This window comes from Bubalus bubalis, chromosome 3, assembly GCF_019923935.1.
Source record: "Bubalus bubalis isolate 160015118507 breed Murrah chromosome 3, NDDB_SH_1, whole genome shotgun sequence".
NCBI lineage: Eukaryota > Metazoa > Chordata > Mammalia > Artiodactyla > Bovidae > Bubalus > Bubalus bubalis.
In genome coordinates, this window is record NC_059159.1 from 149223948 (window position 1) to 149296036 (window position 72089).

At 39.0% G+C, this 72089-nt stretch overlaps 1 long non-coding RNA gene across 1 annotated transcript; it reads left to right on the forward strand.

The window, feature by feature from the left end:
• The first annotated feature begins 7565 nt into the window (after positions 1 to 7565).
• On the forward strand, positions 7566 to 36228 carry LOC123332434. Its single transcript, XR_006549223.1, has 3 exons — positions 7566 to 8093; positions 30575 to 30726; positions 36188 to 36228. It is a non-coding gene; the product is annotated as an uncharacterized LOC123332434 (long non-coding RNA).
• The last annotated feature ends 35861 nt before the right edge of the window (positions 36229 to 72089 follow it).

A 72089-nucleotide genomic window follows, 5' to 3' on the forward strand; every position in this document is an offset into this window, starting at 1 on the left:
CGTGGACAGAGAAGCCTGGTGAGCCACTGTCCATGGGGTTGCACAGAGCTGGACATGACTTAAGCACCTTAGCATGCACGCATGCATCCAGAATATATAAAGAAATCTTATAACACAATACCAGTAATAAAAGGAACAATTAACAGAAAAGACATTTATGTAAATAATATGTACAAAATGCAAAAAGCACAAGAAAAGATGTTCATTAGTCATTAGAGGAAAGTGCATTAAATCATTATGAGGTATAATTCACAACCTCTTGCATGATTGCAATCAAAAGATAAATTAGACCAAGTATTGACAAATGTAAAATAATAAAAATGGAATTCTATGCACATTGCTAGTCCCTGTAGCTCAGATGGTAAAGAATCTGCCTGCAATGCAGGAGACCTGGGTTCGATCCCTGGATTAGGAAGATCCTCTGGAGAAGGGACTGGCAATCCACTCCAGTATTCTTGCCTGGAGAATCCCACAGATAGAGGAGCCTGACGGGCTACAGTTCATGGGGTCTCAAAGAGTCAGACACGACTAAGCGACTAACCCATCCAGTGTGAAGGTAAAATGGAAAGTATTTTGGCAGTTTCTTAAAAGATTAACTATGAATTAACCATACAAACTAATAAGTTCATGTCTAGGACTCACTCTTCACAAGAGGAATGAAAGGATAGGCTTACAAAAAGACCTGCATATGGAGGTCTGATCATGGAGGCATTATTTATCATTGTCCTTAACTGGAAAAAAACTGTTAAATGGATTAACAAATGTGGTATATCTATATTCTAGAACACTAATATTTGACAATAAAAGAAAATAAAATACTCATATAAGTTAAACAATGAAAGACTCTAAAAATCATTATGCTAAGATAAAAAAGCCAGACATAAAACATCACAAATTATATGATTCCATTTATATAAAGTTTATGAAAGAGAAAAATCAATAGATACAGAATTTAGAGTAGTAAATATCTGGGCCTAGAGGTAAGAATGTCAAGCAATTGTTAATGGATATAAATGTTTTTTGTGGAATAGTGTAAATATTCTAAAATTGGATTATGGTACCACAACTCTTAAAATTTATGAAGAATTATTGAATTATACATTTAAAATGAGTAAGTTTCATGGTACATAAATAATATCTCAATAAATTTGCCTAAAAAGTAAGCAAGATCATGGAGAAATGCTATGGAACATTTATGACAGTAATTAAATGAAATAGCTACTGTAGAATAACTGGTTCAAGAATTAAGTACTATACATTCCTTTCTCTATAGAGAGTCCACTGCTGGCATGAATGACAGGTAAAAATGTAAATCAAATTTTTAGATCATTCAGCTATGATATTGAGGCTGAGAAGAGAAGCTGACAAAGCCTTAGATACCTTCAGATCTCCATAACCAACAGGCAAAATGACTCCCAGATTTCCAGCTTACAGTTTCAGAAGTAGAGAAACTGCTTTTGAGGGGAAACTCAAGATTTTAGTTTTGAAAATACTAAACTTGAAACAACAATAATTATGACTGTGGTTTTAAGTACTATGAAACACACTGAGGGAAATTTGTGTGTCCTGCTTGAGTTCCAAGGGTGCACGTGTTCTTGCGATTTTCTCTTGTCTCAGTCTAGATGTCACAGGTCTTGGCAAGTATACTTCATGATAGGTTGTTTGTGACTTTCTTGTTTCTTTGAACATACAATTGATTTGGCTTTTAATGCCTGTTGTTCTTTTGTTCTAAATAATTTCAAGAGAGGAAAGTGAAGGGAAATACCTTGACTGTACTATCTTTTATTAAGGCCCTTCTCTGGGCCTTGATATTTTCAGATATAATTAGAGATTGATCATTGCACACATGAGCTGGATTGTATAGAGAGATTAAGTATATAAAAGATGTGTAATAGATGTAAATCGGTTAGGAAAATGCATAGTAAGTACTCAATAAACATTAATGTCAATTTGCTCTATTGTTTTAGAGGAATCCACTTTTCAATAATTTCAAAGAAAAGAGAGTGAATGGGAGGGTAAATAAGCATTGACCAAATCTGTTTGGGGTGCTATAAACTGAATATCATAGATTGGGTGGGTTGTCAACAACAGAAACTTATTTCTTACTGTTCTGGAGGCTGCAAAGTCCAAGATAAAGGTGCCAGCATATTCAGTGTCTAGTGAGAACCCACTTCCTGGTTTGTAGATGGCCATTTTCTCAACAATGTCCTTACATGAAGAGGTAAGGTAACCCTCTGGGGTCTCTTTTATAAGAGCAGAAATGCATTTCAGGGAGACCCCATCTTCATGACCTAATTATCTCCCAAAGGCCATACCTCCAATGGCATAGGGTGATAGTATTTAAAATATTAATTTTGAGAGGATATGAACATTCAGATGATAGCAAACATTTTGTAGTTCTACCTTTACACTTAATTAATCTATTGAATGGGCATGGAATTATTTCCTTATAATATGAAGATATTGCTCTGTTATATTCTGTTGCTGCTGCTGCTAAGTCACTTCAGTCGTGTCAAACTCTGTGCGACCCCATAGATGGCAGCCCACCAGGCTCCCCGACCCTGGGATTCTCTGGGCAAGAACACTGGAGTGGGTTGCCATTTCCTTCTCCCATGCATGAAAGTGAAAAGTGAAAGTGAAGTTGTTCAGTCGTGTCCGACTCTTCACGACCCCATGGACTGCAGCCCATCAGGCTCTTCCGTCCATGGAATTTTCCAGGCAAGAGTACTGGAGTGGGCTGCCATTGCCTTCTCCGTGTTATATTCTAGTTTCCAGGATTTTGTTCAGCTGTTCAATGACATTATATTGCCTGAGACTTTTTATTTTCATAGTATGTAGTTCTTGCTTTGCTTTTTGTTTGCAATATCTTTCTTTTAAACAATATTAACTGTAGATTTTTGAAGCTTCTTTTTTGTTTTATAAATAGTCTGTTTCCTTCAAGTTGATTTTACCTTTGTTGGTGTGTTTTAGCCTGTCTTTCAAATGAGAGACCTCTGTGATTGTCCAGTGATGGGCGGCTATCCATCAAATTGTGACTTTCTCTTTAGAGTCTGCTCCTGCTGCTAAGTCACTTCAGTCATGTCCGACTCTGTGCAACCCCATAGACGGCAGCCCACCAGGCTCCCTCGTCCCTGGGACTCTCCAGGCAAGAACACTGGAGTGGGTTGCCATTTCCTTCTCCAATGCATGAAAGTGAAAAGTGAAAGGGAAGTCGCTCAGTCGTGTCCAACTTTTAGCGACCCCATGGACTGCAGCCTACCAGGCTCCCCCATCCATGGGATTTTCCAGGCAAGAGTACTGGAGTGGGATGCCATTGTGCTAGAATACCAATAAATCTGACTGGGCCCCTATTTTTAGAGTCTCTTCCCTTAGGCTGGTCAGTACTGCAGAGAAGGATCTCCCAGGCTCCTATTCACTTTGTGTAACACTCGTGGCCTAGTGATTTGATTTGGAAGAAAAGGGCTGGACACATCACCATACAGTATGTGATCTTTCACTGAATTGATATGGTTTCCTGCTCTCATGTGCCTGGTGGATCTCCGTTCAAAGACCTTTGCTTCATCCTGCTGCAGTTAATAAGCCTCTAGTCTAATGCTAGGATGAGAAGAGAAGTAACCTGTCATTCTCTGCCATCATAAACTGCCCTGTATGATCCTGTTCTAGAAGGACTCTCAGGAGTATTTCCAGCACTTCAGGATCAAGAAGCAAATTAATTCTAAACCACGTAGAACACTCTAGGTATTAATATAGAGAATAGATGTCTAGTTAAAAATGGCAAGATTAATACATGCATTAACTTTCAGTCTCTCCAGAAACCTCACTAAAATAGTAAAGAGTTGTTCTGTGATTTGCAATTGTAAATAAGTAAAACAAAAAATTGGACAAAAGATAACACTGAACTAATTTGGGTAGCTGTAAGCAGATGGATAGGAAATAACAAATACCCCACAGAAATTCTGTAGGCAGATCCATTTACATTTTAGTACCCTGGAATGATGTATCTGTGATAGGGACTTAGATGAGGCTAAAAACAAAGAAGATAGGGTGAAAGTCTTTCTAAGAAACAGTTTCTTTTTTTCTCTGTTCTTTTTTTTTTTTCATTTTCTTTCTTTTTTTTTTTAAATTTTATTTTATTTTTAAACTTTACATAACTGTATTAGTTTTGCCAAATATCAAAATGAATCTGCCACAGGTAGAGAGAAAAAAGGAAAAAAAAAAAAGAAACAGTTTCATTCACATATCTTCTTTCCCAACTCTGAAAGGGGAGTTACTGTAGCTTTTAGTGGGCTATGGACAGAGAGCTCATGCTTCCTGACACAGATCCATCTACCACCCACAGAGAAGTACTTCTGGCTCAGGTGTTCTTGGGACCTCAGCCATTTTTAATGCAGCCATGAAATCAAAAGACGTTTGCTCTATGGAAGGAAAGGTATGACAAACCTATACAGCATATTAAAAAGTGGAGATATCACTTTGCCAACACATGTCCATATAATCAAAGCTATTGTTTTTCCAGTAGTCATGTACAGATGTGAGAGCTGGATCATAAAGCAGGCTGAGTACCAAAGAATTGATGCTTTCAAACTGTGGTGTTGGAGAAGACTCTGGAGCGTTCCTTGGACTGCAAGGAGATCAAACCAGTCAATCCTAAAGGAAATAAACCCCGAATATTCATTGAAAGGACTGATGCTGAAGCTGAAACTCAAATACTTTGGCCACCTGATGCGAACAGCTGACCTATTGGAAAAGACCATGATGGTGGGAAAGGTTGAGGACAGGAGGAGAAGGGGGCGACAGAGGATGAGATAGTTGGATAGCATCACCAACTCACAGGACATATCTCACACACTGGGAGATAGTGAAGGACAGGGAAACCTGATGTGCTGCAGTCTATGGGGTCACAAAGAGTCAGACACGGCTTAGTTACTGAACAACAGCCAGTTTTTATTTCCCTTTTATGTGTTAAGTTTATGAGAGGGACAACTCTTTTCATCATTTATTTCCTAAAGCATAAGAAATGTTTTAAACAGACTGACTACTTGAGAGAACTAGCCATTGTTGATGTGAGAAGGCAATGTAGGTTAAATCCAGGGAGTGAATATATATATATAGTGCTTAATCGTTCTGAACCTGTTTTGTCCTTTGTTAACTAGAAATAACAAGTAATGTTTGCTTCCCTGGATTAATGTGAGACTCAAACACATTTAAATGATATATGGGTGTGAAAGCATTTACTTCAAAGGTATCATGTCGCTGGGGTTTGTCTGAACTGGAATCTGAAAGTTTGCCAGTAACATTACAGTACATACATCAAAGACAAGGGCTTCCCTGATAGCTCAGTTGGTAAAGAATCCACCTGCAATGCAGGAGACCCTGGTTAGATCCCTGGGTCAGGAAGATCCACTGGAGAAGGGATAGGCTACCCACTCCAGTATTCTTGGGCTTCCCTTGTGGCTCAGCTAGTAAAGAATCTGCCTGCAATGCGGGAGACCTGGATTCGATTTCTGGGTTGGGAAGATCCCTTGGAGAAGGGAAAGGCTACTCACTCCAGTATTCTGTTCTAGATAATTCCATGGACTGTATAGTTCATGGGGTCACAAAGAGTCGGACACAACTGAGTGAATTTTGCTTCCCTTCACTTCCTTCATCAAAGATATCTTCAAAATTTTTTTTGCTGTTTCTCCCTTGAAAAGGCAAGGTTTACATTTTGTCTCCATAAATCTAGGCACTCTCTGTACCTGCTTTGACCAATAGAATCAAGAAGAAAAGACCGTTTCCAGGCTGAGGATTTAATATACAGATAGCTCCAAATTTCTATCTTCTGAAACACATGCTTTTGGATCACTATGACCACTCTGAGGAAGCCTAAGCAGCCACTTGAAAAGAAATCAAGGGCTCTAGTAGAAAAGCTTCCAGACAAGGACAAACACCAACCTCATCACCCAGATGAGGAGCCATCCTGAATGTGGATCCACTGGATCTGTCTGTCGCTGAACCTGTGAAGAGCAGAGAAGGGAAGAGGTGAGAACAAGTATTTCATCTCATAAACTTGACTTTTAAAATAATTGTTTGTATAATATCAAAAATAAATTAAAAAAAGAAAAATTAAAAAAAAAAACTCTTGATAAGTTGATTGAAAGGATACAATTCAAACTTCAGAGGAGAAATTCTGTGTCTACTAGCATAGCAGTGCATGTGTGCTAGGTCCCTACAGCCGTGTCCAACTCTTTGCCATCTTATGGACTGTAGCCAGCCAGGCTCCTCTGTCTGTGGGATTCTCCAGGCAAGAATACTGGAGTGGGTTTCCAAGGCCTCCTCCAGGGGATCTTCCCGACCCAGGAATCAAACCCCTGTCTCTTGCATTGATGGGCAGATTCTTCACCACTAGCACCATCTGGGAAGCCTTACACCAGGTCCTAGGCCAAACGTAGATTTCCTCGTAGCTCGGTCAGTAAAGAATCTGCCTGCAATGCAAGAGACCCCGGTTCAATTCCTGGGTTGGGAAGATCCCCTGGCGAAGGAAATGGCAACGCACTCCAGTATTATTGCCTGGAGAATCCTATGGACAGAGAAGCCTGTCAGGCTACAGTCCATGGGGTTGCAAGGGTCAGACATGACTTAGCGACTAAACCACCACCGCCAGGCCAAAGGCAAGAGCTGCTGGTTGAATTTTGATGGAGCAAATTTGGCCAAGAACTTTCTTTTCACTTTCTGGGCCTTAGATTTTTCTTCTGTAGATTTCTTTAAGATTAAAAGGGAATTTTTTTTTTAATTATAAAGGAAAATTTTAAATTACAAAGAAAACATAAAGCAAGTCAACTTACAACAGCGGCTGTTCTTTAGCAAAAATCTCATAGAAGCACATATTAAACAGCCTGTAAATGCCGTGCACTATCTATTCCTAAATTTATTTATGGGTTTGCATTTTTCTCAGGTCTTTGTGTACAAGTTTATACTTGCAATGCTTGGAAATAGTGGGTCAGTGATAAATTCCAGTTGCCACTTTCCAGGATAATGAAAGCTGTCATTTATTGATGAAAAAAAAACAAACAAAAAGATTAAGCAGGGGTTTTCAGGGTTATTCTATTCTGCTCTCATTGAGATTGATTCAAATGTTAATGCATTCCTTGTCCAGCTTTAAATGTGGCAGTGGATTAGACAAAGTAATATCCGATTGTTGTATCTGGGTTCAGGACTTTTGCATCGAGTGTTCTGGAACCATCTGTGGAAACCACCTCTGAATTAGTGTGACTCCACAGGGCACGCCTGTGTTATGTATGGTATTATTATTTGATCTTTTGAGATGACTCTGATGTTTTCATGACAGCATCATAAAAATAGCAGGGACCTGTGGTGAAGCGGAAGGGGCAGGCAGCCAGGGCCCTCCTGGGAGTGAGGTTTTGTCAGGTCCAGATGGTGCGCTGCTTTTCTGATCTGGCCCTGCCTCATTCTGTGGGCTTAGAGCATGGTGCCTTCCATTCCCTGATGCTTCCCACCTGCTTCCTGACATCAGACCTAGAGGATCCTGACACTGAGATTACTTTTATCAACATGTCATGATTATAATGGGGCAGATTGAGCCCAGTGTGAAAGCCCACTAGGGCAGCCCTTCGACTTTAGATGGGCTTTCTGAGCTCCTGCTGTTTGCAAGTAATTAATTCACTGCTCAGATCACAGTGAGTATACTCTGGTAACCAGGAGCTTGTTGTCCAAAGGAGAAGATTCAAGGGCTGACAGCGTGTTAAGAAGTTGGGGCAAGGGGCCAACACCATGCCCCAAAGGTCCAGAGGCTGTTTATCAAGGATCACTGTGAGCTGCTGGCTTCAGGGAAAGACAACACTGACCTGAGTGTCTCTTCTGCTTCTTAAATGTGTACTCTTCACCTTTAACCTAGAGCAACCTGTGCCTACCTGCTCAGCTCTGAGCCATGCTTTCCACGTTCTCAATTTCAACAGACCTCATTAGCATCTGACCACTGAGGGCATCATTAAGCAGAGGCTGTCAGGAATGTCACCTGAACGTTAGCAGCTGAGGAACACGGCTTTACATCCTCCCATGGCCAGTGAGGACCTTGGTCACAGGAAGCCTGACAGGTAGGTAGGACTCTGTACTAAATCCTGACCCCAACTAATTTCAATTGTATCTGCTCAGAATGAAAAGACAGTGTTCTTACTCAAAGACAAGAACATTGCATTTCTTTTCTTACCAGAAAAATCATTAACACTCAAATCAGTTATGCAGTTTTCTAAAAAGTGCATTAAAAATAAAACGGATAGAACTAATTACATTTCCTTCAAATTTTTTGGCTGGCTCATTTTTAAAATGCTACTATTAAGCTATGATAAATCATTTCATTAATAGCTGAGTGAGCTTACATATTTGATGGATCAAGATCTTCCCTTTTTTAGCAAAAAAGTGAAAGGACATGCCATCTATTTTTTAATGAAAAAAAAATTATGTATGTATGCAGAGAGAGAGAGAAAGAGAGTCCCAGCAGCAGGAGAACATGCCATGAGATGTCTTTGTTTAGTAGGTGAGTCCCGTAAATGTGACTCAGCTTTAATCTGACCAGAAGCAGAATTTTTTCCTATGCCATAATACTGTTTCCATAGTCTTATCTAATTTGATTTCAACAAGCATATATTTTATTTAAAAATACTATATTATTTACTTCTTTGTTTCTTCTACTACTTTACACTGCTAAAAGAGTCATTTCCTCTCTGTGTGTTTTAGCTCATATTATTTCAGCAGGTGAAGTGTACAGGTGGACATTCTATGCACATCTCAATATGAGAGAATGAATATAATCATAGTGTTTCCTTCTGGTCACCAGTCAGCTTGTGCTGAAGGGTGCTCAACTTTTGTACCACTTGAGTTCCTACAAAGATTTTGATATTGAAAAAGGTAAATGATTAGCAAGCAATATGTTAACAGTCTTGTTAGAATCACTGACAATAAGAAATTTACATCTGAAATCATTGAATGAACAAGTTTTGAATAACAATCATAGATGCTTTTCTTAGAGTATATCTCAGGAATCCATGAATGCAGGGGCTATTCATGATACAGATAATGCATTCCCAAACACAGAAGGATGTATGAAAATGTACATATATACAATAGAATATTACTCAATCATAAAAAAAGGAAATAATGCCATCTGCAGCAACATAGATGGACCTAGAGACTGTCATGCTGAATGAAATAAGACAGAGAAGGAGATATATGCAGAATCTAAAAAGAAATGATGCACATAAACTTCTGTATTTACAAAACAGAAACAGACTCAGAGAATGAACTTATGGTTACTACGGGGGAAGACTGGGTGGGGGGTGATAGTTACGGAATTTGGAATGAATAGGTACACAGTTCTCTATTTAAAATGGATAACCAACAAGGTCCTACTGTATAGCACCGGGAATTCTGTTCAATGTTATGTGGCAGCCTGGATGGGAAGAGAGTTTGGGGGAGAATGGATACACGTATATGTATGGCTGAATCCCTTTACCGTCCATCTGAAACTATCACAACACTGTTAATCAGTTATACTCCAATGCAAAATAAAATATGTAAAAAAAAAGAAAGAAAGAAAATGGAGAGCCCTAAGTCATAATCATTGCTCCTGCATGGGGTTTAAGTTGGGTATAGGAAGAACTGAAGAGGTAATGAAGACGGGGGTGGGAACAGGGAGCAGCTTTTGAGGAGGAGTTGGGAGAACACTCTGAAGCCCAAAGAAGAAGGAAGCAGGCACAGCTGACTAGCAGATGGAGTAGAAATTTAAGAATAATTTTAAATATTGCCTGCAGGTATATAAAAGAAACCCAGTTTGTCACTCTTTGGATAAATTAGGACTTAACAAAAGATATGAAAAAGTAAGAGAATATATCAGAAACAAAAGAAATGTCATGGTTCCACGTTTTAGCACGTAGTACAATGAAATGTAGGGGATTTAGGGCAGTGAGATTTCAGAGCGATGTTGCAGGGCACACCAGAAAGACTGATTCCTTTTTAAAGAGTACTGAACTAGTTCTGAGAAAAGAATTATGATTCAATAGTATGATTGACAATCTGCTGATAAAAGTGGCTCCCACATCAATCAGGTGGACTGTGAAAACAACAATAACAGCTAAAAATGAAATCTATATTCAATTATTTAATTATAACACTGACACAATAGGGCCAAGAGTCATAAGACTTTATTACTTAGGGTTTTTTTTAAAAGTTACCACTATAAAAAAAAAATAAAAGTTACCATTGTAATTCTGGAATTAAGTTCTTTTTGAACTGTTGTTATTGTGGATTAAAATATAAGGAATCTAAATTTTACAGTAGTAAGACAATCACTGTGGAGAGAGAAGAATGAATGGATGATGTTTCTGCTTAAACTTGGCAGATTGGACCCCCAAGTACAGCTCCTTAACTTCTAATCTGTTTAGGTAAAGTAAAAGGAGAAAGCAAAATGGGGGGACTCACTATATCTGAAAAATGTTTGGAAGTTAAAAATCATAGGGACAATTTAACTGACAGAAAACTAGAGTTCATGCTTGTCAAGAAGAGCCTGGAATAAAGTTGACTCAAGTGATGAAACCCAAGATGGCTCAGCAGTGGAGGCCCCAGGTTTTCCACACCTACATTTAAACCCGAGAGAATAATATTAGATCCCTAGACATTTGGAGAATGACCCAGCACAAAGACAGGCCTTACAAGGTAACAGAGTAGAGGAAACTCGGAAAAACAAATTGTGCACAGAACAGAACAAAGTGATATATTTTAACTGCAATGGATATCTTCAAAGGAATGAGAACAGATTGCATTCATGAAGCAAGAACATGTGGCTATGAAAGTAAACACTGAAGGAATTAAAATTAATTTTTAACTACCCAGGAGTTTAAAAAAGTCTAATTGAATGATTGCCAAAGTTAAGGAAATTTATCAGAAATGAAGGCTAAAAGAAACAGGCATAGAGAACGTGAGAAAGGTAATAATAATAAGTAATCTTTCTAAAACCTCTAAGCAAACAATATATATTTTATAAAGAAAAAAAATAGCAAATGAAAAACAAAAGTTGAAGAAATTTCTTTTGTAATGGAAATATGTATATTTCTGATTTTTTCATATTTAAAAATACCACTGTTGCAGGAAGGGGGACCCCTTCCAGGGCCCAAAACTGGGCTCTTGTCTAACACTGGGAAATGAATTGCCTGAGGAGACACATGTACTGACAAAGCAAGAGATTTTATTGGGAAAGAGCACCCAGGTGGAGAGCAGTGGAGTAAGGGAACCCAGGAGAGCTGCTCTGCCACATGGCTGGAAGTCTTGGGTTTTATGGTGCTGGGATTAGCTTCTGGGTTGTCTTTAGCCAATTATTCTGACTCAAGAGTCCTTCCTGGTGGTGCATGCCTTATTCAACCAAGATGGATGAAAGAGAGAAGGATTCTGGGAGGTGGCCAGACATATAATGTCTCCTCTTGGCCTTTTCTGAACTCTTCTGGTTGGTGGTGGCTTATTAGTTCCGTGTTCCTTATCAGGACCTCCTGCCATAAAACAACTCATGCAAATGGTGACTATGGTGCCCGGCCAGGGTGGGTGGATCCAGTCAGTGTGCTTCCAACCACTGGAAAATGTAAACAAGGAGTTTAAAAATGCTTCCCACAAAGCACTCAATGTAAAATTTCAGAATATTAGCAAAGATGATTAGGTTATAATTATTGTTATAAGAAAAAAAGATCATGTAGATAAACTTTCGAGAATCTGAATGAGGTAGGTCTTCTCAATCACTCAAAAAGATAGAAGTTCAACATAATCATCTATAGCTCACTAGTATTTATAAAATCTTTGTACTCTAAGTCCTGTATATTTATCCAACAACAACAAAGTATATATGAAGTGATGATAATTTAGAATCTTAATACTTAGATATAAAGGGTATTGAAGAAACAATTTTGTGGAGATGTTTTTTGAGAACAGGAATTGGACCCTTCATGTGAGAAGAGAGAAGAAGGGGTGTAAAGAATTCAGGCCTAAGCTGTGATTGACCTCCTTGGTCCTACCTGCTGCTGCTGCTGCTAAGTCACTTCAGTCATGTCCGACTCTCTGCGACCCCGTAGACTGCAGCCTACCAGGCTTCTCTGTCCATGGGATTCTCCAGGCAAGAACACTGGAGTGGGTTGCCATTTCCTTCTCCAATGCATGAAAGTGGAAAGTGAAAGTGAAGTCGCTCAGTCATGTCCGACTCTTTGTGACCCCATGGACTGCAGCCTTCCAGGCTCCTCCATCCATGGGGTTTTCCAGGCAACAGTACTGGAGTGGGGTACCATGGTCCTACCTAGATACTGTCAAATAGCTGGGCTTATACAAACATATTAGTGAGCAAATGGCAATGATTTAATTCCTGAGGGAATCGCTAAAATGATATGGCTGACTCAAAGAACTTTTAAACAGCTGATCTATATGGATAACATGATACACGAATGTGTGGGTAAGATTGTTGGTCAAAACTCTTGTTAATGACTGACAGGGCAATAAACTCTAACCTTTCTGGCTACCATTTAGAAATCATCTCTATTGAATACAAATCTACAGATCTACATGTAAATTCAGTAAATCTGGAACCTTCAGAAAATAACTAACTAAATCAATCAGGGTACATCCTCCTAAGTGATTAAGTAATTCTCAGCTAGGATTGTGCTCCCAATGTGTCATTAAAGAAAATATGCTACCCACTTCTTTCAGTCAGTTCAGTCACTCAGTTGTGTCTGACTCTGCAACCCCATGTACTGCAGCACGCCAAACTTCTTAAAACAACAACAACAACAACTAATTTCCAAGTTTAATTTTTTTTTTTTCTTAATGAGTGTATGTTTCCCATGGACTCAATGTGGTCTACTCAGGCAGAAGCCAGTGTAATGGGGGTTTCAAGTGGAACCAATCCAAGAGAAAGATGATTTTAGAAGAATAGACTAGAAGCACTGCTAGGGGGAAAAGTATTGCCACGGGCAGAGTTAGGGAAGCATCACCTTATAGGAGAGAGAGAGACAGATATAGAGAGCAACAGAGATAGAAAAACAGAGAGCCATGGCAACCCTACAAAGCAGCCACACCATTTTGTCACTTTCAGCAAGGCTTGCCTCTCAGTTCCCCCCACTTACACATCAATCCACCTCTCCCCAACTGATTAAGTAATCCTTTAATCCTCAGGGGAGTCAAATTCCACCCTAGTGTAGGGGTCTAACCCTTGCAAAAGAACAAGAAAGGATCAGATCTGCTTCCTTTCCCACTACAGGCTTGCTGTCCTGGGACAGAGGATTTTAGTTCAGTTTAGTTCAGTCGCTCAGTCATGTCCGACTCTTTGCGACCCCATGAATTGCAGCACGCCAGGCCTTCCTGTCCATCACCAACTCCCGGAGTTCACTCAAACTCATGTCCATCAAGTCAGTGATGCCATCCAGCCATCTCATCCTCTGTCATCCCCTTCTCCTCCTGCCCCCAATCCCTCCCAGCATCAGAGTCTTTTCCAATGAGTCAACTCTTCGCATGAGGTGGCCAAAGTACTGGAGTTTCAGCTTTAGCATCATTCCCTCCAAAGAAATCCCAGGGCTGACGTCCTTCAAAATGGACTGGTTGGATCTCCTTGCAGTCCAAGGGACTCTCAAGAGTCTTCTCCAACACCACAGTTCAAAAGCATCAATTCTTTGGCGCTCAGCTTTCTTCAGAGTCCAACTCTCACATCCATACATGACCACTGGAAAAACCATAGCCTTGACTAGACGGACCTTTGTTGGCAAAGTAATGTCTCTGCTTTTCAATATGCTATCTAGGTTGGTTATAACTTTTCTTCCAAGGAGTAAGCGTCTTAATTTCATGGTTGCAGTCACCATCTGTAGTGATTCTGGAGCCCAAAAAAATAAAGTCTGACACTGTTTCCCCATCTATTTCCCATGAAGTGATGGGACCAGATGCCATGATCTTCGTTTTCTGAATGTTGAGCTTTAAGCCAACTTTTTCACTCTCCTCTTTCACCTTCATCAAGAGGCTTTTTAGTTCCTCTTCACTTTCTGCCATAAGGGTGGTGTCATCTGCATATCTGTGGTTATTGATATTTCTCCCGGCAATCTTGATTCCAGCCTGTGCTTCTTCCAGCCCAGCATTTCTCATGATTATGCCTGGATAAAAACCTACATTTTAAAATAGTAAACTTGGCCCTGTCCTTTGTTAACATGTAATGCACACACACAGATGCTGAAGATGAAATTTAATCCCTTTCTCTAATCCACAGAAATAGAAATAAACAACCAACCTTTTTCAAACAAAGGGTGAATTCTACCTGAGCCAGGGAATTGGAACCAGAAGTAGCAGCAGTGCCAACAATAATTACTGTTCCAAGAACTTTGTGTTACACATCTTGTTGACGTTTTACATGTACTGTTTCATTTCATGCTCATGACAACACTATCATGTCAATTTTATTATCTCCATTACACAGAAATTAAGAACTTACCAAATCCACACAATAAGGTACATATCCTGGAATGTTATTTGAGTCTCTGGAATGATGAGACTGTATGACTTACACGTGATGCTGTGGGTCAAGAGAACCCATCTCACAGAACTGACTATAAATTCATACTCCCATAGGCTGTCTGCACTTGCACTAGGACATCTGGATATAAGAAACATAAGAGCTAAAGGAAAAGAGGTAGCTATAGGTCAATAGAAAAACTATATATATATATATCTCATTTGTTGGGTGCAATTTGCCATGTATCATGTGCTTCAAATGGTTCATCCAGAGAAGTGGAACTGGTAACATATTCACATATACATGTACAGATATATGATAAAAAGTAAAGGAATTTATTACAAAAGGGAACTTATTCCAAGGAAATGGCCTGTGCAGTCCTAAGTCAAAGAGCAGAAAGCAGGAGAGGAAGGTCACTGGCAGTCTAGACCCCCAGAGTTGAGCTAATGTTGCCCAATCAGAGATCAAAAAGGAAGTTCAGAGGAGGAGGAAGGATCACAGACCCAGCTGGAGTTCAGTCGCGCAGTCGTGTCCGACTTTTTGCAACCCATGAACCGCAGCACGCCAGGCCTCCCTGTCTATCACCAGCTCCTGGAGTCCACCCAAACCCATGTCCATTGAGTCGGTGATGCCATCCAACCATCTCATCCTCTGTCATCCCCTTCTCCTCCTGCCCTCAATATTTCCCAACATCAGGGTCTTTTCCAATGAGTCAGCTCTTTGCATCAGGTGGCCAAAGTATTGGAGTTTCAGCGTTATCATCAGCCCTTCCAAAGAACACCCAGGACTGATCGCCTTTAGGATGGACTGGTTGGATCTCCTTGCAGTCCAAAGAACTCTCAAGAGTCCTCTCCAACACCAGAGTTCAAAAGCATAAATTGTTCAGCACTCAGCTTTATAGTCCAACTCTCACATCCATACATGACCAATGGAAAAACCATAGTCTTAACTAGACGGACCTTTGTTGGCAAAGTAATGTCTCTGCTTTTTAATATGCTGTCCAGGTTGGTCATAACTTTCTTTCCCAGGAGTAAGCGTCTTTTAATTTCATGTCTGCAATCGCCATCTGCAGTGATTTTGGAGCCCCCCAAAAATAAAGTCACCCACTGTTTCCACTCTTTTCCCATCTATTTGCCATGAAGTGATGGGACCAGAGGCCATGATCTTAGTTTTCTGAATGTTGAGCTTTAAGCCAACTTTTTCACTCTTCTCTTCCACTTTCATCAAGAGGCTCTCTAGTTCTTCTTCACTTTCTGCCATAAGGGTGGTACCATCTGCATATCTGAGGTTATTGATATTTCTTCCAGCAATCTTGATTCCAGCTTGTGCTTCCTCCATCCAGCATTTCTCATGATGTATTCTGCATATAAGTTAAATAAGCAGGGTGACAATATACAGCCTTGATGTACTCCTTTTCCTATTTGGAATCAGTCTGTTGTTCCATGTCCAGTTCTAACTGTTGCTTCCTGACCTGCATACAGGTTTCTCAAGAGGTAGGACAGGTGGTCTGGTATTCCCATCTCTTTCAGAATTTTCCACAGTTGATTGGGATCCACACAGTCAAGGGCTTTGGCATAGTCAATAAAGCAGAAATAGATGTTTTTCTGGAACTCTCTTGCTTTTTCCATGATCCAGCAGATGTTGGCAATTTGATCTCTGGTTCCTCTGCCTTTTCTAAAACCAGCTTGAACATCTGGAAGCTCATGGTTCACGTATTGCTGAAGCCTGGCTTGGAGAATTTTAAGCATCACTTTACTAGCGTGTGAGATGAGTGCAATTGTGCAGTAGTTTGAGCATTCTTTGGTGTTGCCTTTCTTTGGGATTGGAATGAAAACTGACCTTTTCCAGTCCTGTGGCCACTGCTGAGTTTTCCAAATTTGCTGGCATATTGAGTGCAGCACTTTCACAGCATCATCTTTCAGGATTTGAAATAGCTCAACTGGAATTCCATCACCTCCACTAGCTTTGTTCATAGCTTTGTTCATTTGTTTCTACATTGGGGAAGCCAAAACTCTCTTTCAAATATATTTTAATTGATTAAGTCAGACCCACCTAGGGTAACCTCATTTTGAATTAATTTACAGACAAGTAATTAGGGCTTTTTTTTAATGACATTTGCAAAGTCTTTTCACAACCACAGGTAGTTGCTCAGTTATTTTGACTCTTTACAACTCCGTGGACTCTAGCCTGCCAGGCTTCTCTGTCCATGGAATTCTCCAAGAATACTGGAGTGAGTAGCTATTTCCTTCTCCAGGGGCTCTTCCTGACCCCAGGATCCAACCCAGGTCTCCCACATTGTAGGTGGATTCTCAACCTTCTGAGCCACCAAGGAAGCCCCTCACAGAAACATCTACTTTAATGTTTGATTGAATGACTAGGACATGTGTGCTGGACACATAAAGGTGCTACTTCCGCCTATCCTCCAGTTCCCACCAGAGAGTAGCCTTCATAGAGCACCCTAACCAGAAATATACTAACAATGTAGTTCTGGAGATTGTACTTCAGCGGAGCCAGAGAGACACTTCAGAAAGACATCACACTGTGCACTTGGAGCTATGTTTCCCACAGCTTAGGCATAGTCTGTTGTCCTTATAGCACCCCATAAAGTAGGGATGAACAGATTATGCAACTTGCTTACCAACAGGAAGCAGCCAAGCCAGGAACAGAACAGAGTAGAGAACCCTCTTCTGTGCAGTGATTCATTTCTCAAAACAAAACTGGGATTGGTCATTGGTCTCTATTCTTTTCCACATTGGATTCCTTTTGAAGCTGCACACAATTATCTGGTCTACATTTTCACACCATTATTTGTTAAGGAAGATTCATACCTTTCCTACAGAGAAAGTAAAGATTTCTAGGGGATCAGTTCAGTTCAGTTGCTTAGTTGTATCTGACTCTTTGTGTCCCCCATGGACTGCAACACGCCAGGCTTCCCTGTCCATCACCAACTCCCGGAGCTTATTCAAACTCATGTCCATTGAATCAGTAATGCCATCCAACCATCTCATCCTCTGTCGCCCGCTTTTCCTCCTATCAATCTCCTCCCCTTCAATCTTTCCCAGTATCAGGGTCTTTTCAAATGAGTCAGCTCTTCATCAGGTGGCCAAATTATTGGAGTTTCAGCTTCAGCATCAGTCCTTCCAATAAACATTCAGGGCTTATTTGGTTTAGAATGGACAGGTTGGATCTCCTTGCAGTCCAAGGGACTCTTGAGAGTCTTCTCCAACACCACAGTTCAAATGCATCCATTCTTCAGAGCTCAGTTTTCTTTATAGTCCAACTCTCACATCCATACCTGACTACTGGAAAAACCATAGCCTTGACTAGACGGGCCTTTGTTGGCAAAGTAATGTCTCAGCTTTTTAATATGCTGTCTAGGTTGGTCATAGCTTTTCTTCCAAAGAGCAAGCATCTTTTAATTTCATGGCTGAAGTCACCATCTGCAGCAATTTTGGAGCCCCCAAAATGAAATCTCTCAGTATTTCCATTTTTCCCCATCTATTTTCCATTAAGTGATGGGACCAGATGCCATGATCTTAGTTTTCTGAATGTTGAGTTTTAAGCCAACTTTTTCACTCTACTCTTTTACTTTCATCAAGAAGCTCTTTAGTTCTTTTTCACATTCTGCCGTAAGTGTGGTGACATCTGTGTATCTGAGGTTATTGATATTTCTCCTGGCAATCTTGATTCCAGCTTGTGCTGGAATCTTGATTCCAGTCTAGCATTTCATATGAGGTACACTGCATGTAAGTTAAAGAATCAATGTGACAATATACAGCCTTGATGTACTCATTCTATGGGATAGTGAAGTCCCTCAGTCGTGTCCGACTCTTTGTGACCCCATGGACAGTAGCCAACCAATCTCTTCCATCCATGGGATTTTCCAGGCAAGAATACTGGAGTGGGTTTCCATTTCCTTCTCCAGGGGATCTTCCTGACCCAGAGATCGAATCTGGGTCTCCTGCATTGTAGGCAGATGCTTTACCGTCTGAGCCACCAGGGAAGGCCTTCTATGGGATGCAGAGGCATAAATATCTGGACACTCTTATAGGAGTTTAAATTACTTTCATCTAACTCTTGCAGGGAGAAGAATCAAGAAAAATGTTTTCCATCCATTTCCAGCCATTACTAGTAATTTTTTATTTGTTTTAAAGAAAACACATTTCTACCTGAATATGCTTTTGTTACCAGTAAACATTATGTGTGGGAGTAGGGACTTTGAAAAGAGAGAGACATGCTTTAAAATGTAGTTCCAAGCACATTCTCTGCCTGCAGTTCATTTTAGAGTCTCTGACTATAGTAGAAAATTTGTTCTGAGGTGTAACTTATAATGAGTGATGAATCATGCAGCCCACTCATAATACAGATTGTCAAGCCCCTGTCAGACACTACTATATTTTTATTTTTTTATTAGCTACCAAGTTAACTTTTTAAATTACTGATGTGTACTTTTCAAAACTCCATGCATAGTCAAAGCCTGCAGCAATGACTTGTGAGTACAATACATCTGTGGGGGTTTGATTTTAATGAGGGGTTCTTGATACATCAGCCTTCTCAGAGGCTATTAGTAAGAAGGATGGGAGAAATCTTTTCCACTGTGGAGGTGTTAGCTCATAGTTTCTTCAGCTGCTCCTAGAATCTGGGGTTGAACAAACGTCCCCAAGAAAGAAACATCAGGGGTCTGGTCAGTATCTCCCAGCTAGCCATCTTGGGGATGTGTCCCCTCCAGTCTCTGATTCTTTATTGATCATGGGAAGGATTTCTGAGACTAGCAGCAAATTGCCAGTGCTGGGAAGGGAAGGGCTTCCCTGATGCTGACTCGTGTGCTCTGCCTGTGCTGCATGGAGTTCTATTTAGTGATGATTGTACTGACCCTGCTGTGCATGACTCAGAATAATCCCCTGTGCTCCAGTTACACTGGCTTCCTGGCTGCACAGACTGTTAGCGAGGTAGTGTGGACCATGGGTGTGGGCAAATGAGGCCACAAAGAAGCAAATGTCATTGACAACAAGGAGGTCCAGGAAAGGCAGGCCAGACGCTGAATGTCATCAGTGTTGATGCTCGAATGACATGATGTGGAAGGGAGTGTCTATGAGGACAACAGGAAAGCCACTCATTAAGGTAGTAGGCAATGGAGGGGAGTGGCCTGAACCTGAAAAACAGCATTGTTTCATGGTGCAGGAGAGCCATGCAGGAAAAGTAAACCTCAACTTCATTTCCTGTTCCAAAAGTAGGGAAATTGGAGGAAATCAGGTCTGCCTCTTCTGAAAAAACTGCAGGAGAAGTATGTTCTGAGGACAGTCAGGACCCACGAAGGCCAGGAGGTGAACCCTGGCAGAAAGTGTTGGGAACATAGGACATTTTGTTAATGACAGGACATCAGAGGTCATAGTGCAACAATTTGGGAGAAACTAGAGAGCTGATGCACCATTGGGTCAGATTCAGAAGGTTTGTCACACTTAAATTCTATCCCAGGTGACCTAGATGGTAAAAAATCTGGGCTGCAGTGCAGGAGACCCAGGTTCAATCCCTGGGTCAGGAGGATCTCCCAGAGTAGGAAATGGTAACCCACTCCAGTATTCTTGCCTGGAAAATTCCATCAACAGAGGAGACTGTTGGGCCACAGTCCAAGGAGGGCAAAGAGCTGGACACTACTGAGCGACTAACACACCACACAGAGGCAGGAGAGGAAGTTACAAAGACTCTAGAAAAGCCATTTTCCCACTGAGAGCAAGGACAGTGCCCAAGAATGTCCACATGCTGGGTTGGGGTCCTCACCATCTCGTGATCAGTGAAAGCTCCATCTGAGAATGGTAGGTAGGGCTACAAGGATCCATGTCACAGCACAAAAGGAAGCTTCATTGTTCCGAGCTGCAAGGACAGGGATGGAAGATAAAACACTGTTTCTTCCTCAATATGTGCTTCATTTGAGTTGTGACTGTTAATGACAAAATTTACAAACAAATTAATCATGATGAAGTATAAGAGTTTTATGAACTCATTTGGGAGGGCACCAGCAGAAGACAAAAAGAACTGGTTCCAGGATCATTTGAGAAACAGAAATACTCAGTCAAGGAAAGAAAGTCCTAACTAAGAAGGCTAAACCACTTGTGAGGCTGGTTAACTTTCACAGGACACAGACCACCAAAAAACATTGGGATAACTCACCTTCCAGGCTGTGAAAGCGCCAAACCTCACCAATCTCTTTGGGTCAACCACTAATCTGACAGACTGTAATCCAACTATGTTTTCTTGTTGTTAATTGTAGTCAAATACATTTATACTTCAATTGTCTCTTCTTGGAAATCCAGCTGCTAAGTGAAAGCCATTCAGTGAGAATAGAGTTTCACTAATTTTAACAGGAAAAATTAGTGAAGCATCCTAAACCATTTCCACAGAGATTCAAACATATATTGGTTGAACAATGAAAGAAGCTCATGAATTTAATAAACAATTGTGAAGAGTAACCACGGACATGAAGTCCTTTTATTCACAGTGTTGGAATGTAATGAAGGTTTCTTATGCTCGTTACAGTGAGAAGACCAGATAGTGGATGGTGAATGGTGTGTGGGGAGACATCCTTTAGAGGGCATATTGTTCTTCCTGCACCCTTTCTTGATAATTTTCCTTTTTTGTGCAATTTGTGATTGTCTTATACTCAGACTGAACTAAAGTTATAGCAAAGGAAAATGTTTTCAGTGCCTGAAAACTTATGTCAATTCTACACTTTGCACACAGACTAAAGATCCTAGAAGATTCTAGCTCTTCATCACTCTCTGAGCTTACATAAGCAGAGCAAAACACCTTGTGTTCATCTGAACACAGCAGAAACTCAACTTGGTTTCACACAGAGTGTTCCAGCTAGAAAATGCTGCTTCTAGTAAGCTATAGTATCCTTATAGTAAGTAAATCCTCACCTAAAATAATATCAAAATATTGGCTCATGTAGAGTAGTCATTTGGCATGATTCTGTGAAAATAGCACTGTATACCCCCAAAATAGTCATCCTAAGAAAGGTGTAGTTTTTCCAGAGCTGTTATGCCAAAACATGGTTAATAGAACTTAGTCAATCTTCAGAATAATTCTATGTACTCTGACAACACAGACACCTTTCCTAAGTGTGCTTGTTTTTAGCTGCTCAATCATGTCCAATTCTTTGCAACCCTTTTGACGGTAGTCCTCCAGGCTCCTCTGTCCATGGGATTTTTCAGGCAACAATACTGGAGTGGTTTTCTATTTCCTCCTCCAGGGAATCTTCCTGACCCAGGGATTGAACCCACATCTCCTGTGTCTCCTGCATTGAAGGCACATTCTTTACCCACTGAGTCATAGAGGAAGCCCTCTAGGAGTCAAACAGGCCTCATAGGAAATGCTCTCTCATATCAAAACATCAAATAATTAGCCTTTGTCTCTTATCCTGTTTCAGCAATTTTTTTTTTCTTTCACATACTTGATAATCAGTTTTGAGATATCAACCTGAACTTGGAGACTTATTTTCAGCATCTCACAGTGACTGTAGTCTTTTCTTCTGCTGGAGACTGAGTTAGGATGGAGGCGAACACCACCACTCACCTGGAAGAACCATGGGAGGTGCTTGACATGAAGACACAGGGTGGAACCGAGAAGTGAAGCTGACCCCCAGGCAGCCTAGAGACTGTGTCCATGGGGAGGATGATCACCTGACCAAGGAATTTACGGAAGGGGTCCTACCTAAGACCCAAATTTTAAGGGGATTTGTGGTGGTTGGAGAAGACAAGTGCCTCCACTAGAACTTCAAACTTCCACCCTTCTTCTTTAACGCCTTTCTTAACACATTTTTGGAGCAGATCATCAGCAGTGGATCGTTACTCACAGTGTACTGAAGAAGATCCTGATAGGAAAAAAGTAAGCTAAAGCTTCCTAATTGGTAGACTGGCAAAGCTACAGTTTGTGAGAGAAAAGGGCAAGGGAGGGGGCAACAACACCCATGATACATGTAAGCAAGTTGTAAAGCAATTCATGAAAACGGGAATCTCAAAGCAACTTTGTCATGAGCCTCTCTGTTTTTGTCATTTTTATAGGAGCGTGGTAGACAAGGATGGATGATACATGCTTTGTTCGTATGTGCATGCTAAGTTGCTTCAGTCATGTCTGACTATTTGTGACTCTGCACTATAAAGCCTGCCAAGTTCCTCTGTCTATGGGATTCTCCAGGCAAGAATGGGTGCAGGAGTGGGTTGCCATGCCGTCCTCCAGGGGATCTTCTTGACTCAGAGATCAAAGCTGTGTCTCTTGTCTCCTGTATTGGCAGGTGGGTTCTTTACTATTAACACCACCTGGGAAGCCTGGCACATAACCTGCAAGCCAGCCTCTGTCTCTATACTTGCTTACTCCTTCTGGGTAACCTACAATCTTGGCTAATACCTTCCTCCAAAACCATCTGCTAAATAAGGCTCTGGTATCTGATGAACTACCTAATTAGAAAAATTTCCCTGCTATCCCTTGAAAAAATATATTAAAAAAGTAATGGTCATACAAATGCCCAATTTCTGATTTTTCCAAATTGGTGATATAATATTTTATGTGTTTCCATGACAACTAAGAGCTTTATAAATTTTTTCTAGCCTCTGATATTTCCCAGAATGTATCTGCATTTCTGTACTTCTTTAATAATTGTGACCTGACACTAGTCACATAATTCTACCTGGTTGCATATGTGCTTCCTCTATGTGCCAAAGAGGAGTTATTGATACCTTTGTTTTATAATATAAGACATCTTAAATAAGTTTTTATGTATAATATATCTTAAATGCTCATTCACTCTGCTCAATAACTAGTTAAATCATTGCCAGCTTCTCATCATTTTTTTTCCTCCAAAGTTAGAAATAGTCACTAGTGTGATTGCTCACTCCAGGCACTTGTAATAACCAAATTGAGTTATCAAAACTAGCTGGGTTAATTAAAATTTATGAAGACAGAAGGGCAAGGTTTTTACTGAAATTTAGACCCATAATAAACAATCCCTAAGAAAGTATAAAGAAGGAAACAAAATGATTGAACAGAATCATCAAAGTAAAAAGTTACTTATTTGAAAATATGTACAAAACTTGGATTATTGTATACCTGACTTATCTAATGGCACCCCACTCCAGTACTCTTGGCTGGAAAATCCCATGGACGGAAGAGCATGGTGGGCTGCAGTCCATGGGGTCGTGAAGAGTTGGACACACTTTCACTTTTCACTTTCATGCATTGGAGAAGGAAATGGCAACCCACTCCAGTGTTCTTGCCTGGAGAATCCCAGGGAGGGGGGAGCCTGGTGGGCTGTAATCTATGGGGTCGCACAGAGTCAGACATGACTGAAGCAACTTAGCAGCAGCAGCAGACTTATCTAAGACAGACCTAATTCCCCTCAGCTGTCTGAGGTCACCTTCCATTTAGCTTGTGTCTCAGATTATTAATTGTTAATTAAATATAGTTATAAATAGTTGAACTCTGTTAATTTAGCATAAATTGGAGAAGGTAATGGCACCCCACTCCAGTACTCTTGCCTGGAAAATTCCATGGACAGAGGAGCCTGGTGGGCTGCAGTCCATGGGGTCGCTGAGGGTCGGACATGACTGAGCAACTTCACTTTCACTTTTCATTTTCATGCATTGGCAAAGGAAATGGCAACCCACTCCAGTGTTTTTGCCTGGAGAATCCCAGGGATGGGGGAGACTGGTGGACTGCCGTCTATGGGGTCGCACAGAGTCGGACACGACTGAAGCGACTTAGCAGCAGCAGCAGCATAAATTTGGCAAACCATTACTTTGCTTTTATACCCTCTCCCATGGTCTCATCTAGCAGTGTGTGCAACTGAACAGAATTCTCATTTTAACATGTGTTTAAATCTGAAATATGATCTGTGATAACTTGCTTCTCTTTGGCTATCTTTCCAGATACGCATGACTAATTCCTCCTTCAGAGAAACAGCATGCAGTGTTTTCTGATAAATTGACGTGTGCCTGACACAAGCAATAGGGTCAGCTAACATCTTCTGATCATGAAAGATACTTGGCACTATGCTCCTGCCATGCATTTGGTATACCAGCTAGCTGTGGTACAGCCTTCTTTGGTGGCTCAGTAGTAAAGAGTCTGCCTGCCAAGCAGGAGACTTGGGTTTGATTCCTCGGTCAGGAAGATCCCTTGGCGAAGGAAATGGAAACCTACTCCAGCATTTTCCTGCCTGGGAATTCCATAAACAGATGAGCTTGATGGGTACAGTCCATAGGGTCGCAAAAGAATCAACTATGATTTAGCAACTGAACAACAACAACTGGTTGTGCTATGGCCACGAGGCTACCTGTCAATGGGGTCAATGATTAAACATGGGAAATTACAGTTTATTTTATACATGAAATAGATATGACAAATATGTATGACCAATCTTTCCATGGCATGTATATAGTCTGAACATTCTGGTTACAACATTTTTCATTTTTAACACATGCAAATCTACAATTAATTATTGTATTGTTTAGTAACACTTTAGTTTTACAGTTAATTGTTTTGTTTGCAATTATTGTGCGGCAATGAACTACAAAGTTTAAAAGTTCATGTTTAATTAAAGTTATAAACATAAATTATATTTCGCAAGATCAATGTTTGTTAGCATTGATCATCTCTGATGGGGACTGTAGAGACCATATGGAAATGAGAAGTGACAACATGGGAATCAGGTAAGCAGTTATGATAAGAAGACTTATGCCTAAAAGTGAAAACTGAACACATCTTGAGAAAATGTGTTTTCATGCTGTGAAAGAAGAATTTTCATCTAGATCAAATAACTCCACTTTGAATTTCACATTTTCTTGACATATATAAAAACTGAGGCAATAGTTATTGAGGAATAACTATAAATTTTTGTATGCCAGGATGATCAAACTAAGTTAGAATTATAAAGACAAGTAACAATGTCTCAACACATCCCCACTTGTGACAGGCCTTTCTCGATGTGCAATGTGCATCTTCATTGTACATTAACCAGACCTCAAAGCAGGAGACTATAATTAACTTTTACAAAGAACAATCCCTTTCCTCAGACTCCAGAACTGTAGTTCTAAGGTTAATATTTTCTTTTTCATCCCTACTTGGGATAATAATGACATGAAAACTCACTCTGTACTTGCAAACCTGACCAAAACATCTTGGATGATCTTTATATATTAGTTATGGTGCATAATTCTCGGTCTCAAGTACGTGCATGAATGTGTGCTCAGTCGTGTCCTACTCACTGAGACCCCATGGGCTGCAGCCAGCCCAACTCTGCTGTCCATGAAATTTTCCAGGCAAGAATACAGGAGTGGTTGGCCATTTCCTCTACCAGGGGATCTTCCCAACCCAGGGATCAAACCCACATCTCCTGCATTGGCAGGTGGGTTCTTTACCACTGAAGCACCTGGGAAGTCCTCAAGAATGTATAATGTGGCATCTCTAACTCTTGATCTATAGAACAGTTCTCAGAGCTTCTAGAAGTCTGTCTCCTGAGTTATAATCCTCAGTTTAGCTCAAATAAAATTATTTTTTCTTCCTTCTTAGCTTGATTGCTATTTGATTCTTCATTATTGGGCTTCAGTTAGCAGACAAGCATAGAAAATAAGTAAATGATACCAGATTTCCATCAGTGATTTGACTTGAAACAGAAAATTATTTAATTCCCATACTGATTTGATATTTTCATTTCATTCACATAATTAATGTAGGCCTTTGGAATTTTAGTCTCTTGAAGGTGACATACCTGATATGTGAATGTTACCAGGATTTCAACTTAAATGTTCAGCCAGAAAAATAGAAGTATTTGTATTTGTAATTATAATAAAATTTTTAGTGGTGCCGAAGTTCATGATAACAAAAAAACTTCTTTTCATAAGTTAAAAAAAAAAAACTTGTGAGCAAAAATATATTAAAAAGTAATCGGAGGGCACACATAATTCATAGTTTTGTCCAAATAAACTGCATTGTTCTGCCAATTGGAATAAAAATAAGTTCAGTTCAGTCACTCCGTTGAGTCTGACTCTTTGCGGCTCCGCCAGCTGCAGCACGCCAGGTTTCCCTGTCCATCACCAACTCCCAGAGCTTACTCAAACTCATGTCCATCATGTCGGTGATGCCATCCTACCACCTCATCCTCTGTCATCCCCTTCTCCTTCCACCTTCAATTATTCATTCCCTGCATCAGGGTCTTTTCAAATGAGTCCATTCTTCGCATCAGGTATCAGAGTTTCAGCTTCGGCATCAGTCTTTCAAATGAATATTCAAAACTGATTTCCTTTAGGATGGACTGGCTGGATCTTCTTGCAGTCCAAGGGACTCTCAAGTCTTCTCCAACACCACCGTTCAAAAGCATCAATTCTTCGGCACTCAGCTTTCTTTATAGTCTAACTCTCATATCCATACATGACTACAGGCACAACCGTAGCTTTGACTAGACAGACCTTTGTTAGTAAAGTAATGTCTCTGATTTTTAATATGTTGTCTAGGTTTGTCATAGCTTTTCTTCCAAGGAACAAGCATCTTTTAACTTCATGGCTGCAGTCACCATCTGCAGTGATTTTGGAGCTCAAAAAATAAAGTCTCTCATTGTTTCCCCATCTATTTGCCATGAACTGATGGGACCAGATGCCATAATTTTAGTTTTCTGAATGTTGATTTTCAGGCCAACTTTTTCACTCTCCTCTTTCACTTTCATCAAGAGGCTCTTTAGTTCTTCTTTGTTTTCTGCCATAAGAGTGGTGTCATCTGCATATCTGAAATTATTGATAATCCTCCCAGCAATCTGATTCCAGCTTGTGCTTCAACCAGCCCAGCATTTCACATGATGTACTCTGCATATAAGTTAAATATAGTTTGCCAAATTTGCAAATATTTTAAATATACACAGCTAAGTAACTGAAATACAAAATTTTGTGGAAAATCTATCTAATTTTAAATAGAGCAATGGAATGTGTTTTAAACCTCTTTGTCTATCCCCAATCCTATTTTAGATGTTTGAAACTTTGAGGAACAACTGTGTAAAGTAATCCATGTTATCAACAATAATGCTGATTTTCATGACCCTTCTAAATTTAGTTTTGTGTTTTATGTCAAATAAATGAGAAGTCTTGAAAGCAGAAGAATATCTAATAAAATGCTGAATGAAAATAGGATGACTAACAATGTTTCAGAATCTAAATTTGGCAAAATATTCCAAAACATTAGAAAAACAGACTGGATATTTGACAAGTTTTGTTTTAAATTATAGTGAAAAAGTAGCTCCTGTGAAAATAATTTGTCTAAAATGTTTACAATTTCAGTCCAAAAAAATTACAAGCAGAAGTAGTTTCCATCAGGTTCTGCACTGTCAAGGTACTTCAGCTCCATTGAGTTATTTCACAATGAAAAAACATTGTCCACAAAGGAAGTGCTAAATTCATTAATCATAAAGTACAATATTGAAGGTTATATATAACACTTACTGCATAAAGTGAAGAAGAACTAAAGAGCCACTTGATGAAAGTGAAAGAGGAGAGTGAAAAAGTTGGCTTAAAATTCAACATTTAGAAAACTAAGATTATGGAATCTGGTCCCATCAATTCATGGCAGATAGATGGGGAAACAATGGAAAGAATGAGAAACTATATTTTGGGGGCTCCAAAATCACTGCAGATGGTGACTGTAGCCATAAAATTAAAAGACACTTGCTCCTTGGAAGAAAAGCTATGACCAACCTAGACGGCCTATTACTTTGCCAGCAAAGGTCCATCTAGTCAAAGCTATGTTTTTTCCAGTAGTCATAAATGGATGTGAGAGTTGACTATAAAGAAAGCTGAGCACCAAAGAATTGATGCTTTTGAACTGTTGGAGTTGGACTTTTGAACTTTTGGCATTGGAGAAGACTCAAGAGTACCTTGGACAACAAGGAGATTCAACCAGTCCATTCTAAAAGAAATCAATCCTGAATATTCATTGGAAGGACTGATGTTAAAGCTGAAACTCCAATAATTTGGCCACCTGATGTGAAGAACCAACTCGTTGGATAAGACCCTGATGCTGGGAAAGATTGAAGGTGGAAGGAGAAGGAGATGACAGAGGATGAGATGGTTTGATGGCATCACCGACTTGATGGACATGAGTTTGAGTAAGCCCTAGGAGTTGGTGATGGACAGGGAAGCCTGGCGTGCTGCAGTCCATGGGGTCACAAAGAGTCAGACACCCCTGAGCGACTGAACTGAACTGAGCTGAACTTTGAAGGCGACTTCTATGGATTTTATGTTTAAATTTTTACATAATAAAGACCATATATTTAAAAATATGTTATTCTGAACAATGTAAATGACATTGAACAGGGAATATTACAACTAAGAAATGAAAATAAATAAATATTTACAAGAATAACCAGTCATAATTTTTGATGTTTGAATATTCATTACCAGCAGGCACATTTGCTTTTAAATTTGCTTTAGTATTCATATATTTTTAAAGGAAATATGCTATTTTAAAGAGTTTTTAAAATAAGTCTTTTAGTTTATAATATAAAAAACATCTATTATATTGTCATATTTTATATAATTTTAATTATTTTGGGGTTATCCTTTCACTCTCCCGGTTTGAAGGATAATTTTTACAATCATCCTGTATCAAAGAGCAAAAATTCTGGTAAGATTGATGAAGAAGTAAAGAGAAGACACAATATTATTCTGAATGGAAAAACACAGGTCCACAGATAGAGCAGTCATTAATAATATCCTGTGATAATGATATTAGTAACTTAGTGCAACATTTAGAAACTTTGAAGAAATGGACAATTCTTTTAATATGTAACTTAATCTAACAGGTAAAATTAGATTGCATGAAGAATGCTGAGACTAAAAAAGAAACTTAAAGGTCAAAACTTTTGAGGAAGACAAATACTATTGCCATATGGTTTTCTAAGTGAGTTCTACAAGTTCTCACCTGATAGATCATCCCAATTTATACATGCTTTTACATAGATTAGAAAAGAATGACTTGTCAACTTATTTTATAAGAATAGTACAATCATGGAGCAAAACATAAGTACAGTACATGAAAAGAACATTATAGGCTGATGTTCTATAGAACATATAGATAGATTACAATTATCTTAAACAATATAACAGCCTAAATGCTACAGTGCATAAAAATGGTGATACACAGTACCTTGTGACTAAAGTGGAAAAACTTGGCCAACACTAATTTAGCCAAATGATTAAAGTCAGCGTCCTCTGTGATAAGTCATATTGAGAGCATATACCCTTGATAGAATGTGTTGAAAATGGTTTTCAACCTCTAGGATCTTCCTCCTCAAAATCCATAACCCCAGTCTCACCATAGAAAAATGTGGGACAAACTCAAATTGAGGGACATGCTACAAAATGTGTAATCAGTAATTCTCAAAACTGTCAAAAAAAAAAAAAAGAAAGAAAAAGAAAAGTCTGAGAAACTGTCATGCCTAGGAAGAGCCCAAGAAAACAGAGTGACTAAATATGGTAACAAAGTATCCTGGATGGAATCTTGGTACAAAAAAAGGAAATTAGGGGAGGGGTAGGAAACTAATAAAATGGAATTAAAGAATGAAGATTAATAATAAAAAAGGAATTCATTGAAAAAAATAAGAAACTTTAAGGAAAACAGTAATTTGAGTTTAAAACTGTTAGATGGTATCGATGATGTTTAAGTGGGCAGAAATCTATACTGATCCTAAAATTCCCAGTCACTAGTAGACACACTTCTTCATTTAGTCAAACACCAACCTATGTGCTGCTATGAAGGGATTGTTATGATGTGATTAAGCTCCCCAGTCTCCCTAATGTTGAGGAGATTATCCAGATGAACCTCACCTAACCTGGTGAGCTCATCCAGTTTCCAGCTAGTTGTAGAAAATAGGGAAATAGGCATGCACACTGGTTGTCCTGGACAAAAGTGTACACCCACATTGTGAACTGTCTGTGAGTGTTATGAGAAGGATCTGTGACCAGCCTCTGGCTGAGTGTTCTCTGGCCAACAACTAACATGATAATGGGAATATCCGTCACACAGGCACAAAGAAGTGAATTCTGCCAACAAGTGAGGTTGAAAGAGAGAACTCTGTCTCTGAGAAGGTTGATACCTGGATTTCAATCTGTAAGACCCTGAACAAAGTAATCCAGCCACAATCTACTACTCTTTGGACTTATAGAAACTGTGAGGTGGTAAGTTTCTGATGCTTTAAGCCACTGAGTTTGTGGTATTTTGTCGTGTGACAAATACAAATGTAATACAATAAAGTAATAAAGAGTAAGATATAAATAGTTACAGGACAAATATCCTCCAAAGGTAAGAATGGCATTCCATAAAGGAGAATACATACATGGTTAGTAAATGTTTAAAAGATATCTTTAACCACTTGAATGAGGTATGTAAATGAAATTCTAAAGAAATAATATTTTACACCTATTAAATTACCATTACTTAAGAAACTTTCAAATACTAATATTTGTAGATGATATGAATGAAGACTCTCTTATTCATTATAGGTAGAAATGTAACATATCCAAGAAAACTCTTATAAATGCTCAACATAAATCATGTGTTTAAAAGTTTAATGCAGTCCTGTTTTTATTAGAAAGATCTTGGAAACAATCAAAATGTCTATCACTGAAGAATGGGTAAATTAACTGTGGTGTACTCACACAATAGACTATTATGTAATAGCCAAAACAAATGTATCAAACCATATGGGTCAATCTTAGCAATATAGTTTGTGTGGGCTAGTCCCACAAGGTTATATCCATGCATATAATGATAAATAAAACAACCACCGAAAAAAAGTTTACTTAAGATTTTTAAAATGTTTTTATAGTAAAATTATATTTTACAAAAGCAGCAGACATATTTCTAGACTGTGGTTACCTCAAAAGGGGGTAAGTAGCAATTTGCAATAGGGAAGGAGCGCTGGAAGATGTTAATGACCATCAGCATTCTAGGGAATCACTTATCCATGGGTCCATGCTTGCCGTTATATTGAAATGAGACAAAAAATGGGAGGCGGGCAGGTCACAATGGATATGTATTAGAATCACTTGGGGAGATTCCAGAGTGCCCCCCCCACTTCTGATTTGTTATCTTTAAGATTCAAGTTACAAATCTGCATTGTTAATGAGCTCTTGTACAGATTAAAATGTGTATCTCCAGAATCCAGTGAATCCTTTACCATGACTTGAGAGGGGAGTCCACCATCCTTGAAAAGCTTTATGGTAGCTCATATCTGTAGAAAATCACATTGGGAACTGCTGCTATCAAACTGGATTTCCCCAAACTCAGTGAGGATGATGGAATTCCTGGGAAACAGGGACCCACACCTAGTCCCCAAAGACGAGATGGGCTGGTAGCTATAATGAACAATGAAGCCAAAATTGTAATCAGAAAGTCTGACTCATGGAAACCTATGACACTGGCCAATTGATTATGGTGACCCTAGAACTGAAATGGAGGGGCAGCCTGCTGAAGTCCTACAAGCCAAGGGAAAGTTAAGGCAACAGTCTTCTTTATGATTAATAACATTCTTAATTTAACAAACTGGACAGTTACAAAAAGAGGACTCAGCTGATAAGACAAAACATGTATACATTATGTAAATAAGGAGCCTCATTGTATCAGTTCAGTTCAGTCACTCAGTTGTGTCTGACTCTTTGCGACCCCATGGACTGCAGCACACCAGGTCTCCCTGTTCATCAGCAGCCCCTGGAGCTTGTTCAAACTCATGACCATCGAGTCAGCGATGCCAATGTAGGCCAGTCGGTGAGTCAGTGTATTCCTCAGGGTAAATAAATGTTGGTTTAGGGCAGAGAGGATGTATAGTCTACCTTTACACGTTTGAAATATTGTCATAACATGGAGAGTAAAATTTCATTATGTAATTATGAAGACTAGAACCAATGGATAGAAAGATAGGTGAATACTGAATATCAAACATTTTAAAAACTTTAAATATTAAACTAATTCCAAAAGAAATTAGTTACAATGAAGTCATTTCAATAGAAATTGCAGTTATCAGAATTTGTAGATATTTTTCAGTTGCTTTAGAAGTCAAATAAGATGACCTTTAAGTACTGATGATAAGATTTGATTTCTTATATTCTTCTAACAATAGAACATTAAAACAGAAAACAACATATTCACCCTCTTCACTTCTACATATAAAACATAAGAGAACACACCTTTTATATAATTCCACAAATGACGTTTGTGTTTTTGTTTTTGAATTTTGAATACCCATATCTCTTCCAAAAAGGAAAAAAATATCTCAAATGTCAAGTGTTTTCCTTTGCGCTAACAATGAAGCAGAATTAGTGAATACTCCTTTTTTTCAGGTTTGTGACTCATTTTTCAAATTGTAGTGAAAAACACATAAGATAAAATTTATAATTTTAACTATTTTTAGGGCACAATTCAGTAGTTCTAAGTATATTTACACTGTTATATAACAAATCTCTAGCACATGTTTTCATCTTATAAAACTTTATGCCCATTGACAACAACTCCCCTATGTTTTTCTCCAAAGCTCCTGGAAACTATCACTTTATTTTGTGTTTCTATAAACTTGGCTATTTTAGATACATTATATACATGAAATTATGCAATATGATTTGTTCATTTCACTTAACATAATGTCCTCAAAGTTCACCCACGTGGCAAAATGTGACAAGATTTCCTTCATTTTTAGGGATGAAAAATATTTCATCATATGTATATAGCATATTTTCTCTCTCCATTCATACCCTGGTGGGCATTTGGGTTGGGTCCTCCTCATGAAAACTATGAACAATGCTATAATGAAAATGGGTGTGCAAAATCTCTTGGAAATCTTGTTTTCAATTATTTTGAGTGTGTGTATATATATACATATATATATATATGCAGAAGTGGGAATGCTAGAACATATGGTAACTTTTAATTTTTTTAGGGAGCTTCATATTGTTTTCTACAGTGACTGTTGTTGTTATTCAGCTGTGTCCTACTTTTTTTGACCCCATGGACTGAAGCACGCCAGCCTTCCCTGTCCTTCACCATCTCCTGGAGCTTGCTCAAACTCATGTCCACTGAGTCCGTGATGTCATCCAACCATCTCATCCTCTGTTTTCCCCTTTTCCTCCTGCCTTCAATCTTTCCCAGCATCAGGGTCTTTTCCAATGAGTCAGTTCTTCACGCCAGGTGGCCAAAGTATTGGAGTTTCAGCTTCAGCATTAGTCCTTCCAATGAATATTCAAGACCGATTTCCTTTAGGATAGACTGGTTGAATCTTCTTGCAGTCCGACGGACTCTCAAAAGTCTTCTCCAACACCACAGTTCACAAGCATCAATTCTTCTTCATTCAGCTTTCTTTATAGTCTAACTCTCATATCCATACATGACTAATGGAGAAACCATAGCTCTGACAAGATGAACCTTTCTTGGTAAAGTAATGTATCTGCTTTTTAATATGCTGTCTAGGTTGGTCATAGCTTTTCTCCCAAGGAGCAAGTGTCTTTTAATTTCATGGCTGCAGTCACCATCTGCAGTGATTTGGGAGCCTCAAAAAATAAATTCTTTCATTGTTTCCATTATTTCCCCATCTATTAGCCATGAGGTGATGGGACTGGATGCCATGATCTTAGTTTTCTGAATGTTGAGTTTTAAGCCAACTTTTTCACTCTCCTCTTTCACTTTCATCAAGAGGCTCTTTAGTTCTTCTTCATTTTCTGCCATAAGGGTGGTGTCATCTGCATATCTGAGGTTATTGATATTTCTCCCAGCAATCTTGATTCCAGCTTGGCATTTCATCCAGCCTGGCATTTCTCATGATGTAGTGCATATAAGTTAAATAAGCAGGGTGAGAATATATAGCCTTGGCTTACTCCTTCTGGATTTGGAAACTTTCTGTTGCTCCATGTCCATTTCTAACTGTTGCTTCTTGACCTGCATACAAATTTCTCAGGAGGCAGGTCAGCTGGTCTGATATTCCCATCTCTTTCAGAATTTTCCACAGTTTATTGTGGTCCACATAGTCAAAGGTTTTGGCATAGTCAATAAAGCAAAAGTAGATGTTTTTCTGGAACTCTCTTGCTTTTTTGATGATCCAGAGGATGTTGACAATTTGACCTCTGGTTCCTCTGCCTTTTCTAAATCCAGCTTGAAAATTTGGTAGTTCACAGTTCATGTACTGTTGAAGCCTGGCTTGGAGAATTTTGAGGATTACTTTGCTAGTATTTGTGATGAGTGCAAGTGTGCGGTAGTTTGAGCATTCTTTGGCATTGCCTTTCTTTGGCTTCCCACCTGCTATCTATTTTACACATGACAGATTTTATATGTCAGTGCTACTTTCTACATTCGTCCTACTCTCTCCTTCCTCCGCTGTGTCCACACCTCCATTCTCTACATCTGCATCTCCATTCCTTCTCTGCAAATAGACTCATCAGTGTCTTCAGGTTCTTTCAGCAATGATTTATAGTTTTCAAAGTACAATTCTTTCACTTCCTCGGTTAGGTTTTTCCCTTTATATCTTATTTTTTAGATAATATTGTAAATGGAATTGCTTTTTTAATTCTACTTTTGGATTGTTAATGTATAGAAATGCAACTGATTTGGAGGACATAATGGGGCATAATAACTTTGTATATTGCAAATTTGCTGAATTAATTTATTAGTTCTAACAGTTTGTGTGTGTGTATCTTTGGGTTTTCTACATGAAAAAATAATGCCCTATGTAAACAGAGATAAATTGATTATTTCTTATTAGTTTGGATATGATTTTTTTTTCTATCTGATTGCTTGAACTTTCAGCGGCATGTAGGGGAGAAGTGGTAACAGCTGACATCCTGGCCTTTTTTCTGATGTTGGAGAAAAGGATCTGTCAGCCTATTCTCATAAAGTATGATGTCAGCTGTAGTATTTTTTCATGTATGATCTTTATTTTGTTAAGGTAGTTTCCTTCTATTCTTAGTTTATTAAGTATTTTTTATCATACAAGGGTGTTATGTCAAATATCTTTTATACATCAAGAGCTAATCACATGTTTCTTGTCCTTTATTCTGTTGATATGACAAAGTTTATTGACTAATTTTCTTATGTTGAACCACCTTTTCATTCCAAGAATAAATCTCAATTGATTATTATGTATAATTCTTCTGATGTGCTTTTGAATTTGATTTACTACTGTTTGTTGATGATTTTTTTCTCTAGTGTTTTGTTCATTTCGCCCTGTTGTGTCTTTGTCTGGCTTTTGTGTTGAAATAATGCTGGCCTCCTAAATGAGCTTCGAAATCTTTCCTCCTTTTCAAATTTTTGAAAGAGTTTGAGGATGGATGCTGTCTCCAGGAATCTAAATAATAAATTTCTGCTTTTTATAAGCCATCCAGTTAATGGTATTGCTAAAATAGCAGCCTGAACACATTAATGCAGAAATTGGTTCTGAGAAGTAGGGATGCTTCTGTAACAAATACCTAAATACATGGAAGTGGGTGTGGGACAGGATAATGGTTAGAGACTGAACTAGTTTTGAGATGCATACTAGATAACACGCTACTGCTGCAAATAGAACTTCATAGGTGATTTCAGTGAGGATGCTGTTGGAAAAAAGGATTGTTTTTGTTGTTTTGTCACTAAGTCATTTCCGACTCTTTTCCAACCCCACAGACTCTAGCCTGCCAGGCTCCTCAGTCCATGGGATTTACCAGGTAAGAATACTGGAGTGGGTTGCTATTTCTTTCTCCGGAGTATCTTCCTGACCCAGGAATCAAATCCAGGTCTCCTGCATTGGCAGTTGGATTCTTTACCTTAGCTACCTGGGAAGCTTGAAAGCGAAAGTCATTCAGTTGTGTCCAACCCTTTGCGACCCCATGGACTGGGGCCTGCGAGACTCCTCTGTCCATGGAATTCTCCCAGCCAGAATACTGGAATGGGTAGCCATTACCTTCTCCGGGGGACTTCCCAACCCAAGGATTGAACCCAGGTCTCCCACATTGCAGATGGTTATTTACATCTGACCCACCAGTGAAACCTTATGAAAGAAAATGAAGAGGAACTAAAAAGCCTCTTGATGAAGGTGAAAGAGAAGAATGAAAAAGCTGTCTTAAAACTCAACATTCAGAAAACTAAGATCATGGCATCCGGCCCCATCACTTTATGGCAGATAGATGAGGAAACAATGGAAACAGTGACAGACTTTATTTTGGGGGGCTCCAAAATCACTACAGATGGTGACTGCAGCCATGAAAGTAAAAGATGTTTGCTCCTTGGAAGAAAAGCTATGACCAATCTAGACAGCATGTTAAAAAGCAGAGACATTATTTTGCAACAAAAATCCATCTAGTCAAAGCTATGGTTTTTCCAGTAGTCATGTATGGATGTGAGAGTTGGACCATAAAGAAGGCTGAGTGCTAAAGAATTGACTCTTTTGAACTGTGTTGTTGGAGAAGACTCTTGAGAGTCCCTTGGACAGCAAGGAGATCCAACCAGTCCATCCTAAAGGAAGTCAATCCTGAATATTCATTGGAAGGACAGATGCTGGAGCTGAAGCTCCAATATTTTGATCACCTGATGCAAAGAGCCAACTCATTGGAAAAGACCTTGATGCTGGGAAAGATTGAAGACAGGAGGAAAAGGGAACAACAGAAGATGAGATGGTTGGATAGCATCATCGATTCAATGGACATGAGCAAGCTCCAGGAGATGGTGAACGACAGGGAAGGCTGGCGTGCTGCAGTCCATGGTGTCACAAAGAGTCAGACAAAACTGAGCAACTGGACAGCAACAACAACCAGGGAAGCTGGAAAAAAGAATAGCTGCAGAGAAAGTGTTAATCTTCTTAGTGAATATATAAGTAATCATGTAGGTAAAAAATATGGCAGTGAAAGTTATCATGATGTGGTCTCAGATGGAAATAAAAATATGTTACTGGACAATGGAGTAAAGGTTACCCTTGCAACAAAATGGCAAAACTTGGTCTATTTATGTTTTAGTGTTCTGTGAAAAGTAGAACTTACGAGCAATGAAATGAATATTTAGGTAAGGAAATTTCCAAGCAGTTTGTTGAAGGTATAGCTTGACTCCTTATAGTAAAATGAAAGAGAAGAGAGATGATTTTAAAATGAAAATTTTAAGCAAAACTAAAAGATTCAGAAAACTCTCAGTTTAACCAATTGTAACTAAGGAAAATGGGACAAAATGAATGGAAACTATTGGACTTCCTAGACTCTACAGGGCTGAACCTTAGAAGTAAGCTGTGAACCTATACTATTCTTTAAGACTAGGGGAAAAGGACCCTTAGTAGCAATTCAGAAACCATCAGATTGCCGGACCTACCACAGGATCAGCGTGTGTAGGCCCGGGGCAGATGTGCCTCCCCCTTAATTTCAAAGGCATGGATCGAAGCCCAGTAGAGAGCCCATGCAGAGACCTGGGAGTGGATTCTCACTCCAGAAGAAGTCCAAGATGGCATGGACAGATACTGCAGAGAGACACAGCATGGGAGAAGCCACAGCAGAAAGCCACAGCATGGGCTACGGGGATGGGGTGCTACCTCAGTGAGTCCAGAAGGTCATATCTTTATGTATCTGAAAGATGGGACTGAACTCCAGTGGGCCTGTAGGAGAGAGTATAAAGCCCACAGGATTATTCTTGAGCTTTAACTCTCATAAAGTTTGCTTTGCTACATTTTGTATATCCTTGTGACCCATCACTCTTTCCTCCTTTCCTTTTTCTCCATTTTTGAAAGGGAATGTCTATCCGATGCTGATCCTACCATTGTATCTTAAAAAATAATGTTTGGTCTCACAAGATCACAACTGAAGTGGAATCTTTCCTCAAGTATCTTGTGCCTCACCCACACTTTATTTAGGTGTTATTTCCATGAAACATTAAATTTTAGAGTCTAGGGTTGATGCTAGAATGAGTTAAGGTTTTTGGAAGTTGTTTTGATGAATGTATTTTGCATGTGAGATGGACATAAATTGGGGGAGCAAGGTACAAATATTATGGATCAAAAATGTATGTCTCCACCCCCAAATTAATTTGTTGAAAACCCACCTCTCAATGTGATGGTGTTAGGAGGTGATGCCTTTGGAAGGTAATAAGGAATAGATGAAGTGTAAGCCAAGACCCCTTGTGAATGGGATTAGTGCCCTATGAGAATCTCAGTCACTGTCTGTGGTGATTTTGGAGCCCAAGAAGACAAAGTCTGTCACTGTTTCCATTTTTCCCCCCATCTATTTGTCATGAAGTGATGGGATGGGATGCCATGATCTTAGATTTTTGAATGTTGAATTTTAAGCCACCTTTTTCATTCTACTCTTTCACTTTCATCAATAGGCTCTATAGTTCCTCTTCACTTTCTACCATTAGGGTGATTTCATCTGTATATCTGAGGTTATTGAGATTATGGCCATTATTTCTACCATCGGCTCTATGCCCTCTTCTCTCATTCTTCTCCCTTTGGGACTCCTATAATGCACAACTGATCTACATAATAGTATTCCATCAATTCTTTAGGCTGTCTTTCTCACTTTTTAATCCATTTCCCCCCCTCTTCCATTTGGCTATTTAAAGTGATTTGTCTTCAAGTTTGCTGATTCTTTCTTCTGTTTGAAGTCTGTTGAATCCCTAGTGAATTTTTCAATTCAGTTATTGTATTTTTTAGTTCATACTTTTTTGTTTAGTTGCTTTTTATAATTTCTATCTCACTGATATGCTCATCTTGTTCATGCATCTTTTCCCTGAGTTTGTCTATTTATCTGTGTTCTTTTTCAGCTCACTGATCATCTTTAAGACAGATATTTTGAATTCTTTGTCAAGTAATTAATCTCCATTTCTTTAATGTCCTTTATTTGTTTCAGGAAAATATAAAGTTGTTTCTTTGTACATCTTGTGATCTTTTGTTGACTCTTTGGCATTAAAACAAACAAAAAAAAAAACATCTACCTCTCTCTGTCCTTACAGGCTGGATTCATCCAAAGAAAGGCCTTCATGAATAATCATGGCTAGAGATTACCAGACCCTCTCTGGCCTTTTCCAAGGATAGTGCATGTAAACTGCAGTTAAAGATGTTTTTGTTTTTGTTTTTTTCCTTTTCAGTTCAGTTCAGTTGCTCAGTCCTGTCCGACTCTTTGAGACCCCATGAATAGCAGCACGTCAGGCCTCCCTGTCCATCACCAACTCCCGGAGTTCACTCAAACTCATGTCCATCGAGTCAGTGATGCCATCCAGCCATCTCATCCTCTGTCGTCCCCTTCTCCTCCTGCCCCCAATCTCTCCCAGCATCAGAGTCTTTTCCAATGAGTAAACTCTTCGCATGAGGTAAAGTACTGGAGTTTCAGCTTTAGCATCATTCCTTCCAAAGAACACCCAGGGCTGATCTCCTTTAGGATGGACTGGTTGGATCTCCTTGCAGTCCAAAGGACTCTCAAGAGTCTTCTCCAACACCACAGTTCAAAAGCATCAATTCTTCGGCGCTCAGCTTTCTTCACAGTCCAACTCGCACATCCATACATGACCACTGGAAAAACCATAGCCTTGACTAGACAGACCTTTGTTGGCAAAATAATGTCTCTGCTCTTTAATATGCTATCTAGGTTGGTCATAACTTTTCTTCCAAGGAGTAAGCGTCTTTTACTTTCAGGGCTGCAATCACCATCTGCAGTGATTTTGGAGCCCCCAAAAATAAACTCTGACACTTTCCTTTGTTTCCCCATCTATTTCCCCTAAGTGTCCCATAATCTCTTGCTCCACCTGGTGCCTGCCTATGGTACTGCAGTTTCTCTGGTGCTTTAACAAGCTGTGGAACTAATCTTTGTTCTCAACGCCCTCAACCTCGCGTACAAATTATACCTGTCTTCCCTTAACACAGTCAAGAGATACAGAAACCATTCCCTTCATAGGTCCCCAAAGTCCGAAACATTGCTGCACATTCTACTCTTCTCTTTTCCTCCCAATTAAAAGCCAGGAGTTGAGAGTTTTTTCCCAATTTGCCACAGTGGCTTAGTAAAGAAGAGAGACTAACGTGGGGAAATGCAGCAAAGTTTCTTCCTTATTTCCATGCGACTCTTACTGACTTTTGCTTGCTTGCCTGGGAAGCTGTCACCTTTTATCTGAAGTCCTCACAAAGAAATTTGAGTTCCAGGTACTGTTTTTAAGTTTCTGTCTCCATGGGGGAATGAGGGCCTGGGACTTCCTATTCCACCTACTCTTGCCTGGAAAATCCCATGGATGGAGGAGCCTGGTAGGCTGCAGTCCATGGGGTCGCACAGAGTCGGACACGACTGAGCGACTTCACTTTCACTTTTCCTTTCATGCATTGGAGAAGGAAATGGCAACCCATTCCAGTGTTCTTGCCTGGAGAATCCCAGGGACGGGGGAGCCTGGTGGGTTGCCCTCTCTGGGGTCGCACAGAGTCGGACACGACTGAAGTGACTCAGCAGCAGCAGCAGCAGCTGATATCAGACTACACTTTTACTTAGTCAAGGTCTTTATTACTTTGTGTTTATTATAGATTACCCAACTGGAAATTTTTTCTTATTTTATAAATTCTGCTAAGTTTTTTGTTTTCTTTCCCATTTTACACTGGGTATATTTACTTGTCTACATTTATGAAAAATAGTAATTCTATTTTTATTTTTCTCATAATTATTTCTAACATTCTCAGATAGGTTATTATTTTTCTAATGACCTCAAATGTGTATTAATATCTATAATTTTACCCTGAATTAAGGATTAGTTTTGTATGCCCATACTTTTCTCTCTCTCTCATGTTACCACCAAACTTTCTACTGCTATATTCCAAAATTTTCATTCTGGATTTCTATAGATGTATTTTAGAGTTCAGGATGACTTTGTCATTTTAGAATACAGGCATGCCTCATTTTATTACAACTCATTTCATTGTGTTTTGCAGATATTGCATTTTTTACAAATTGAAAGTTTGTGACAACTTTGTGTTGAGCAAGCCTTATCAGTGCAATTTTTTCAATAGCATTAGCTCACTTCATGTTCATGTCCCACATCTTGATAATTTTTGCAATATTTTAAACCTTTTTAAGTCAAGATCCTCCACCAACAAAGAGATTATAACTCACCGAACGCTCAGATGATGGCTAGCATTTTTTTGTAGTAAAACTTTTTTTTAATTAAGGCATATATATTGATTTTTAGACATAATGATATTACACACGTAATAGATTATAATGTAAATAAAACTTTTGTATAACCTAGGAGACCAAAAAATTTATGTGAATCATTTTATTCTGATATTTGGTCTATTGTGGTGGTCTGGAACTAAACCTCTGCTGCTGCTGCTGCTAAGTCGCTTCAGTCATGTCCGACTCTGTGCGACCCCATAGACAGTAGCCCACTAGACTCCTCTGTTCCTGGGATTCTCCAGGCAAGAACACTGGAGTGGGTTGCCATTTCCTTCTCCAAAACCTCTAATATCTCTTAGATATTCCTGTGTCATACAATAGCTTGTTTGATTGTAAATACCTATCAGTGTAGAAATCATAATTATTATGTATATAAATGCTACTACTTTTAATAACATAATATGTAAACTTTACCAAAACAGGAAAATCAGGTTAAAATTATGAGTTCATTTTTCTTTTTAAATTCAATAGCTTTTGCTATGCCACTCCAAGTTACAGTCCACTTTAGAAGGCTGAATAAAATTCCCTAGGTTATTTATGTATCCTTATTCTATACTATATTATTCATATTTCATTATGTCTTCAAGAATGTGTTTATCTTCTTCCTGAAATACTTCTCTCAAGGGTATTTTTAATGGCCATGTATTTTCTGTTTGTATGCCATATTGCTATTGAGAATTCTGATGTCAGTCTAAATCCTTTTATTTAGTTAGTTAGTTTTAATCTCACGAATCTCTCTAAATTCTTTCTGTACTTATACTTTAAATTTTTGATGAATATGTTTTATTTTCTCCTTATTTATCTTATAGTTTAGTCTTAACAATCAGAGATCTTACATTGATAAAATGTTAAAGAGAAACTATAGATGAAACAAAATACTAATTTTCTGGTAGAAAATAATGGTAAAAAATATTAGTAGACAATTTTTAGAAGACTAAAATTAAATGTCTTAGAAGCAGTTGGACATATCTTGCTTATCTGTAATTCAGATCAGATCAGATCAGATCAGTCGCTCAGTCGTGTCCGACTCTTTACGACCCCATGAATCGCAGCGCTTCAGACCTCCCTGTCCATCACCAACTCCCGGAGTTCACTCCGACTCACGTCCATTGAGTCAGTGATGCCATCCAGCCATCTCATCCTCTGTCGTCCCCTTCTCCTCCTGCCCCCAATCCCTCCCAGCATCAGAGTCTTTTCCAATGAGTCAACTCTTTGCATGAGGTGGCCAAAGTACTGGAGTTTCAGCTTTAGCATCATTCCTTCCAAAGAAATCCCAGGGCTGACCTCCTTCAGAATGGACTGGTTGGATCTCCTTGCAGTCCAGGGGACTCTCAAGAGTCTTCTCCAACACCACAGTTCAAAAGCATCAATTCTTCGGCGCTCAGCCTTCTTCACAGTCCAACTCTCACATCCATACATGACCACAGGAAAAACCATAGCCTTGACTAGACGAACCTTTGTTGGCAAAGTAATGTCTCTGCTTTTTAATATGCTATCTAGGTTGGTCATAACTTTCCTTCCAAGGAGTAAGCATCTTTTAATTTCATGGCTGAAGTCACAATCTGTAGTGATCTTGGAGCCCAGAAAAATAAAGTCTGACACTGTTTCCACTGTTTCCCCACCTATTTCCCATGAAGTGGTGGGACAGTCAAACTAAAATGAGGTAAACTTTCTCACACTGGAAAAAAAAGAAACAGAAAATTTAACATAGAACACTTCTACTGTTGGCCTTAGCCAGGCATTTTACTCTCATGGTTACTTTTTGCCAGGATAAATTAACAAACTGCATTGGAAGTTTATTTGGCAGTATATTTCAAAGTTTAAAAAAAATCCACATGACCTTTGGATCAGCAATTCTCTTTTAAAGAATCTTTTTAGAAGAAACAAAATTATATTTGAACTTTCAAAATAACTCAAATTATAGACCTAAAACTATAAAACTCACAGGAAAAGTATAAGTATAAATCTTTGTGACCTTAGGTTAGACAGAGCATTCTGAGATATAATGCTAGAAACACGAGCAAGAAAATATAAAGTGGGCTTTATAAAATTATTAAAAATTTAACTTATATTTATCAAAATTCTTAAAAATTTAATGTTCAAAGAATATCATCAAGCAAGTGAAAAAAACTAGAAAATGGGAAAAATATATTTGAAAATCATACATCAGATGAGTGTTTTATTTCTAGTGTTTATAAGTAGTTCAGTGATTCAAGAATGTATGACCCAATTAAAAATGGGCAAAGAATCTAAACAGAGATTTCCCCAGATACAATATATGAATGGTCAAAGTATCTGTGAAAAGATGCTGTACATCATTAGTCATCAGGAAAATACAAATCAAAGTCACAATTAAATGCACTTTATACCCAATAGGATGGCTATTTTTAAAAGAAAATGACTAATTTTGATGGGAATCTAAAATAGCACAATCATTTTGGAAAACAGTTTAGCACTTCTTCAAAAAGTTAAATATAGAGTTAACATATGACTTAACAATTCCTTTCCTAGGTTTATATCCAAGATTTGGAAACATGTGCCCTTAAAAACACTTGTACATATATGTACATAGCATTATTATTCATAGTAGAAAAGTTGAAACAACCCAAAATTCCATCAATGGATGAATTTTTTAAATGCAGTATATTCATATATTGAAATATTATTCAGCAATAAAAAGGAGGTACTGATACATGCTACAATATGGATGAAACTTGAAAACATTATGGGAAGTAAACAATGAAAAGGAAAGCAAGCTACATATTATTTGATTCCACTTACTTTAAATGTAGAGAATAGACAAATTGATAGAAATAGAAAGTAAATTAATGGTTACCTACATCTTATGGGTTTGAGGCTAAGTGACTACTTAGGTTATTACGTTTATTTTGTGGATGGTAACAATGTTTTACAATCAGTTGTAGTGATAGTCACACAACTCTGTAAATATACTAAAAATAAATGAACACACATGTTATGTGAATTAATTTCAGCAAAACTATTTTATGAAAAATTTATATACAAAAATTTTCATAGCTGAGTTGAGGAAAAATGTAAAACCAATAAAATATGTCAGCACCAGCTAAATTAAATGGCATCCTTCTATACTGCTTGTATCTTTCTATACATTCTTATATACTACTATATGTTCCTCAAAAGAATACTGTAAAAATCTCTATATATTTACTGATTAGGAGCAATCTCTGAAACACAATGATTAAATGAAAAGTCGGTTTTATACAAATATATACTTACCATATATATTTGAGTGAAAAAGCTGGCTTAATATCTGGTCCCATCACTTTATAGCAAATAAATGGGGAAAAAATGGAAACAGTGACAGACTTTATTTTATTGGACTCCAAAATCACTGTGGATTATAATTGCAGCCATGAAATTAAAAGACACTTGCTTCTTGGAAGAAAAACTATGACAAGCCTAGACAGTGTCTTAAAAAGCAGAGACATCACTTTGCCAACAAAGGTCTGTATATTCAAAGCTATGGTTTTTCCGTTAGTCATATATGGATGTGAGAGTTGAACCATAAAGAACGCTGAATGCTGAAGTATGAATAGCTTTTGAGCTGTGGTGTTGGAGAAGAGTTGAGAGTCCCTTGGACTGCAAGGAGATCAAACCAATCAATCCTAGGGGAATTCAGTCCTGAATATTCATTGGAAGGACAGATGTTGAAGATGAAATTCCAATAGGAAGAGCTGATTAATTTAAAAAGACCCTGTTCCTGGGAAAAATCGAGATCAGGAGTAGAAAGGAGAAACAGAGGATGAGATAATTGGATGGCATCATTGACTCAATGGACTAAAGTTTGAGCAAACTCTGCGAGATAAGTGAAGGACAGGGAAGCCTGGCATGCTGCAGTCCATGGGGTCGCAAAGAGTCAGACACACCTGAGTGACAGAGTAACAGTACATACTATACTTTCATTTTTTATTTAAAGTGTTTTTTTTTTTTTAATTTGTGCAAGAGTAGTAAAAAGTAAAAAACCACATATTCAATTGCCAACATTGTTTTTAGAGAATAGGGGATAGAAAAAAGAATATGAGATTTGCAGGATATACGAACTCTTTATGTTTTATTTTAAAAAATCTGAGATCGCTGGAATCTTTTAGGATAAAAATTTATTTCTGTATCTTTTGAATGATGAACAATCAATAAATAGATAAATAGTTAACTAAAACTGTCAAGTGCTTGAGAATGAGGAGGTAAGATTTGTCATTTGTTCAGTGTCCTCTTGGTCAACTAAGCATGAACTGCTGCTGTCTGTATAAATGGCTCCCATAAAAAAGCAAACAAATAAACAGAAAAACCTAACTTGAACTTTAGTTATAAACATGACTTTGAAGAAGGCAGTATTTCTTCACTATAAGAAAGGAAAATAAAGGGGAATCAAAGTATTTTTTTCTTCTCTTTATATGCTTGTAAATTATTTTCCACTGTTTCCATTCTTTTTATTTCCTGTAATTAATGTCTATGCTTAACTATTTATCTCTCTTGATAAAATATATTAGAATGTGTCAGTCAGATTCCAAAGTAGGATAAATTGAAGATAATTTTTTTTAAAGGACTGATAATATACAGGAAGTTTGTAGAGTTGCCACAGGGATAGCGCAACATAAGGATTATTACCAACCTTAAACCTAAGACTGGGAGGTCTGGCCAGTAGAAACTGAGATGAGGCTTAGGAAGAGCAGTAATGCCCAGGGAAGGAACTCAGTCCTCCCAAGTTTGCCTTACCTTGTGACTATCTGACTTCTGTCTGCCCTCCCTCTGACTTCCTGCTGGAACTTCCCACTGGAAAATCCAATGGGAACTACATAGATAGAGGAGCCCACTGGGGTAGCCTCCTGGAGCAGAGAGCTGAATAACAACAATCTGAATTTGGAAGATGAAGTAAAGAGCTGGATAGAACATTTTTGATCCTTATTTGTTGCAACTGCCAACAGTTTGTTGCAAGTACCAACCTGCCATGTGAACTTGACTTTTTTTTTTAACAATTCCTTTGGTTTCTGACCTATTCTGATTGGCATTTTGTCATGGAATTCTCTCCTGATTTGTTATTATTAAAATGTCATGAATAGCTTTAAAATGAGTTCAACACAGTTGCTGAACAATAGAGTTCAATGTTGAGTTTATACAGGGTCCCTCATGACTGCAATTTGCATAATACTCATCCGAAATAGCTTTTGAGAGAACTTTTGTAGGCTTAATGTAACTTTTATCTCAATAGCTGCAGAAATAAAGCACTCTTTTCAAATACTGCCCACAATTCACTTTTAATTGCTCTTTAAAAAGCAATACTTGAAAATCTTCCCACAGCAATAACCAAATTATTTTCTTTTTTTTCATAGAGGAAAAAGAGGATACAAGCAAATTAGAACAGGAGGGAGCGCATCTTCGGGATGGCCACAAGATCCTGAGTATTCTAGGAGATGTCTCAGTTGCTCTGTTTTTCTAAATCAAGGTTTTTTTTGTTTTTTGTTTGTTTGTTTTGTTTTGTTTGTGGTAGGTGAGTGGGGGCTGCCCTTTATCCCACATGGAAAATAAACATCTTCCTCCTGGCCTCCCACACAAGCAGTCTGAGAACTGTTTATGTCTACTGTATGCCAATGTAAGCTATGGGTGCAATTCTAACGGCACCAAAGAAGTTCCTTTCTTTTTTAGATCTAAATCTCTTTAACCATACCTACACTATGCATATATAGTTGTCAAATGCCAGTGAATTTTGGGAAAAATGTATATCTGTTTTAGAATCAGTTTCTAGCTCTTCTGGTTAAAACAACCCTTGACTGAGATTTAAGCAATATGAGTTACACGTAGTGTGCTTTTGTGTTACCATTAACATTTACATTTATTTCAGAATCCTATAAGGCATTATTTTCCAAAGTAGAGTGAACCTCAGAACCACCTGAGAACCAAAGTCATTCTAAAATAAAATCTAGAATCTGAAATTAAAATAAATTGAATCTAAAAGCTGTTTTTTTTTTAAGCGATCCTCTTTTGATTCTAATACCCAGTAATGTTTGGAACCCTGCAGCATAAAATGCTTTTTTTGTCAGTATTTTATTTTCCAGGAGGATAAGTACATGAAAGAGACACGTGTGCACATGCATGTGTGTGCACACACACACATGCAGACTGAATATGTTTCTGTATACACACATAGTTACCTATATCAAATTGAGATAGTAGCTTGGAGAACTGATGATAGGAAAACTTTGGAGGGTTATTTTCTAATTTTTTGGTGCTTTCTCACATGATGGTGGTAGGTAGACAACCTGTGGTAGATGAATGTTTATAGAAAAGTTTTTAATAGTCTTTATTATGACTATCTTAAATTTCAGGAAACTGAAGACAGTATGTTCATATTATTTTATTCATTAAACTTTCTCTCTTATAACTAGTTTTTATATCTTCCAATTTGACTTGAGATCAATTTTCAATTTCCTCCAAGATGAAGATTATTATCAGAGAATATAAAACAGGCAGGTAGATGGTAGATTTAACCTGAATATATCACTAATCTTATTAGCACTAAAGAGGATAATCCATTAAGTGAAAATGGAATATTTCAATTAAAACTCAAGGATTGTCAAATTGGATAAAAATATATCTAATTATCTACAGGTTATGAAACATATGCTTTAAATGTAAGACTACAGTATGTGCCAATGAGGGTGATCACATTGATAGAATAAAGGACCATCTCAACATACACAGAAAAAAAGTAACAAAAACTGGCATGCACTAGTGATTGGTTGGAGAAGGAAATGGCAACCCATTCCAGTGTTCTTGCCTGGAGAATCCCAGGGATGGGGGAGCCTGGTGGCTGCCGTCTATGGGGTCACACAGAGTCGGACACGACTGAAGCGACTTAGCAGCAGCAGCAGTGATTGGTACTAGTGATAGGTACTCGTATCAAACTAGAAATAGGAAGAAATTTTCTAAATCTGATAAAGGAGATCTACAAACAGAAAAATTCAAGCAACCATAATAAAATCAGAGGTTTAAAACTTTCTCTCTGAGATCAGAAACAAGAAGGCCTGTTATCTTCAATTTTATTCAACCCTGTTGTGAAGATTTCAGTCAGTACAATAAGATGCTGAAAAATTATATATAAATTGAAAACAAAGAAACAGAATTGTTATTATTCTGTATATGATTTAGTCTATGTAGAAAATTCAAAAGAATCTATAGTTTATTTAAATTAGCAAGCAAAGTTGTTAAGTAAAATTGTCAAGGTAACTGGTTATATTAGCCATACAATACTAGAAAATAAAATTGAATGAAAAGAGATCATTTATACAAGCATCACAAACTTCAAATATGGAATTAAGTCTAAACAAAACTGCAAGAGAACTCAGGTGGTCAGAACTTGTACTTCTAACCCCTAGCCTGTCTGCTCCAATATTAAACAACTCCATTTATTCTAGCTACTTATTCCAGTGCTGTTTTCTTTGTTAAAACAGATTATCAAAGCCTCTGGTCCTGGGCATAGAGCTCTCAATCTGGTGGAACTATTTTCTTTCCCATTGCAATGCCCCAAAACATCAAAACCAAAGGACTTTCACTGAGCTAGGACAGCAGCTTGATTTTTCACCCAATCTTATATATCAATAGCCACATGACATATTTGTCAACAGTTGAGACATGGAACAACAAATTGGTTCCAAATAGGAAAAGGAGTACGTCAAGGCTGTGTATTGTCACCCTGCTTATTTAACTTATATGCAGAGTACATCATGAGAAATGCTGGGGTGGAAGAAGCCCAAGCTGGAATCAAGATTGCTGGGAGAAATATCAATCACATCAGATATGCAGATGATACCACCCTTATGGCAGAAAGTGATGCTATGCTATGCTAAGTCACTTTAGTCGTGTCCGACTTTGTATGACCCCATAGATGGCAGCCACCAGGCTCCCCCGTCCCTGGGATTCTCCAGGCAAGAACACTGGAGTGGGTTGCCATTTCCTTCTCCAATGCATGAAAGTGAAAAGTGAAAGCGAAGTCGCTCAGTGGTGTCCAATTCTTAGCGACCCCATGGACTGCAGCCTGCCAGGATCCTCCATCCATGGGATTTTCCAGGCAAAAGTACTGGAGTGGGGTGCCATTGCCTTCTCCGGGCAGAAAGTGAAGAGGAACTAAAAAGCTTCTTGATGAAGGTGAAAGAGGAGAGTGAAAAAGTTGGCTTAAAGCTCAACATTCAGAAAACGAAGATCATGGCATCTGGTCCCATCACTTCATGGGAAACAGGTGGGGAAACAGTGGAAACAGTGTCAGACTCTAGTACTTTGGCCACCTCATGCGAAGAGTTGACTCATTGGAAGACTCGGATTCTGGGAAGGGTTGGGGGCAGGAGGAGAAGGGGCGACAGAGGATGAGATGGCTGGATGGCATCACTGACTCGATGGACATGAGTCTGAGTGAACTCCTGGAGTTGGTGATGGACAGGGAGGCCTGGCGTGCTGCGATTCATGGGGTCGCAAAGAGTCGGACACGACTGAGCAACTGAACTGAACTGAACTGAAGCCATGTGTGACCTTGACTATATTTTCTTTGCAGTTTATCATGTTGATGCTTCACTTATAGGATCTGGGGTGCAGAATATTCCTAGGTTTCTAAGAGGGAGGAAGCAAATTCCATGAAAAGAGTTAGTAAAGTTAACTGAAATCCTATGGTCTAGGGCCATGGTCACCAGTCTTTTTGGCACCAGGGACTGGTTTTGTGGAAGACAATTTTTCCAGGGACTGAAACTTAGGCAGGGGGATGGGTAATGTTTTCTGGATGATTCAAATGCGTTACATTTATTGTGCTAATGATAATTTGTATTTGCAGCCACTCCCCAGCACTAGCATCACCAGCTCAGCTCTTCCTCAGATCATCAGGCATTAGATTCTCATAAGGAGTGCACAACCTAGATCCCTCGCATGCACAGTTCACAGTAGGGTTCTCGCTCCTATGAAAATCTAATGCCACCGCTGGTCTGACAAGAGGTGGAGCTCAGGCAGCAATACAAGTTCTGGGGAGCGGCTGTTAATAACGATGAAGCTTTGCTCACTTGCCCACTTTTCCCACTGCTCACCTCCTGCCGTGCAGCCTGATTCCTGGACGGGTACCAGTACATGGCCCCAGAGGATGGGGACCACTGATCTAGGGTTTCTAAGGACATCCTTTGTAAAGGTAAGAGTCCTTGTGCTCCCCCAATCCCAATGCCAAGGAAGCCTCTGTGAATTTTACAGGCAGCGTAAATTGTGTGTTATGATCTGACCTGAAATGTTGATGGATTTGAGTATTTCCCTGATCAAGAAACTGCTTAGGTGCATTGCTTTGCTACCCTGTCATTGATCCAAGTGGGACCTTCAGGAACATAATAGCAGCCAATAGGACACTCACTCTAAAGAGGCAAGTCAGGGAAGGCCCCTCAGTGTTTAAACAAAACCTATACAGTTATGACTCTTTTTTCTTTAAGAAACAGTCCCTAAATAATTCATCTAGCAGACTGAGTGTTTGAGACCTGAGGTGACCAAGGGACTGAAGAAGTCATCTTGAACAACTTTCTGTCTAAGTCAGCAATAGTAACATCAGAAGGCCCAATAGCATTCCATACCAAGAGTGTCATATATAAATAAAACCTGCCTCATGCTGGCCCTGAAGTGGGAGCAGTGTGCCCCATGGCACTGCCAGCTACTCTTCAACCTGACCTCAGAAGTCATGGGGAATTCCCTAAGGCCATTTGGCAGAGAAATGCAAACTTCAAGTCTCTTTTACTCATAGATTTCATCAATATTCTCGGGGAGCGGTGCTGGAGAGCATGATGGTCTTCACCATTCCTATCACAACTCAAAGGCACCGTCTCAGTGAAGTCTTCTTGTCTTAATTTTTCTACCCAAGAACCACCATCTCCTTTCCTTCACATCACATAATTTTGCTCTAATTATACAACTTCAGTTAAAAAATATCTTGCTTATATATTTTTCTTTGTTTTGATATGTTTCCTTTGTTTAGAATATAAAATAGCAAAGTACAGATAATTTATTTGTCTCAGCACACAGAAAAGTACATTCTGAACTCTTAATGTTCAACCAAAACATAATGCAAGCCAGATAATTTTAAGCATTCTACTAGATAGAGTAAAGAGGTAAAAAGCAAAACAAAAGAGATGAAAATGATTTTGCCTAACTTATTTCAATATTATCACTTAGCATGTAAATAATACCAAACTTTCTGTAAATGGGATGGGATGTGGGTTATACTCATAGCATATCTTCATGAGAACTGCCTCAATCAGATCAGTCACTCAATTGTTTCCAACTCTTTGTGACCCCATGGACTGCAGCATGCCAGGCTTCCCTGTCCATCACCAACTCCCAGATCTTACTCAAACTCATATCCTTTGAGTTGGTGATGCCATCCAACCATCTCATCTTCTCTTGCCTCCTTCTCCCCCCGCCTTCAATCTTTCCCAGCATCAGGGTCTTCTCCAATGAGTTGGTTCTTCACAGCAGGTGGCCAAAGTATTGGATTTTCAGCTTCAACATCAGTCCTTCCAATGAATATTCAAGACTGATTTCCTTTAGGATGGACTTATTGGATATCCTTTCAGTCCAAGGGACTCTCACGTCTTCTCCAACACCACAGTTCAAAAGCATCAATTCCTCAGTGCTCAGCTTTATTTATAATCCAACTCTCACATCCATACCTGATTATTGGAAAAATATAGCTTTGACGAGACGGATCTTGGTTGGCAAAGTAACATATCTGCTTTTTAATATGCTGTCTAGATTAGTGATAGTGTTTCTTCCAAAGAGCAAGAATCTTTTAATTTCATGGCTTCAGTCACAATCTGCAGTGATTTTGGAGCCCCCAAAACTAAAGTCTCACTGTTTCCATTGTTTCCCTATCTATTTTCCATGAAGTGATTATTATTGTATTATTATTTCTGTAATCATTGCAGCAGTCTTCACTCATCATTATTTCCTCTGCTAGCTCTATATAAGATACAATGCTGTAAGCAGGTTGTTCATGTTCATCTAATGTTGTTCATCTAATTTATATATAATAGCATGTATATTTTAATTCAAAAGTCCTAATTTATCTCTGCTGCCCACCTCTCTCTACTATTCCCTTAATTAACCATAAACTTGTTTTTTTTTTATGTTTGTGAGTCTATGCTTTATAAATAAGTTCATTTGTATCATATTTTAGATTCCACATATAAGTGATATCATATGATATTTTTCTTTCTCTATCTGACTTACTTCACTTAATGTGATAGTCTCTAGGTCCATTTGGGAGAAGGCAATGGCACCCCACTCCAGTACTCTTGCCTAGAAAATCCCATGGACGGAGGAGCCTGGTAGGCTGCAGTCCATGGAGTCGCTAAGAGTCGGACATGACTGAAGGACTTCACTTTCACTTTTCACTTCCATGCATTGGAGAAGGCAATGGCAACCCTCTCCAGTGTTCTTGCCTGGAGGATCCCAGGGATGGAGAAGCCTGGTGGGCTGCCATCTATGGGGTCGGATATGACTGAAGCAACTTAGCAGCAGCAGCAGGTCCATCTGTGCTGCTGCAAATGTCATTATTTCATTATTTTTTATGATTGAGTAATATTCCATTATGTATTTTCTTTATCCACTCATCTGTTGATGGACACTTACGTTGTTTCCATGCCTTGGCTATTGAAGTAGTGGTATAATGATCTTTGGGGTAGATGTATCTTTTTGAATTAGAGTTTTCTCTGGATATTGCCCAGGATTGGGAGTGCAGGATCATATGGCAATTCTATTTTTTGTTTATAGGGACCCTCCATTCTGTTCTTTATACTGACTGTACCAATTAATATTCCTACCAACACTATAGGAAGGTTACTTTTCTTCCATACTCTCTCTTTTATTTCTTATTTGTAGACATTTTAATGCAGCCATTTTTACTGGTATGAGGTGATACTTCATTATAGTTTTGATTTGCATTTCTCTAGTAATTAGCAATGTTGAGCATCTTTTCTTATGCTTCTTGGTCATCTGTATGTCTTCTTTAGAGAAATGTCTATTTAGGTCTTCTGCCCATTTTTTAATGATGTAGTTGTTGGTATTTTGATATTAACCTGAGTGAGCTGTTCGTATATTTTAGAAATAAAGTCCTGTTGGTTCCATTGTTTGCAAATTTTTTTTTCTAGTTCATAGATTATCTTCTAGTTTGTTTTTTTTTTTTAATAGTTTCCTCTGTGGTTGTTTATTTTCTTATTTGTTTATTTTTGTTTTTCTTTCCACAGTTGCACTCATCTCACATGCTAGTAAAGTGATGCTTAAAATTCTCCAAGCCAAGCTTCAGCAATATGTGAACCGGGAACTTCCAGATGTTCAAGCTGGTTTTAGATAAGGCAGAGGAACCAGAGATCAAATTGCCAACATCTGCTGGATCATGGAAAAAGCAAGAGAATTCCAAAAAAATATCTATTTCTGCTTTATTGACTATGCCAAAGCCTTTGACCATGTGGATCACAATAAACTGTGAAAAATTCTGAAACAGATGGGAATACCAGACCTCCTGACCTGCCTCTTGAGAAACCTGTATGCAGGTCAGAAAGCAACAGTTAGAACTGGACATGGAACAACAGACTGGTTCCAAATAGGAAAAGGAGTATGTCAAGGCTGTATATTGTCACCCTACTTCTTTAACTTCTATGCAGAGTACATCATGAGAAACACTGGGCTGGAAGAAGCACAAGCTGGAATCAAGATTGCTGGGAGAAATATCAATAACCTCACATATACAGATGACACCACCCTTATGGCAGAAATTGAAGAAGAACTAAAAAGCCTCTTGAAAGTGAAAGAGGAGAGTGAAAAAGTTGGCTTAAAGCTCAACATTCAGGAAACTAAGATCATGGCATTCGTTCCCATCACTTCGTGGCAAATAGATGGGGAAACAGTGGAAACAGTGGCTGACTTTATTTTTGGGGGCTCCAAAATTACTGCAGATGGTGATTGCAGCCATGAAATTAAAAGATGCTTACTCCTTGGAAGGAAAGTTATGACCAACCTAGACCGCATATTAAAAAGCAGAGACATCACTTTGTTAACAAAGGTCTGTCTAGACAAGGCCATGGTTTTTCCAGTGGACATGTATGGATGTGAGAGTTGGACTGTGAAGAAGGCTGAGTGCCAAAGAATTGATGCTTTTGAACTGTGGTGTTGGAGAAGACTCTTGAGAGTCCCTTGGTCTGCAAGGAGATCCAACCAGTCCATCCTAAAGGAGATCAGTCCTGGGTATTCTTTGGAAGGACTGATACTAAAGCTAAAACTCCAATATTTTGGCCACCAGATGGGAAGAGCTGACTCATTTGAAAAGACCCTGAGACTGTCTTTTCTCCATTGTATGTTCCTTCCTCTTTTGTTATATCAATAGATTTAATCATAACAAGTGCATTGGTTTATTTCTGGTCTTTCTATCCTGTTGTCTTGATCTATGTGTCTTTTTCTGTGCCAGTATGAGTCTGGTTAAAGGTTTATCAATTATGTTTATCTGGTAATGGTTTACCAGTTATGTTTATCTTTGTTTATCTGTCTATGTTTTGCTTGTTCTTTCTCTGGTTGTTTTAAGTATAGGATTAGGTTAGGCTGTTTATTTGAGATTTTTCTTGTTTCCTGAGGTAGGATTGTATTGCTATAAACTTCCTTCTTAGAACTGCCTTTTCTGTGTCCTATAGGCTTTGGATCATTATGTGGTTTTCATTTGTCTCTAGGTATTTTTTTTTTAATTTCCTCTTTGATTTCTTCAATGACCCACTGGTCACTTATTAGCATATTATTTAGCCTCTGTGTATTTGTGTTTTTGCATTTTTTCTTTGTAGTTGACTTGTAGCCTCATAGATCTGTTGTCAGAAAGATGCTTGATATGATTTCCATGCATTTGCAAAACATTTACAAAATTACCAAGACTTACATTATGGCCCAGAATGTAATCTATCCTGGTGAATGCTCCATGTACACTTGAAAATAATGTGTATTCTGCTGCTTTCAGACGGAATGCTTTATAAACATCAGTTAAGCCCATCTGATCTAATGTGTCATTTAAGGCCTGTGTTTCCTTCTTGACCTTCTCTCTGGATGATTTTGTCCATTTATGTAAGTAGGGTGTTATTATTATTTTGTTACTATCATCAATTTCTCCTTTTATGTCTGTTAACATTTGCCTTGTACATTGAGGTGCTTCTATGTGGGGTGCATATATATTTAAAATTATTTTATCTTCTTTTATTTACCCTTTGATCATTATAAAATGTCCTTCTTTGTTTATTGTAACAGTCTTTATTTTAAAGTTTGTTTTATCTGATATAAGTATTGTAACTCTGGCTTTCTTTTGATTTCCGTTTCTGTCAAATAACCTTTTCCATTCCCTCACTTTTAGTGTGTATGTGTCTCTAGATCTGAAGTGATTCTCTTGTAGGCAGCAAATATATGGATCTTGTTTTGTATCCATTCAACCAATATGTGTTCTTTGGTTGGATCATTCAATCTGTTTACATTTAATATAATTATCAGTATGTATGATCATTTTGCCATTTTGTTAATTGTTTTGAATTTATTTTTGTAGATCTTATTTCCCTTTTCTTCTTTTTTTTTCTTATGATTTGTTGACTATCTATAGTGTTAAGTTTGGATTCTGTTTTCTATTTTTGAGTGTTTATCTATTATAGATTTGCAGTTTGGTTTGCAGTTACCATGAGGTTTACGTATAAGAACCTATTAAGCTTCTGATCTCTTAAACTTCAAAAGCATTTTAGATACCATGGATTTGTACTCGCATCCCTTCGTGGTTACTGGTTTTGATTTTAGATTTTACATTTAGGTATTTTTGTGTACCCTTTAAGTGCTTATTGTGGATACAAATGATTTTTATAATTTGTCTTTTAACTTCTTTATTAGTTTTGTTCATGAATGATTCCTACCTTTGTTGTATGGTTGTCTTTACCAGTGAGCTTTTCATTTTGCATTTTTCTTGTTTCTAGTTGTGGCCTTTTCTTTATCTTCTAGAGAAGTTGCTTTAGCATTTCTTGTAAAGCTGGTTATTGGTGGTGGTGGATTCTTTTAGCTCTTGCTTATCTGTAAAGCTTTGATTTCTCTATCAAAACTGAACAAGATCCCTACTGTGTAGAATATCCTTGGTTGTAGGTTTTTCTCTTTCATCACTATAATTTTATTGTTCCACTCTCTTCTAGCCTACAGAGTTTATGCAGAAAAATCAGCTGGTAGCATTATGGGAGTTCCTTGTATATTATGTGTTGCTTTTCCTATGTTGCTTTTAAGGGCTTCCCCAGTGACTCTGAGAGTAAATAATCTGCTTACAATGCAGGAGACCTGGGTTTGATTCCTGGATTGGGAAGATCCCCTGGGAAGATTGGAGAAGGAAAAGGCAACCCACTGCGATATTCTTGCCTGGAAAATCGAATGGACAGAGGAGCCTGATGGGCTACACTCCACAGGGTTGCAAAGACATAACTGAGCGACTAACACTTTCTGCTTTTAATATTCTGTTTATCTTTAATTTTTATCATTTTAATTACAGTGTGTTTTGGTGTGTTCCTCTGTGGATTAAATTTATGTAGAACTCTGTGCTTTCTGGATTTGGGTAACTGTTTCCTTTCCCAGGTTAAGGAAGTTTTTCATCTATTATCTCTTCAAATATTTTCTCGGGTCCTTTCCCCTCTCTCTTCTCCTTCTGGAATCTTTATAATGCAAATATTGGTGTTCTTCCTGTTGTTCCAGAGATCTCTTAAACTGTCCTCATTTATTTTCATCCTTTTTTTTCTTTCTGTCTTTGGCAGCATCACTACTCTGTCTTCCAGCTCATTTATCTGTTCTTTTGTTTCATTTAGTCTAATATTGGTACCTCCTAGTGTATTTTTCATTTCAGTGAAAACATTTCCGTTATTGTATTCTTCAATTCTGTTTGGTTGTTCTTTATCTTTTCTAATTCTTTGTTAAAACTTCTAATTTCTTGCTCTTTGCAACCATTCTCCCCCCAATTTCTTTAATCATTTTTATAATCATTATGCTAAACTTCTAAGCTCCTTCAGTAGATGGCCTATCTAAACATCACTTAGTTATTCTGGGGTTTTATCTTGCTCTTTTGTCTGCAATGTGTTCCTCTGTTGTCTCATTTTATTTCAATTGTTATGTTTATTTTTAGGTGTGTGACAGGTTAGTTATATTTCTCAACTTGGAGAAATTGTCCTCTGTATAGATGTCTTATGCATCCCAGAAGTGCAGTTCCTACTTGTCACTCAAGGGCCAGTGACCAGTTGATCCAAGGATAGTGTCTGCCTTGAGTGTGTTGACTTTGCAGTTTTGCAGTAGTTTTCCTGCTTTGGTGCCTGCCCACTGGTGGGTGGAGCTAGGTCTTGGTCCTCTGGTGGGCAAGGCTCTGTCTTGGGGCATGTCTAGAGGCAACTGTAGGTTCAAGAGGTCTTTAGGCAGGCTTTCTGTTAATGGATAGGTCTGTTTCCCCACCCAACTTGTTCTTTGGCATGAAATATCCTAACACTCCCAACAAAGAAGGCTGAGTGTTTTTTCTAGTCCTGTGCCCACTGCTGATTTTTTCCATTCTTTACTGTCTGAGCCACAGGGAAGCCCATATTAATCAGCTATTTTGTATTTCTGTTCTCGTGATTCCAAAATCTCTTCTGTGTTTGAGTTTGGTATTGATCTTTACACCCTTTTGTTCTTGCCTTTTCTCATGACTTGTGATTTTTCTTGAGCATTGTAAATGATGTATTCAGTAATAGAGGCTGAGGTAAACAGGGCCTTTAGTGTAAAGTTTAGAGGGGAATGACAACCCACTCCAGTATTCTTGCCTGGAAAAGTCCATGGACTGAAGTTCCTGGCAAGTTACAGTCATGTGGTGGCAAAGAGTTGAACACTATTGAGCAATTAAGTTGGCCACACTACTCAGTAGTGGACACAGGACTGGAAAAGGTCAGTTTTCATTCCAATCCCAAAGAAAGGCAATGCCAAGAATGCTCAAACTACTGAAAGGTTGTTGTTGAACTAAAAAAGACGCCGGGATTCTTGGCCCCTGGAGGAGAAGAATTCAATCCGGGGTCAGAGGCGAGGCTTGATCGCTCAGAGCTTTTGTGTAATCAAGTTTTATTGAAGTATAAAGGAGATAGAGAAAGCTTATGACATAGGCATCAGAAAGGGGCATAAAGAGTATCTCAGCTGGATGTTATATAGTCACTAGCAGTCTGTTTATAAAAGAAAAGAATGTCTTAAAACTCAGAATGGCACCAGGCCCCTCACCCATAAGATGCATTTTGGGATAATCTTGGAACCAAATGGTTCATCCTGGGCCATAAAATGATTAACTCGAATCTTGAAGAAGGGCAGATCACCATACAAATAGTTTCATTTACATAGATTAGGGGAACAATATCTGAGTATAACATACTGGTTTGTCAAGTAGGTTCTGAGCCAAAGGAAGAACCGACTTGAAGACAGAGTTTGGGGTAAATGCATAGTACATTAGCATAACTTAAGATAAACATTTCCATAAGAGAAATGCATTGGTTATCTCTAGGTTTGAGAATAGTTAACTTCAGGTGAAACCAGGTGTCATTATGGCAACACAGTATTTTAAGAGAAACCTCCTTTTTTATTTGTATAGAGAAGGAAAAAGATATCACTAGTTTGTTTCCTCCTGCCACTTAAGAGAGATAAAAATGTCTGACACTTGCAGGTTATTTCCTCCTTTTGGAGACCCCTGGCCTTCCTGCCTGTTACCTTCTCACTACCACACAATTGTACTCATCTCACATGCTAGTAAAGTAATGCTCAAAATTCTCCAAGCAAGGTTTCAACAGTACATGAACTTCCAGATGTTCAATCTGAATTTAGAAAAGGCAGAAGAAACAGAGATCAAATTGCCAACATCTGCTGGATCATTGAAAAAGCAAGAGAGTTCCAGAAAAATATCTACTTTTGCTTTATTGACTATGCCAAAGCCTTGACTGTGTGGACCACAACAAACTGTGGAAAATTCTTCAAGAGGTGGGAATACCAGACCACCTGACATGCCTCCTGAAAATCTGTATACAGTTCAAGAGGCAATAGTTACAAATGGACATGGAACAACAGACTGGTTCCAAATAGGAAAAGGAGTACGTCAAGGCTGTATATTGTCACCCGGCTTATTTAACTTGTATACAGAGTACATCATGAGAAATGCTGGACTGGATGAAGCACAAGCTGGAATCAAGATTGCCAGGAGAAATATCAATAACTTCAGATATGAAGATGACATCACCCTTATGAGAGAAAGTGAAGAACTTGGCCCCTTTAGTGGAGAAGTAACTCCACAATTTCTTCAATGGAGAAATAACTCCAGAAAGAATGAAGGGATGGAGCCAAAGCAAAAAGAATACCCAGCTGTGGATGTGACTGGTGACAGAACCAAGGTCCGATGCTGTAAAGGGCAATATTGCATAGGAACCTGGAATGTCAGGTCCATGAATCAAGGCAAATTGGAAGTGGTCAAACAGGAGATGGCAAGAGTGAATGTCGACATTCTAGGAATCAGTGAACTGAAATGGACTGGAATGGGTGAATTTAACTCAGATGACCATTGTATATCTACTACTGCGGGCAGGAATCCCTCAGAAGAAATGGAGTAGCCATCATGGTCAACAAAAGAGTCCAAAATACAGTACTTGGATGCAATCTCAAAAATGACAGAATGATCTCTGTTCGTTTCCAAGGCAAACCATTCAATACCACAGTAATCCGAGTCTATGCCCCAACCAATAACGCTGAAGAAGCTGAAGTTGAATGGTTCTATGAAGACCTACAAGACCTTTTAGAACTAACACCAAAAAAAGATGTCCTTTTCATTATGGGGGACTGGAATACAAAAGTAAGAAGTCAACAAACACCTGGATTAACAAGCAATTGGCCTTGGAATACGGAATGAAGCAGGGTAAAGACTAATAGAGTTTTGCCAAGAAAATGCACTGGTCATAGCAAACACCCTCTTCCAACAACACAAGAGAAGACTCTACACATGGACATCACCAGATGGTCTACACTGAAATCAGATTGGTTATATTCTTTGCAGCCAAAGATGGAGACACTCTATACAGTCAACAAAAACAAGACCAGGAGCTGACTGTGGCTCAGATCATGAACTCCTTATTGCCAAATTCAGACTTAAATTGAAGAAAGTAGGGAAAACCTCTAGACCATTCAGGTATGACCTAAATCAAATCCCGTATGATGATACAGTGGAAGTGAGAAATAGATTTAAGGGCCTAGATCTGATAGATAGAGTGCCTGATGAACTATGGAATGAGATTTGTGACATTGTACAGGAGACAGGGATCAAGACCATCCCCATGGAAAAGAAATGCAAAAAAGGAAAGTGGCTGTCTGGGGAGGCCTTACAAATAGCTGTGAAAAGAAGAAAAGCAAAAAGCAAAGGAGAAAAGGAAAGATATAAACATCTGAATGCAGAGTTCCAAAGAATAGCAAGAAGAGATAAGAAAGCCTTCCTCAGCGATCAGTGCAAAGAAATAGAGGAAAACAACAGAATGGGAAAGACTAAAGATCTCTTCAAGAAAATTAGAGATACTAAGGGAATATTTCATGCAAAGATGGGCTCGATAAAGGACAGAAATGGTATGGACCTAACAGAAGCAGAAGATATTAAGAAGAGGTGGTAAGAATACACAGAAGAACTGTACAAAAAAGATCTTCACGACCCAGATAACCACGATGGTGTGATCACTCACCTAGAGCCAGACATCCTGGAATGTGAAGTCAAGTGGGCCTTAGAAAGCATCACTATGAACAAAGCTAGTGGAGGTGATGGAATTCCAGTTGAGCTATTCCAAATCCTGAAAGATGATGCTGTGAAAGTGCTGCACTCAATATGTCAGCAAATTTAGAAGACTCAGCAGTGGCCACAGGACTGGAAAAGGTCAGTTTTCATTCCAATCCCAAAGAAAGGCAATGCCAAAGAATCCTCAAATTACTGCACAATTGCACTCATCTCACACGCTAGTAAAGTAACGCTCAAAATTCTCCAAGCCAGGCTTCAGCAATACATGAATCGTGAACTTCCTGATGTTCAAGCTGGTTTTAGAAAAGGCAGAGGAACCAGAGATCAAATTGCCAACATCCACTGGATCATGGAAGAAGCAAGAGAGTTCCAGAAAAACATCTATTTCTGTTTTATTGACTATGCCAAAGCCTTTGACTATGTGGATCACAATAAACTGTGGGAAATTCTGAAAGAGATGGGAATACCAGACCACCTGACCTGCCTCGAGAAATCTGTATGCAGGTCAGGAAGCAACAGTTAGAACTGGACATGGAACAACAGACTGGTTCCAAATAGGAAAAGAAGTACATCAAGGCTGCATATTGTCACCGTGCTTATTTAACTTATATGCAGAGTACATCATGAGAAACTTTGGACTGGAAGAAGCACAAGCTGGAATCAAGATTGCCGGGAGAAATATCAATAACCTCAAATATGCAGATGACACCACCCTTATGGCAGAAAGTGAAGAGGAACTCAAAAGTCTCTTGATGAAAGTGAAAGTGGAGAGTGAAAAAGTTGGCTTAAAGCTCAACATTCAGAAAACGAAGATCATGGCATCTAGTCCCATCACTTCATGGGAAAAGAGTGGAAACAGTGTCAGACTTTTTTGGGGGGCAGGGGGGCCTCCAAAATCACTGCACATGGTGACTGCAGCCACGAAATTAAAACACGCTTACTCCTTGGAAGGAAAGTTATGACCAACCTAGATAGCATATTCAAAAGCAGAGACATTACTTTGCCAACAAAGGTCCGTCTAGTCAAGGCTATGGTTTTTCCTGTGGTCATGTATGGATGAGAGAGCTGGACTGTGAAGAAAGCTGAGTGCCGAAGAATTGATGCTTTTGAACTGTGGTGTTGGAGAAGACTCTTGAGAGTCCCTTGGACTGCAAGGAGATCCAACCAGTCCATTTTAAAGGAGATCAGCCCTGGGATTTCTTTGGAAGGAATGATGCTGAAGGTGAAACTCCAGTACTTTGGCCACCTCATGTGAAGAGCTGACTCATTGGAAAAGACTCTGATGCTGGGAGGGATTGGGGGCAGGAGGAAAAGGGGACCACAGTGGGTGAGATGGCTGGATGGCATCACTGACTCAATGGATGTGAGCCTGAGTGAACTCTGGGAGTTGGTGACGGACAGGGAGGCCTGGCGTGCTGCGATTCATGGGGTCGAAAGAGTCAGACACGACTGAGCGACTGAACTAAATTGAGGTCCCTTTAGGGCCTGTTGATGAAAGTGAAAAAGGAGAGTGAAAATGTTGGCTTAAAACTCAACATTCAGAAAACTAAGATAATGACATCCATTCCCATTACTTCATGGCAAATAGATGAGGAAACAATGGAAACAGTGAGATTTTGTTTTTGGGGGCTCTAAAATCAGTGCAGATGGTGACTACAGCCATGAAATTAAAAGATTCTTGCACCTTGGAAGAAAAGCTATGACCAGCATATTAAAACAGAGATGTTACTTTGCCAACCAAGGTCCATCTAGTCAAAGCTATGGTTTTACCAGTAGTCATGTATGGATATGAGATTTGGACTATAAAGAAAGCTGAGCACCGAAGAATTGATGCATTTGAGCTATGGTGTTGGAGAAGACTCTTGAGACTCCCTTGGAAAGCAAGGAGATCCAACCAGTCCATCCTAAAGGAAATCACTCGTGAATACTCATTGGAAGGACTGATGCTGAAGCTGAAACTCCAATAATTTGCCATCTGATGTGAAGAACTGACTCATTTTAAAAGACCCTGATGCTAGGAAAGATTGAGGGCAAGAGAAGGGGACGAGAGAGGATGAGATAGTTGGATGGCATCACCGACTCAATCGACATGAGGTTGAGCAAACTCCAGGAGTTGGTAATAGACAGGGAAGCCTGGTGTGCTGCAGTCCAAGGGGTCACAAAGAGTCAGACATGACTGAGCAACTGAACTGACTGAGAGATTAAGACTTTTGCTTTCACTTTTCACTTTATGTTTATCTAGATAAGAGTGAAGTTGTGTTTAATGTCTGCTAGAGCTATAAATGTGAGAAGCTTCTATTTCCTCTAGTATTATTGATGTTATCTACTTATTGTCTTTAGGTTTCTTTCTTAAGTAGAGTCTTTGTCTGAGAGAACTGAGCAGTTTTCTCAGTTGTATTATGTTATTGGAGTTCTGTTGATATGTTGCTAAGACATCAGGGAGGAGAAAAAGAATGGCATAATCTTTATGTTGAAATCTATTTATTAATGGGCTTGAGTTCCTGGGCTATGACCCTCAAAACTGTTTCCTAGCTGCAATATTTGTCTCTGTTATGTAAGATAGGAAGTCAGGAAAGGTCTTGAGACAGGTGGTTGTCCTTCTGCTGTGTCAAGCAAGGTTCTCCAAAATTATTTTCTACCAAGAACAAGTTCGTGCCATGAAGAACAAAATTCTCTAGTCATATTTTAAAATAACTACTTCTACTTCCCCTTCCTGAAGCACAGGGGTTTTTTTCTACTACCTTTACCATGAGATTTGACCAACTTATGAAAGTGTGGGGCTCCCTATGACTGGGTTTTCATGAATTGTTAGCTTCCAATTTAGCTCATATTTAGCCTCCTATAATTTTTCAGTTACTATTTAATTGTCCCCACTAGTTCCTGTTTCCAGTGGCAGCTTCTGATCCTGGTAAGCTATGATACTCTGTATTCACTTATCTCTATGTTTTCATGTATCAGTTTGCCCTCATTTTTCCAGTTGATCTAAGAAGAGTTGCTGGTATTTGTTTGTTTAACATTTTTTATTGTTCTGTAGATATTGTTCTGACTGACAACAACCAAACTCATTTTGGAGTGGAAAGCAGAGGATACTTTTGAACAATTCTACTTCCTACACTGGGGAAACAGGGGAAACAGTGTCAGACTTTGTTTTTTTGGGCTCCAAAATCACTGAAGATGGTGACTGCAGCCATGAAATTAAAACACGCTTACTCCTTGGAAGGAAAGTTACAACCAACCTAGATAGCATATTCAAAAGCAGAGACATTACTTTGCCAACAAAGGTCCGTCTAGTCAAGGCTATGGTTTTTCCAGCGGTCATGTATGGATGAGAGAGTTGGACTGTGAAGAAAGCTGAGTGCTGAAGAATTGATGCTTTTGAACTGTGGTGTTGGAGAAGACTCTTGAGAGTCCCTTGGACTGCAAGGAGATCCAACCAGTCCATTCTGAAGGAGATCAGCCCTGGGTGTTCTTTGGAAGGAGTGATGCTAAAGCTGAAAGTCCAGTACTTTGGCCACCTCATGCGAAGAGTTGACTCATTGGAAAAGACTCTGATGCTGGGAGGGATTGGGGGCAGGAGGAGAACGGGACGACAGAAGATGAGATGGCTGGATGGCATAACCGACTCTATGGATGTGAGTTTGAGTGTTATCCGGGAGATGGTGATGGACAGGGGGGCCTGGCATGCTGCGATTCATGGGGTCACAAAGAGTCGGACACGACTGAGCGACTGAACTGAACTGAACTGAATGTACTAAAATAAACCTATTTGTCAAGTTTTAAATTAACATTGATTATTCACATAAGTAAACTGGAGAAGGAAATGGCAACCCATACCAGTATTCTTGCCAGGGAAATCCCATGGACTGTGGGGCCTGGTGAGTTACTGTCCATAGGGTCACAAAGAGTCAGACATGACTGAAGCAAGTTAGCATAGTGGGAATAAATAAATAATAATTTTTAATTAAAATATCTAATACAAATATTGATTCTCTTGCATATGCTGTGTTTGGATAAAATAGATTGGTCCTTAACTTCTATTTCACTCTTTTTCTATTGTTTCTTCTAGTGCTGCAGAGAATGGAGAGCAAAAATTGCCATATTCTAGGCTTCTTTGCAGCTAGAATAGTGCATATAATTTTGTTTTAGTCAATAAAATGCATTCCTTCGAGATCTGAGAGGGGAAAGTAAAGCCACATTTCTGCAGGTTTTTCTCTTTCTTCTATAAATTTGATCATGGAGTCATCTGATGTGTGTGTGTGTGTGTGTGTGTGTGTGTGTTTACTATTTTAACAATAATTGAGTTCTAGTATAATTTACTTTTGCAGGTGTCAAGGCATAATAAATCTGTTCTGCTTCTGAAGAGCATGCTGGCACCAGCTGTAATGTCAGAAGTTTAGAACTGCATGGAACTGATCATGATGATAGCAGTGTGATTACAGAGCCTGAAGTTTCCTGGTTGTAGAAGCAGCAGCAGTTCCCTTAGTGGCTTGATTCTGTAGTATGGTTCTTGGAACAATGACTACTCAACTTGGAGCAGTCTCAACTTAGTCACTGATAACAATCACGTAAAGGGGCTGTCAAGTTCTACTACGTGCACCGCAGACAATTATTATCATCTCAGGGAATGAATTTGGGATATGGATATTTTAAAAATCTTCTCAGTTGATTGCCATGCAGAGACAGGATTGAGAACTTCTCATCTGAAATCTGTCCTTTCAGCGTTCCCAATAAATATTTAAGCTATTCATTTTCCTTTAGTAAATACTTTCTTACTGAAACTAGCTACTAACTCAGTTTTCTGCTAGTGCCCAGACTCATACATGTTGTTTCTGAATCTGGCAGCCTTCCAGCTTTGTAAAATGAATGACTAAAGCTTCAGAGGTCACAAAGAAGGTATTAATATTGAGAGATAGCATGTTTTCATTTTCCTCTTGTCAAGGATAGGACTTGCATTATAGTTTATATCTTTGTATTTACTGCAATTTCACTCTGTTATGGCTTAAGGATAATGACATAAATTGCTATTAAATAACAAAATTGCAAAGAACATTTTCAGTGCAAAGGTATAATTTACAAGATGAATGAGAGCAATTGCATCTGGCCATTGGCCAAATTGGAAAGTGTTTCCAATATCTCCATTTTGTTCTTTCATGGTACTTCCTGAACCCCAAGGTTTAGCCATTTTCTTTCAGTGGTCGGTCATCAATTTATCCACTAAGTCATTCAGTTCAATTCAGTCGCTCAGTCGTGTCCGACTCTTTGCGACCCCATTAGTTAATCACAATCTGTTAGCTCTGCTAAAGATATTGAAGGAAGGTTTATAGAAATAAGATAAAGCCATAAAGAACTGACTCTCTATACTTAGAGTTTTATACATCTTGGCAAGCCAACAAAGGAAATTCTTTTGGCTAATTGACAGTGAAGAGGATAAACACTTTCAATTCCTTTCAGAATATGTTCTGTCAATAGCTATTTTTAGTGAATGGTAAATTGTCATCAGTTTACATCAGTGGTCCTTTTAGTTCCTATAACAGATCAAAGAAACTTTGGCGATGTGACATGAGTTTTGCAAAATAGTACACATAGGATGGGACTCCTTTGCTCAACATATAATGCACAGAATAATGGCACTTCACCAACTATTTTTTGACTACATTTTCAGTATCAATTATCAACATTATCCTACTCAAATCTTACTGAAAATGTAATGATTTATAATTTTCCTTTTGCTTCTTTATATACAGTTTCAATGAATTAAACCTTAATATATGCATATGTGTATATATATACACACACACATGAGCTTCCCTGGTGGCTCAATGGTAAAGAATCTGCCTGCCAATGCTGGAGCCATAGACTTAATCCCTGGGTTATGAAGACTCCATAGAGAAGGAAATGATAACCCACTCCAGTATTCTTGCCTGAAAAATTCCATGGACAGAGGAGCTTGGTGGGATACAGTCCAAAGAGTCACCAAGAGTTGGATATGACTGAGCAACTAAGCACTACGAGCCCTCAGTTCAGTTCAGTTCAGTTGCTGAGTTATGCCCAACTCTTTGTGACCCCATGAATCGCAGCATGCCAGGCTTCCCTGTCCATCACCAACTCCCGGAGTTTACACAAACTCACATCCATCAAGTCTGTGATGCCATCCAGCCATCTCATCCTCTGTCGTCCCCTTCTCCTCCTGCTCCCAATCCCTCCCAACATCAGAGTCTTTTCCAATGAGTCAACTCTTCACATGAGGTGGCCAAAGTACTGGAATCTCAGCTTTAGCATCATTCCTTCCAAAGTATACCCAGGGCTGATCTCCTTCAGAATGGACTGGTTGGATCTCCTTGCAGTCCAAGGGACTCTCAAGAGTCTTCTCCAACACCACAGTTCAAAAGCATCAATTCTTCGGCACTCAGCTTTCTTCACAGTCCAACTCTTGCATCCATACGTGACCACTGGAAAAACCATAGCCTTGACTAGACGGACCTTTGTTGGCAAAGTAATGTCTCTGCTTTTGAATATGCTATCTAGGTTGGTCATAACTTTCCTTCCAAGGAGTAAGCGTGTTTTAATTTCATGGCTGCAGTCACCATCGGCAGTGATTTTGGAGACCCCCAAAATAAAGTCTGACACTGTTTCCACTAAACAGCAGAATCACTGCATATGCTGTCCTTGCACCATGCAATACCTTGCTTGACCACCTGGCATATTCTGATAAGTTTCAAGTTGGGGCAGCTCCAGAACTTCTATCTTAATGGCAGCTATTTGTTGTAAAGTTGGGGGAGAATATGTTCATGGAAAGGAGACATGAAGAAAGTTGGTGGAGATAGCAGGCAGTCCGTATTCCCCTAGATCTTCCCTTCTCAAATTCCTCCAAGCAAAAGTCCTCGGGGTTGACATAATTTTTCATCTGTATACTATTGCAGTAAAAAAAAATGCATTATTGATATTATTTGTTTATATAAGTATCTCCCATTCTAGAAAGTTAATCTTACACTCTCTGGAAGCAATTAGTGCCATTTAATAACCCTAGCACAGATTCAAATACAGACTTTTTTTTCTTAATACATCCTACATGAGTGAAGGAATCTGTAGACTCTCATGACAAGCATCAATTTGTACCCATTGAACTACTAAGGGAGATGGCAGGAGAAGCACATTCATAGCTGGAAAAACAAGTGCAAAAATGAGCACAAGCAACATTGGTCAATATAAATCCCCAGAGTCATGAGGGGAGTGGTGCCTACTGCAAACCCAAGGAGAAAGGCTGATATACAGAGTTTGTGACAAAAGAGGGAGAGAAAAAAAAAACCAGGGCAAAAATGGACTTCCCTTCAATGACATTTAAATAACTTGAGGACATTTCAGAGTAAATTGATGCAAAATCCATCAGATTCTTGTTAAAATGTGTTTGTACATAAACTAGAGACTCAGCTTCTACACACCAGTCAGCCTGACCAGTGTTTGGTTTATCAGTTGGCCTTCAGCCAGTCAGAGGAATAGCCTTCAAAGAATTAACTGATGACATGAGCTCCTTGCAGAGTTCCACTGCAGCTGCCAGGAAAGCAGAATTGCATTCATCACCAATGGGATTTTCTAAATAAAAAGAAGCAATTTCATGACAGCACAGCCTGCAGCAGTTATGAGTCTCCATTTCACTCCACGCAGCAGATGTCAAGAGAGCTGTGATAATTTTCTTCTCATCTTTCAACCTGACATTATGGTGTGGAAGAGGGGGGGCTGGAATTTGTGAATTAATCGCACTCTCTTGATTTTGAAACTTATATGAACAAGGTAATGTGATTGGGACAACTTTTTCTTCAGCTGAATACTTATTTGTGTATTTTTAGTAACAGCATTGAACAACCTCTTCCCCACAAAGATAGAGTAAAATGTGGCTTAGGTGTGGGTTGGGCAGGAGTTCTTCAGAGGGCACAGAAAATATCCCACAAACAGTGCACAGGACTTCCTCTGTATGGTTCCATTGGGATGCTTTTCTACACATTTCACTTTCAAACACACCACCTGTGTTGGTGGCATCCTCCAGAAAGCAGATCTGAGACAAAGGAAGAAGAATAAGATGGGGAACACCTGTGACAAATTAAAGGTAGGGGAGTAGAAGTAGGAGAGTCTGCCAGCCATCATTCTACTCTGACCCTTGTGAAAGAAGGAAAGAGGGCTGGGTAGGAAAAGATTCAGACTACCCAGCTCTAGGTATGTGGTGTGACCATGAAAAAATCTTGGCCAGATCGATGGTGAACTTGAATGCAAAGAACCCCACATGACACAGAAACAGCCTGGCCCAAGAACATAAGCCATACTGAGTCACCAGCTAGGGGCTGCTGGGAGGTGTGTCCTGAGCTCAAATGTTGCAACTAACTGCATCCTAACACCTGAACAATAGAACAGCAGGTAATTTCTTGACAGGAGATCCAAATGGTATGTGTTGTAGCAGCTTGATTTTTTTTTTTCCTTTTTCCTTTCCCTTCACAAACACTGTACAGTCAGCTCCTTGAAGGAGGTTTCTGTTTTTCTTTTTCTAGCTACTTTATCCTGTGCACCAGGAACTGTCCTTGGCAAACATTACTGTTGTTGTTCAGGCACTAAGTGGTATCCAGCTCTTTTTGACTCCATGGACTGCAGCACACCTGGCTTCCCTGTCCACAGATTTTGCTCAAACTCATATCCACTGAGTTATGATGCCAATCAACCATCTCATCCTCTATTACCCGCTTCTCCCTCTGCCCTCAATCTTCCCCAACATCAGGGTCTTTTCTAATGAGTTGGCTCTTTGCATCAGGAGGCCAAAATTTTGGAGTTTCAGCTTCAGCATCAGTTCTTTCAATGAATATTCAGGGTTGATTTCCTTTGGGATTGACTGGTTTTATCTCTTTGCAGTCCAAGGGACTTTCAAGAGTCTTCTCCAACACCACAGTTCAAAAGCATCAATTCTTCAGTGTTCCCAGCCTTCTTTATGGTCCAACTCTCACAGTAATACATGACTAATGGAAAAACCATAGCTTTGACTATGGTTTGGCAAATGTTAGGTGTTCAGTAATTACTTGCGTTCTTTATAGTCCAACTCTCACATCCATAAATGACTACTGGAAAAACCATTGCCTTGACTAGATGGACCTTTGTTGGCAAAGTAATGTCTCTGATTTTTAATATGCTGTCTAGGTTGATCATAATTTTCCTGCCAAGCAGTAAGTTTATTTTAATTTCATGGCTGTAATCATCATCTGCAGTGATTTTGGAAGCCCAAAAAATAAAGTCTTCTTGGACTGCAAGGAGATCCAACCAGTCCGTCCTAAAGGAGATAAGTCCTGAGTGTTCATTGGAAGGACTGATGTTGAAACTCCAATACTTTGGCCACCTGACTTTGGCCACTGAAGAGCTGACTCATTTGAAAAGACCCTGATGCTGGGAAACATTGAAGGCAGGAGAAGAAGGGTATGACAGAGGATGAGATGGTTGATTGATATCACTGACTCAATGGACATGAGTTTGGATAAACTCTGGGAGTTGGTGATGGACAGGGAGGCCTGGCATTCTGCACTCCATAGGGTTGCAAAGAGTTGGACATAACTGAGCGACTGAACTGAACTGAATGCTGAATGAATTCAAAGAAAATGGTAGTGACTGAGCTCTTGCAAGGGGCCTGGGAATATAGTAATACTCCATTAATACTCCTACTCCTACTACTCATGACTACCATGCCAGGAAGACATTTTAATCCATTGAACAAAAACAAAAATCAGAAATTGTGACGATTAAGTAAACTTGCCTAGGTCACAGGGTATTTTAACATAGGTGAATATTGCCTCTAAAGCCCTTAGCCTTTCTACTATTCTAGGCTGTTGTGTTGTTAAGTAGCTAAGTCATGTCTGACTCCTTTGCAACCCCATGGACTTTAGCTCACCAGGCTTCTCTATCCATGGGATTTCCCAGACAAGAATATTGGAATGGGTTGCCATTTCCTTCTCCAGGTATTCTAGGTTGACACACCATCAATTTCTGTGCTACAATGTAGCAACTTGTTATCATTTTTTTTTCTTTTTTTCTTTTCTTTGGAAGAGAATATGTGTGTTATGTACACATTGCTGAGGCACTGAATTATTTTCTTTTGATTTTTTAGACTGACATTTGTTCTCAATTTGTCCAGAAACCATGGAAGCAATTCAACCACTGAATGCAGAATGCTGTTTTGTTTTACTTTTTATTTGCCAGTGATCTAAGAACCACTGTTATGTAGTTTTATTTCCTGCCACAATTTCAGCATGCCTTCAGTTAATCCTCTGGATTCAAAGCACCCTTGAGTGTTCAAATTTCTGGACCTGCCAAATCCATTTAACTCTTTTTCTCACCTAGATAATTGCCTATTTAAAAAGAATCCTAATAGACCCATATCTCCTGTGCCCATGGCCACTGGCTTCCCTGTACACCTGGCTCCACCAGAATCCCTATGATCCAAGCAGCCATGCCACCTCCATGCCTGGTCCTCACTGGAGCAGACCCAAGTCCTCCAGGGAAGCCTCATAAGCTAACTCCTGTAGATAAT